This window comes from Lampris incognitus, chromosome 1 (assembly GCF_029633865.1).
Source record: "Lampris incognitus isolate fLamInc1 chromosome 1, fLamInc1.hap2, whole genome shotgun sequence".
NCBI lineage: Eukaryota > Metazoa > Chordata > Actinopteri > Lampriformes > Lampridae > Lampris > Lampris incognitus.
The window spans coordinates 145357578-145427712 of record NC_079211.1 but is presented as its reverse complement, the minus strand read 5'-3'; the positions used below and the strand labels follow the sequence as shown (position 1 = coordinate 145427712).

Sequence of the window (70135 nt, the reverse complement as noted above, 5' to 3'; positions counted from 1 at the left end):
TTTAACTCTTGCTGGTACCCTTCTGTCACACATCACTCCTGACACTCTTCTCCACCCACTCCACCCTGCCTGCACTCTCTTCTTCACCTCTCTCCTGCACTCCCCGTTACTTTGAACAGCTGACCCCAAGTATTTAAACTCATATGCCTTCATCACCTCCACTCCTTGCATCCTGACCATTCCACTGTCCTCCCTCTCATTCACGCATATGTATTCTGTCTTGCTCCTACTGACTCTCATTCCTCTTCTCTCCAGTGCATACCTCCACCTCTCCTGGCTCTCCTCCACCTGCACCCTACTCTCACTACAGATCACAGTGTCATCCGCGAACATCACCGTCCACGGAGACTCCTGCCTGATCTCATCCATCAACCTGTCCATCACCACTGCGAACAAGAAAGGGCTCAGAGCCGATCCTTGATGTAATCCCACCTCCACCTTGAACCCATCTGTCATTCCAACCGCACACCTCACCACTGTCACACTTCCCTCATACATATCCTGCACCACTCCTACATACTAATCTGCCACTCCTGACTTCCTCATACAATACCACTTAAAACACTTGCCACTGGCTACTACACGCCTGGAGGATGTCCAGAAAGATTTCCAAATGCCCAGCAAACCTTCTGCACCAAGACGTGGCGACGAGGTGGAACAGCGAGTTTCATATGGTGGAGTCGAGAGTGTACTGGAGCAGAAGCGATCCGCCTCATCATGTGGAGCTGACCGCAACCTGCCAGCCAACCAGCGGGCTTCGCTGGAGGAAACCACCGCGGTTCTGGCACCGTCTGAAGACCTGACCAGACAGATTAGCTCCTCCACCTCCTCTGCAGCTGAAGTTATCCTCTGGGGTATATGAAAACTACCCTTCCAGAGGCTGCCAAGACAAGACTCCGAGCCACCGAGGATGAGCCGCCATCGTACGCAGTGGCCTCCGGCCTCTTGGACCCGCGTTTCAAACACAGGTATGTCTGTTTCGTTTTTAAGTCGACGCACTACTGTTGACCGTTACTGCTCCATTTAAAATGTTTGGGAAAAGTTGCATTTTACTAAATTGTGGCGCACTTTAAGAGTTTTAAAAAAGAAGGAATTGTTATTTATTGCTACATTTCTTTGTGCTCTTTTTCAGTTATGACTGCCAAACTAGATAAGAAAAGCAGATTCTATGGCGTCCATTCTCTGCATGTGTGTATTTGCTCATGTTTTACAACGGGTTGAACCTGAGCCACAGTCATACAGGGTTAGTAGTACTCGGTATCGGATCGGTACTCGGTATCGGATCGGTACTCGGTATCGGATCGGTACTCGGTATCGGTACTCGGTATCGGCAGATACGCAAGTTCCGGCATCGGGACGGAAAAAAAATGGTATCGGATCATCTCTAGAAAGGCGGGAATACACATCAGGTAACCAAAAGTTTTTGCATACAAATGTGTGTATGTGTGTGTGTGTGTGTGTTTTGGTCTGTTTAACAAGTGTGTTATGTATGTCTGTATGTCTGTGTTCACATGTGTGTAGATATATGTGTGTTTACATGTGTGTGTGTGTGTGTGTGTGCAGAGCCGGCCCAAGGCTTTATGGGGCCCTAAGTAGAATTTAATTTGCCCCCCCCCCCACGCTAAACCGACCCCCCACCACCGACAATATAACGTCCATGCTTGATCGTTACCATACCACTGTCATAACTTACTACTGTGCTGGAAAGTTTGTAAATAAACCAGCAGACATTGCATTTACTGAACAAGTTATAGTAAGTATAGTAAGTTAAAATATATATATTATATATATAAAATATATCAACATGTCGTGTTTGACATTTCAAGCGCTCTTGGGGGCCCCCTGCTGGCCCAAGGCATAAGCGACCACTTAGTTCGCTTATGCCTTGGGCCAGCTGCGTGTGTGTGTGTGTGTGTGTGTGTGTGTGTGTGTGTGTAGTCCTGACGGGTGTGTGAACTGACCAGAGCGGTGGTGGGAAACCCAGCGGTCCCACAGCCTCCTGTTTATTTGGCCACAGGAGGAGTAGATGAGTGGAGGAGCGGATGTGGATGAGCTGTGCGCCTCACAGAAACCAGCAGCACTGTTCCTGTAGAGCACCGACATGCTGCCGTTTTATTCCACAGGTGGGATCGATAATTAATAAATGATCATCTTACTAAGCACACATGAAAATAGATTTCTATACACCAAAACGCAGTATTTCACCAAAAACAAAAAAAATGCACATGATAAATGAATTTATATTTATATTATATATACATATGGTGGCACGGCGGCGCAGTGCTGTCGCCTCACAGCAAGAAGGTCCTGGGTTCAAACCCCGGGGTAGTCCAACCTTGGGGGGTCGTCCCGGGTCGTCCTCTGTGTGGAGTTTGCACGTTCTCCCCGTGTCTGCGGTGGGTTTCCTCCGGGTGCTCCGGTTTCCTCCCACCATCAAAAAGACATGCATGTTAGGGTTACTACTTCTGTCTGTGCCCATGAGCAAGGCAATGGAAAGAAGAGCTGGAGTTGGTCTCCGGGGGCTGCACGGCAGCCTAGCTACACAGCTAGGATGGGTTAAATGCAGTGAAGAATTCCCCTCTTATTCTAGATAAGCTTAAGCTCCAATTATCGGGGCATCACATTTCTCAGCCTCCCTGGGAAAGTCAGCTCTAGGGTGCTGGAAAGGAGGCTCCCAGCAATTGTCAAACCTCGGATCCAGGAGGAACAATACGGATTCTGTCCTGGCCGTGGAACAACGGACCAACTCTTTACCCTTGGGGAGGTGCCGAGGGAGGCCTGGGAGTTTGACCAGCCAGTCTACATGTGTTTTGTGGACTTGGAGAAGGCTTACAACTGTGTACCCTGTGGGGGCTTCTGTGGGAGTATGGGGTACCGGGGCAGTTGCTACAAGCCATCCGGTCCTTGTATAACCAAAGTGGTCCTTGTCCTGTGTCCGCATTCTCGGCACAAAGACAAACACATTTTCAGTGGGTGTCGGACTCCACCAAGGTTGTCCCTTGTCTCCAATTCTGTTTGAGATATTCATGGACAGGATCTCGAGGCACAGCCAAGGTGAGGAGTGTGTCCGTTTTGGGAACCACAGAATTGGATCTCTGCTCTCCGCAGATGATGTGGTTTTGTTGGCTTCATCAGAACGCGACCTCCAGCGCACACTGGGGTTTACAGCTGAGTGTGTAATGGCCGGGATGAGAGTCAGCACCTCCAAGTCTGAGGCCGTGGTTCTCTACTGGAAAATGGTGGATTACTCCCTCCTGGTAGGGGATGAGTTGCTGCCTCAAGTGAAGGAGTTCAAGTATCTCGGGGTCTTGTTCACGAGTGAGGGTGATGGAGCGGGAGATTGACAGGTGGATTGGTGCAGCATCAGCAGTAATGCGGACGTTATACCAGACCGTTGTGGTGAAGAGGGAGCTGAGCCGGAAGGCAAAGCTCTCAGTTTACCAGTCAGTCTTCGTTCCAACCCTCACCTATGGTCATGAGCTTTGGGTAGTGACCAAAAGGGTGAGATCGCGGATACAAGCGGCTGAAATGAGTTTCCTCCGTAGGGTGTCTGGGCTCAGCCTTAGAGATAGGGTGAGGAGCTCGGACATCCGGAGGGAGCTCGGAGTAGAGCTGCCGCTCCTTCACGTCGAAAGGAGCCAGTTGAGGTGGTTCGGGCATCTGATTAGGATACCTTCCTTTGGAGGTTTTCTGGACACATCCAACTGGGAGGAGACCCCGGGGTAGACCCAGAACTTGCTGGAGGGACTACATGTCCAATCTGGCCTGGGAACGCCTTGGGATCCCCCAGGAGGAGCTGGAGGGCGTTGCTGGGGAGAGGGACATCTGGAGTGCCCTACTTAGCTTGCTGTGACCCGACCCGACCCCGGAGAAGCGGCTGATGATGAGATGAGATGAGATCTTAAAACCATTCAAGAACTGGTTTTACTTGCTGGGACTTGAGCTTTAGTTCATGTCTGCACGTTATAGTGGGACTGTGTTGTTAATAAACTGTGTTCAGTCTGGCAGCAGAGACCAGCTCCACACTGCTGCACTGCATCAGCCCACACATGTAACACACATGTAACTCGTGTAGTGCAGCACACCCGTGTTACGCTGTGTGTGTGTGTGTGTGTGTGTGTGTGTGTGTGTGTGTGTGTGTGTGTGTGTGTGTGTCATCTGGGCCCTTGGTGCTGATGGTGTGCAGATGCTTCCCATTCATCCATCTTAAGGAGAACAGACTAGAGAGCACGGCCAGTACATTTACACAGCACATTTCACCATTACACCAAGACAACTCAAAGTGCCTCACAGAAAGACACGAGGACACGTTAGACACCAGACACGGATGAAGACAAAAGAAATTAAAACAGAAAATAAGGGAGGAGGATACGAGGAGGGCAATAGTGAATAGGCCCGCAGGACAGACAGAATGGAGCGCTCCACAACCTTCCCCTTCTCGCTTATCAGCTGGATGGTGTGCGTGTGTGTGTGTGTGTGTGTGTGGTTTGTGTGTTATCTGGAATTCTAGCTTGTAAAACCTCTTTTGACTGATAACTGACTAAATCTTACACAGCACGGACTGCTCAGTACTCTCCACACACAGACACACCCACACTAGTGGACGGGTGGGTCATCAGTCATGGCCTGCATAGCTGATAGACACACAAACACACACACACACACACACACACACACACTCCTATCAGTTGTGGTTATCCGGAGTGTGTCGGACTGGTTCAGACACAGTGAATTCTTCAGCCTGGACATGTCCCCCCCCCCCCCCCTCCTCCTCCTCAATCATCCCCAAATTCACAAATCACACTTCCATCGGACCGCTGAGCGCCGCCTCCTGCTTCCCGCCGGGAGGAATCCGTGAATGTCTTCCGTCACAGCGTTCACACAGAAAAGATATCTGGACGACCACCTCCCAGCTCGGACACCGGGTGGAACACACTCACAAGCAACCCGACAGAGAAATGAAGGAGCGAACCGACGTTAGGAACACCACCCTCAAGTAGTCTGGGGCGGAAGAAAACCCTGCAGACTTTAGCCGGATGTGATAAATGGTACACGGACTGCACTTACAGGGCGCTTTTCTAGTCTACCAGCCCAACGTGCCTCACAAGTGGATGCCTCACATCCACCCATTCACACACACATTCACCACCATCACATTCCCTACCACCATATGTGTGGGAATATCATTAATACCACCGTATTCCTGCACCGGAAGCAGTGTGGGAATATGGTGGTATTAATGATATTCCCACACCGGAAGCGGTGTGGGAATATCATTAATACCACCATATTCCTGCACCGGAAGCAGTGTGGGAATATGGTGGTATTAATGATATTCCCACACCGGAAGCGGTGTGGGAACGTCGTGTATCTTCATGTATAACCTTTTTTAACCATGTCATGCGACATGCTACGTCAGTACACTTTAACAACAGATATTACTGGACCACTACCAGAAGAACATTTAATATCCTGGAATTCTCGTTACAGACACTACCACTGACCACCCCTCTGACAAACAGGCCACAGTTTCCATGCACGCTCCACACATGGACCGGGTTTGACCTGGTCTGGTGTGGTCTGGCTTGTGCGTTTGCTGACTCTCGTTCACTCTGAATGGAGCTCAGACGCTCACCTTACCCACAGCTCCACAGGAGACACACCGCGGGCCAGTAAAAGCAGGCGGTTCAGGACTGTAGCTTTAATACAGCCTACCTGTGAAGGGATTCAGTTCAGTCTTATGAGACACTTTTTAACGGTGTTTGAAAACCCGCAGTACAGATAAAGCTCCATAGTTAATTTGTACAATGTGAAACGGACTAAACGGTTCTAAATGATCCTTTCAGCGAGAGGTGGAATTAGGACACGCGGCTGCAACGAGCAGCTGCCGCCCGGTGGGATTCCGCTTTACATCTGAAATCAATCCAGAACATTCCTCCGACTCTTTATCTGAGCCCATCTGATGTTTTCTGATGAATGAGCGATTACAGGGTTCGGGAACCAGGGTCAAAGTTGAAACTCCGTGTTGATCGGAGTCCGGATATTACATTTACTCATTTAACGGACACGGTTATCCAGAGAGGCGACGTTAACAGAGGAATTCACATCTTACCAACTGGCATCATGGAGCACTACATACCATAACCACGCCTTAGTAGTACTGTATGAAGTAACAGTAGTAGTACATGTACTACACAGTAATCCCACTACAGTCACAAGTACATGTCATGTTGCGCACATCCAGTGGGAGTGTGTGTTGGGTGGTGTGTTGGATGGTGTGTTGGGTGGTGCGTTAGGTGGTATGTTGGGTGGTGTGTTGGGTGGTATGTTGGGTGGTGTGTTGGGCAGTGTGTTGGGCGGTGTGTTGGGCAGTGGCGCTCCCAGAAATTTTTCATAGGGGGGGCCAAATGGGGCCACTGAAAGTCTTGGGGTGGCACACCAAAACCAAAAGCCATGACTGAATTTCGGGAATTGTATGATGCTCTTGTAGTATACTGTATAGCCTAGTGGAAAACTGTCAATATGAGAGTTAAGACAAATATACATTATTGATTTAAATGAACAGCACCTAATGTAAGATATCAGATAGAGGCATATTCTGCATAATCAGAAGCATATCCTGCATATGGGACTCGTGGCTGGGGGGGCCAGCGGGGGAGCCAGGGATAGTATCACAGTGGCCGTGGCCACCCCTGGCCACCCCTTTGGGGCGCCACTGGTGTTGGGTGGTTGGGTTGGGCGTTATGTTGGGTGTGTGTTAGGTGTGTTGGTGGTATGTTGGATGGTGTGTTGGGTGGTATGTTGGGCGGTGTGTTGGGTGGTATGTTGGGCGGTGTGTTGGGTGGTGTGTTGGGCGGTGTGTTGGGTGGTGTGTTGGGTGGTATGTTGGGCGGTGTGTTGGGTGGTGTGTTGGGTGGTATGTTGGGCGGTGTGTTGGATGGTGTGTGTTGGGTGGTATGTTGAGCGGTGTGTTGGATGGTGTGTTGGATGGTGTGTGTTGGGTGGTGTGTTGGGCGGTGTGTTGGGTCCTCTACAGGAAGTGAATGGCAGCATCACAGCACAGATGACACACTGACAGCCGTCGGCATCACGCATGGCGTTGGCGTGAGGTTCATCATGTTAGTGCAGCTTGTGACTTGAGGTTCAACACATCTAATATTTAACTATCAGCTTTATTTCTACTCTGAATGAAACTAGAGAATCAAAAGTCCTCTGCTGACATAATGACCTGAGAAAGGACTGGAAAGTCCATGAGCGACAGAATAAAGAAAATCAAAAGAACAAAAAGAAAAAGAAAAAAAAGGAACAAAAAAGAAATCCAAAATTTTAATTCCTTTTTCTTTAATTTCTTTAATTCAAAATAGTCAATTAGAGAACGAACAAAAGAACAAAAGGGTGAAAAAAGAAAACAAACCTGTATGAGAGCTCCTAAGACTCGCCAGCAAACCCAGCAGCCGCCTGTCCTGGAAGATTCCACCATCTTGACTCCTTTACCTTCCTGGACGGCATCACAACCGAAATGAGGTGGCGCTGAGGAAGACGAAGGTAAGAACACGAGAAAGGTCAAGCGGCCTTCGTCTCCGAGGAACACACGGTGCTCCACAAACTTCAGCATTTGGTAAAAAAGAAAGCCACGTTATTTTGTCATTGTACAGGTATCGTAGAGGAGCAGTGGGCAGCTGCAGCGCCCGGGGACCAACTCCAGTTCTTCTGTCCAAACGTTAGACCGGTTCTACTCTGCAGCTCTGACACACGGAGGACAACGAGGGCGGTGGTAAAATAAACCCACACATCCATCCGGAAGCCTCTGTGAGGAATCCTCAACATTCGCTGGACTGATGGTGGTCGCTGACGCTGGCCTCTGGGAGTGCCAATAAACACCACCCCGAACATCACGGAACAAGGGGTGACCTTTGACCCTCCAGGGAAAAGGAAGACTCACCTGGTGATGGAGAGGAGCAGATAGACGAAGAAGAAGAGCAGGCTGGACTAAGCGGGAAAAGCACAGCCAGAACAATACGACAGGCAGGGATGATGGCAGCCTTCACTTCACGGTGAGCGACGTGATGAGAAAAGATGTGAGGGACCAGTGACGCGCTACACACACCAGAGGATGAAGGACAGATCACATGATGAGAGAAGATGTGAGGGACCAGTACACACACCAGAGGATGAAGGACAGATCACATGATGAGAGAAGATGTGAGGGACCAGTGATGTGCTACACACACCAGAGGATGATGGACAGATCACATGATGAGAGAAGATGTGAGGGACCAGTACACACACCAGAGGATGAAGGACAGATCACATGATGAGAGAAGATATGAGGGACCAGTGACGCGCTACACACACCAGAGGATGATGGACAGATCACATGATGAGAGAAGATGTGAGGGACCAATGACGTGCTACACACACCAGAGGATGAAGGACAGATCACATGATGAGAGAAGATGTGAGGGACCAGTACACACACCAGAGGATGAAGGACAGATCACATGATGAGAGAAGATGTGAGGGACCAGTAACGTGCTACACACACCAGAGGATGATGGACAGATCACATGATGAGAGAAGATGTGAGGGACCAGTGACGTGCTACACACACCAGAGGATGAAGGACAGATCACATGATGAGAGAAGATGTGAGGGACCAGTGACGTGCTACACACACCAGAGGATGAAGGACAGATCACATGATGAGAGAAGATGTGAGGGACCAGTGACGTGCTACACACACCAGAGGATGATGGACAGATCACATGATGAGAGAAGATGTGAGGGACCAGTACACACACCAGAGGATGAAGGACAGATCACATGATGAGAGAAGATGTGAGGGACCAGTGATGTGCTACACACACCAGAGGATGAAGGACAGATCACATGATGAGAGAAGATATGAGGGACCAGTAACGCGCTACACACACCAGAGGATGAAGGACAGATCACATGATGAGAGAAGATGTGAGGGACCAGTGATGTGCTACACACACCAGAGGATGATGGACAGATCACATGATGAGAGAAGATGTGAGGGACCAGTGACGCGCTACACACACCAGAGGATGAAGGACAGATCACATGATGAGAGAAGATGTGAGGGACCAGTGACGCGCTACACACACACCAGAGGATGAAGGACAGATCACATGATGAGAGAAGATGTGAGGGACCAGTAACGCGCTACAAACACCAGAGGATGATGGACAGATCACATCTTCTCCACCAAGTTCAACACCAAGTCACCCGTCACTTTGTCTCTCCCCTTAGTAACGTCCAACAGTCTCGACAATTCATAAAATGTTTCCAAAAAAAAAAGAAAAAATTCAATAAACAAACCGACTACATGTTGCATTGAACAAACTTCATAATACAGAATACCTCAAAATAATTTCCAAAATAATTTATTCAATACAAACCAAAATCCCTCCACCCTCCTTTAACAACCAAACATCTGAAGGCTAAAAACAATAAATACAAGACAAGCGGTGAGGAGGCGAGCTGAATCTATTTCCTGATGCTACGGCGCCACCTCCTGTCGGAACAAGTCCTCCAACCACTTCACAGTTCATCAGCTCAAAACGGTGCGCGCTGAAACAGGAACCCACATGCGGTCTCACACAGGCGGCACTAGGAAGTGAAATAACACGCCGGTGTCCTGAGTTGTGCTTCTATTTAGAAAATAACGGACGTGTCTTTCTTCCACGCCGTTGCTTCAGGAATGTGCAGGAGACGAAGAAAAGATGAGAATACATGAATGCCCCCTTTCCAGTACATGGTACCGGCTCAACTCGACTTTTTCATTTTCCATTACTGGAAAGTTCCGGCATTTTGGTAACGGTCACCACTTTTCTGGTACCACCTTAGTCGAGGTTCCGAAAAAACTGGAGCGGGTACCAACATCCGTGCAGACCAGCTACACTGAGGGGTACTGCTATGGTGATGGAATTCGACACTGCGAGTCCAGTCGGGTCGAGCCGGTACCATGTAGTAGAAAAGGGGCAAAAAACTAGGAAAAACACACAAAGAAACACACAGTAATGCTGCCCCCTCCCCCCGCCACACACAGTTAGTGGTAACGTTGTGCCACAGACACACACAGCCGCAGGACCACAGACTCATTACGACAGACTCGTATCTGCCGGTAACGCTGAAACGACTGGCTGCTGCTGTACATGTCTGGTATGTACGGCGGAAACGGAGGGAGATAAATAAAAGTCCACCAGCCAACAAAACCCGACCGGCTCGGAAAATCACAACACACAAAGTGGCGGCAAGACTGCCGGCTGGTCAGTGATGTCCTGTACCAGCCGTCAGTTTCAAGTCCAGCTCCTCTCACCAAATCTAGTTTGTCCAGGAAAAAAAAAAAAAAATCCCAAAATTCCCTTGCCACTATGATCCATGTACGAAGTATTCAGTTTCCTGATTTTCCTTCTGACTCACTGAACTGACAGCTTCATTCAAACAACATTCAGGAGCTGCTGCTGGTTGTGGCTTCCTTGTGTCTCAACGCACTCAGTACTGGTTTTAATGTTCCGTCCACGTTATGAGGTGCCCTGAAGACGAGTCACGAGGTAATGTGAGTTTTAAGCCACGTTTGGCAAATTTCTGCATCTTCTCACCGTCCCTGCCGCCAAACGCCACACAAACGAGATCCATCGGACCTCCGTGAAATGGCGCTTTACGTCCCCGTGTGTGTTCCTCTACCCGCCATGGCCTGCTGGATCTGCCTGTTGAGCTCAGCGATGATGCGGTCCTCGTGTGTGTAAACTCCCGTCCTCAGTAACGTGTCCCTCTCCTCCAACAGACGACTCAGGTGCTCGTCAGCGCTCTCGTTTAGAGAAGAGGTGGGGCCAAGGGCGGGGGCGGGGGCGGGTCCTAGTAGACCTTCCTGCTGTTTCAACCTGCAGACAAAGCAACATTTAAAAACTTGAAGAAAACACAGTCAAAGTAAATGGACTCCCAGGTTTAAGACACCAGAGATTGTGAGAGGTACAGATAGACGAGAAGAAGTGACAGAAAGACAAACAGAACAAAAGATGGATGGATGGGCGTCCGGGTAGCATAGTGGTTTAATCCGTTGCCTGCCAACACGGGGATCGCCGGATTGAGTCCCCGTGTTACCTCCGGCTTGGTCGGGTGTCTCTACAGACGAAATTGGCCGTGTCTGCAGGTGGGAAGCCGGATGTGGGTACGTGTCCTGGTCGCTGCAGTAGCGCCTCCTCTGGTCAATCGGGGCACCTGTTCGGGGGGGAGGGGGAACAGCGTGATCCTCCCACGCGCTATGTCCCCGTGGTGAAACTCCTCACTGTCAGGTGAAAAGAAGCGGCTGGCGACTCCACATGTATGGGAGGAGGAATGTGGTAGTCTGCAGCCCTCACCGGGACAGGTTGGAAGAGTATGGGAATTGGCCAAGTACAATTGGGGAGAAAAAAAGGGGGGGAAATCCCCCCCCAAAAAAGAAAAAGAAGATGGCTGGATGGATGTAAGAGACAACACAATAGTCAAGACCACATAGCAGAGCGTCGAGTAGCTTCATCATCACCTGTTGAGCTCATTTTTGATGCTGTCCAGTTCCTGTCTATCTGTTCGGACCGCCTCCTTCTCCTCAGTTGCTAGGTAACGCAGCCTCATGGCCTCAAGCTCCGCCTGCTGCTTCTTCAGACGAGTCATCGCGTTCTCCTGCTCCCTCTACACACACACACACACACACACACACGCGCATGCGCACAAAGAGGTGCTATAGGTTAAGCAGTAAATAGTGAGTCCATCTTTTGATGTCAGGGTTCAAAAATGCTTCACAATGACAAAACTAAACACAACTAAAACAAGAACACATGGGCCAAATGATATACTGAACCAAATAAGTAAATACGAATAAGAAGTGAAGGAAAACAGATTTGACTGTACGTGTGAGTGTGTATTAACTGACTAATTATGTGTTGTGTTGTGTTGTGTTGTGTTGTGTGTTTGTCAGTCTGTCTGGCTGTGTTTTGACAAGATAATTTTTGGTAAATGTAACCTTATTGCCAGTTCATTATGCATTACTAGTTACTATGAAATGTAATGAAATTACAGCGAGCTGTCCCCTGCAGGCCTAGGCTCAGAGGACCTGGGCTCAGAGGACCTGGGCTCAGAGGACCTGGGCTCACAGGTCAGTGGACCTGGCTCGGGTTCTGTGTGGATTTTCTAGATACAGAGCAGAACCTGTGTGGTTTGATTTTAAACAAGAAAGAGTCATTTTCACACGACTCCTTTAAACGCCTCTCCCTCCCTCCTCCTCTCTCCATATGTAGTATCTCTTTCTCCTTATGTAGTATCTCCCTCTCCTTATGTAGTATCTGTCTCCTTATGTATTATGTAGTATCTCCCTGTCCTTATGTAGTATCTCTCTCATCCTCTGTCCTTATGTAACATCTCTCTGCTTATGTAATATCGCTCTCTCTCCTTACGTAGTATCTCTTCCTCTCCTTATGTAGTATCTCTCTTCTTATGTAGTATCTCTCTCTCTCCTTATGTAGTATCTCTCTTGTCCTCTCTCTTTATGTAGTATCTCTCCCTCTTTATGTAGTATCTCTCTCCTTATGTAGTATCGCTCCCTCTTTATGTAGTATCTCTCTCCTTATGTAGTATCTCTCTCTCGTCCTCTCTCCTTATGTAGTATCTCTCTCTCCTTATATAGTATCTCTCCCTCTTTATGTAGTATCTCTCCCTCCTGAAATAGTATCTCTCTCCTTATGTAGCATCTCTCCCTCCTTATGTAGTATCTCTCCCTCTTTATGTATCTCTCCCTCCTGAAGTAGTATCTCTCTCCTTATGTAGCATCTCTCTCTCCGTATGTAGTATCTCTCCCTCTTTATGTAGTATCTCTCTCCTTATGTAGTCTCTCTCTCCTTATGTAGTATCTCTCTCCTTATGTAGTATCTCTCGCCTTATGTAGTATATCTCTCTTTATGTAGTATCTCTGTCTTTATGTAGGATTTCTCTCCCTCTTGCTCACAAATACACAAACCTACACACGGAAAGCTTACATTTTCCCAAATCTGCTCACCTCATCTCACCTCACACGCAAACACACATGTGGGAACATGCGCGCGCGCACGCACGCACACACACACACACACACACACACACACACACACACACACACACACACACACACACACACAAACACACAGACCCTGTGTTGACTCAGGCTCAGCTCCTGGCAGACCATTAGCATTTTGGATTACAGACTACTTGGAGGATAATTACTAGAAAAACAAACATATTAAACATTCTCTCTGCTGGCAAGCACTATTGAGAGAGACACAGAGACTTGGAGAGAGACAGACACACAGAGACACAGAGAGAGACAGAGACACAGAGACAGAGAGACACACGGACAGAGACAGACAGAGACACAGAAACTGAGAGACACAGAGACAGACACAGAGACAGAGAGAGACACACAGAGACAGAGCGACACAGAAACAGAGACCCAGTGACAGAGAGAGACAAACAGAAACAGAGAGACACAGAAACAGAGACCCAGTGACAGAGAGAGACAGAGACAGACACACAGAGACAGAGAGACAGAAACAGGGATACACAGAGACAGAGAGACACACAGAGACAGAGAGACACAGAGACAGAGACCCAGTGACAGAGAGAGACACACAGAAACAGAGAGACACAGAAACAGAGACCCAGTGACAGAGAGAGACAGAGACAGAGAGAGACACACAGAGACAGAGAGACAGAAACAGGGATACACAGAGACAGAGGGACACAGAGACAGAGAGAGACACAGAGACAGAGAGACACACAGAGACAGAGGGACATAAATCCGCCACAATGCAGCAGATTTATCCAATCTGAAAAAGTTTCAGCATCTCAGATCAAAACACTCAGCCAGTGAAAAGTGGTGTGAGAAAGACTGCAGTCATCTGAGAAGAACAATCAGAAGTTTATCACATCACAAACACAGACAATCTGACAACCCCGAGATCCGCCACCAGTACTGGGAAACACTGAAATGATACAGAAGAACACTCAGAACTAAAAGGGAACTGCATGCACAGCACCAACTTAACGCAACTTGAAGAGTCCATTCACTCAAATAATTTCTTGAAAAAATGGCACTCTTTCAGCAATCCACACAAGGAAGAACTGGCTATTCAAAATGGTGAAATATGGAAAATACACTTTGAAAACCTGTATAGTACCATTACACTGAATTCAGCCCAAAATGATCTCCTCAACAAGCTGCAAATCTTAGAATCAACCAATCAGAACCCTTTAGACTACCAAATTACCGAAGAAGAGCTACTGGCTAAGATCCTGGCCCTACCACCAAGGAAGGCCAGTGGTCTTGATGGTATTTCAAATGAAATGCTGAAATTTAGTAACTATAAGTTCAACATTGCCATATTAAAGTTATCTAACCTCGTTCTGAGCACTGGAGATTTCCCTGACATCTGGAGCAAGGGAATTGTCCCACCAATCTTTAAAAATGGAAATAAATTTGATCCAAGCAATTACCGAGGCATATGTGTCAGTAGCAACCTGGGGAAGTTATTCTGCAGCATCCTAAACAGCCGACTGCAAGACTTCCTCAGTGAACATAATGTCCTGAGCAAAAGTCAAATTGGTTTTACATCACAACATCGAACTACAGACCATATCTATACCCTCCACACCCTCATTAATAAATATTTCCACCAAAACAAGAACAAAATTTTCTCTTGCTTTGTAGATTTCAAAAAAGCATTTGACTCAATTTGGCACAACGGTCTGTTCCTGAAATTAATTGAAAAAGGTGTAGGGAGAAAATATATGATATAATTAAAACAATGCATACAAATAATAAATGTGCTGGGAAAATTGCCAATATGGAAACAGATTTTTTTTTCCTCCAAAGTAGAGGTGTAAAACAGGGCTGTAGTCTCAGCCCCACCCTGTTTACATTTATATTGATGAATTGGCAAAATCTCTAGAACAATCAGATATCCCTGGTCTCACCCTCTCTGACACAGAAATTAAATGCCTACTTTTTGCAGATGATCTAATATTATCATCTCCATCTAAGGAGGCATTACAACAACAATTGGATCATCTGCAAAACTTCTGTCAGACCTGGGCTCTGACAGTTAATCTGAAAAGGACTAGAATTGCGGTCTTCCAGAAACGACCCAGGTGGCAGGGAAACCCACATAGGTTCGTACTGGGCTCCACTGACATAGAACACACACACAGCTACACGGACTAATAATTACCTCTACAGGACATTTCAATCTCACTATTAATGATCTCAGAGATAAGGGAAGAAGGGCTTTCTACACTATAAAGAAGTCTTCAAACATAGACATACCTGTTAGAACACGGCTCAAAATATTCAAATCTACAATTGAACCAAGTTTACTATATGGTAGTGAAGTGTGGGGTCCTCTTGTAAATCACGACTTTGAAAAATGGGACAAACACCCAGTCGAAACCCTGCACACGGAGATTTACAAGAGCATTCTCAGAGTACACAGGAACACGCCCTTCAATGGATGCCGAACAGAACTAGGCCAATTTCCCCTGTTAATTATGATGCAAAAAAAAGAACAATCAAATTCTACCAAGCACCTAAAAGCAACTCCTACCATCACAAAGCTCTCCTTCACCAAGAGGAGAACAAAAAGAGGAGTCCCCTCAGCCAGCTCAGCCAACAGCACAAGTCATCAGGACAGCCCTCACACAATCTGGCCCAACCAAATTATAACTAAAGAAAACGAAAATTACATTAACCATTGGCCATCTATCACAAAAACTCAAAGCAAACTTCAGTGTTATTTGGCTCTAAACAGACAGTACACGATGGCAGACTATCTGACCACCGTGACCGATCAGAAACTGAGAAAGTCATTGACTATGTACAGACTCAGTGATCACAGCTTGGCCATAGAGACTGGCCGACACAGGCAAACCTGCTGCCTAGACAAGACAGGCTGTGTCAGCTCTGTCCAGACAGACAGGTGGAGACACAGCAACACTTCCTGCTACAATGTAGCACATATGAAGACTTAAGAACTAAGTTCTTTACAACAATTAAATGCAAATTCCAAGACTTGGATAGATTCTCTGACCAGACCAAAATGCAACATGTACTTGGGGAAAGTAGTGTCAGCACATAGATGCAGCAAGATATGTCAGGTCATGTGCCAGTCTAAGAGACAAGCAGCACAACACATGACAGCTGTAGTCTCCTCACAACCCACTCTCCATCTTCTGATCTACTTTTGTTTCTTTATTGTTATTGTTTTATTGTTTCTTTATTGATCAGTATAATGTTGTGTTGATGTTCATAATTAGTATTATTGCGTACCGTCCAAACTGTATTTTGATGCTTTTGCAACATTGTTTTAAAACTTTCATGCCAATAAAGCTCTTTGAATTGAATTGAATTGACAGACACAGAGAGACACAGATAGAGACACAGAGACAAGAGAGAGGCACAGAGATGGAGAGACACAGAGACAGAGAGTGACACAAAGAGAGAGATAGAGACAGTTTCAGAAAGACCATAGCTGATTTTCAAGTACTCTTCATCATGCATGTGCCAGAAGTCAAGGTGGATGATGGAAATTATTCTGGCATTTTTATGACAAAACAAAACATTACTTCTGCAAATAAAGCCATCTTTTATTTTTCCTCCTGGTTCGTATTGTATGAAGGTGAATTCTGATTTGGTAGAACCTGAGTTGTACTTATTGATGTAGTACTATCTGTTGGTAGAACCTGGTTGTACTTATTGATGCAGTACTATGTGTTGGTAGAACCTGAGTTGTACTTTTGATGCGGTACTATGTGCTGGTAAAGGTCTTCTGCCAGCTTGTTCTGTCATATCTGCTGGTTAGACACGGAGAGAGAGAGGGCGGCCTGACAGGACGTGTAATCAGGGCAGGCTAGGCTAACTGCTAGCTCATGCAGACCGGCGGTTCCGACAGTCATGCTGGCTGGCGTTTGTTCCCTTGGACAGTGATTTTTTGTTGTTGTTTGGTCTGGATATATGTGCCAGTTTGAATATGTGTGTTCTTGTAGTTCTTGGGTGTGTTGTTGTCTGTATGTTGCCCTGCTGTGGGCTGGGGAAACTGCATTTCGTTTCACTTCATGTGCGCAAGTACATGAGGTGAAATGAGTATAAATAAAGTGTTCCTGATCCCTGAACAGCACAAGAAAACACTGAAGCAGATTGGATTCTACTGCCCCCTGGCTGTGAATTAGCGGTTAAGACAGTGAGACAACAAAAGCAGATAAAAAACACAAAAGAAGAAGAAGAAAAAAAAGAAAAACTTCAGCCCACCATCCCAACAACTCCCATTGGACTGGATATTACAGTTTCACTCAGCTTACCGGTCATGCACATCGCCCGGGTCAAGAAGAACATAATTCCCCCAGAAGGAATTTTTATGATCCAGCATGATCTAAACAGCCCGCCATGCCAGGCGCGCAGAGGAGAGAACAGATGGGCAGAGCGAGGCCCAGAAAACCAAACAATGGCCGGCCGAGGCTGCCGTGCAAGACGGCCACTGGTGTAAACATAGGCCTGATATTTCAGAAAAACAGCGGCTGTGACATGTGAACGGTCGGAGAGCCGGCCGGCTTATTTCTCAACATGATCCCACGGATGATTAATAGGCAGGAGGGACGACAGTCAGCGCTCAGCCCCTCAGAGAACCATAAATCACACACTGTTTTCTTTACCGCCACCCGGCACTTAGAGAGAGAGAGACGGGGGGGGGGGGGGCGGAGAGAGAGAGCGAGAGAGAGAGAGAGAGAGAAAGAGAGAGAGAGAGAGAGGGAGAACACAGACCATGTCTCCATGTCTCCAGCTGGACAGTGTCTATAACAGTTATTAGCTAGCAGGATAAGGTCTTTTGTGTGCAGTGTTTATATTAGTCTTAGACTCACTAAAGGCCCCACTTACACTAGCCTTTGTGTTTGTTTAGAGGGAACGGGTGTGTGTGTGTGTGTGTACCTGTTACTGTGTGTGTGTTGGGTTCTGCTGATGCCACTGCTGTTGTTCCACAGCTCAGTGTCACCTTAGTTAAATATTTAGCTACGGTACTCACTCACTCACACACACACACACACACACACACACACACACACACACACACACACACACACACACACACACACACACACACACACACACACACACACAGATGGGCAGAGTGAGGTCAGATGAGGCGTGGAAGTGATAACAGAGCTGAAAGTGAAGGCTTAGTAAAGTTTCCTCTCTGGCTAAACGTCCCGTCGCTCCCACATGGACTGAATCAGCATCCGCCCATGCTCACTCACACCCATGCTCACTCACACCCGTGCTCGCTCACACCCGTGCTCGCTCACACCCGTGCTCGCTCACACCCATGCTCACTCACACCCGTGCTCGCTCACACCCGTGCTCGCTCACACCCATGCTCACTCACACCCGTGCTCGCTCACACCCGTGCTATCTGCTCCCCACTCATTTTACAGGAAAAACTACAAGTACTGCAAGTGAAGTGTTCCTGCTGTTGCTGAAAACACCTCTACAGCACTGCTTTCAAGTTGGAGGGAAAGTCTGACCTGATCCTGATGCCAAATAATAATGATAATAATAACAATAATAATGATGATGATAATAATAATAATAACAATAATGATAATAAGTCTTTCTATAACTAAATATAGCTAACATAGTAAACAAAACCACATCATCTGCGAAGAGCATGATAATAATAATAACAATAATAATTATGATGTTACTTAGTGACATGAATACTTATGAGCCCCTGAAACGAGATCCGGGCAGTGGTTACAAGAAAAAGGTGATAGATTGTCTGAAGCTGTTAGAACAGGACAATGCTATTGACAGAATTTTGCACCAGAGCTTATACCCAGGGAGAAGCTACACCTAGTCTGTATGGTTTACCTAAGATACATAAACAGGATGTGATTATGTATCATCATGGCCTACAGTGTGATTAACTCAGTGACCTATAACATCAGTAAGTTTCTGACATCGATTCTTAACCTGTTGGTAGGTAGTACTAAACATCGCATCCAGAACACCACTTCAGTTTTCAGTTGATGCCTTCTCTGTAGTTTCATGGCTGGAACACGTCACTGCGGCAACTTCCCTTTGGCTTTTCCACACAGCAGGTCAGAGACTGATGGTCTGGGCTCATGCTGTACTGCGACTAGTGAACTGATTGGCTGCTGACTTCTGTTGACAGTCAATGTGCGCATATCCACAGCATCGATGTTCGCACTCTATTGTCTTTCAATGGAAGTTGCTTTGAGTAGGCAGGCTCTCGACACCCCCCAACCCCTCAATTATTTCTCAGCAGCTCTGCATGAATCACGTACGTGACCTATTTTGGCTTCAAACGGTGAACTTTCCCGAAAGTTGACAAGTTTGCATGCTTGATAAGATGGCTCCACCCTTAGCAATAGGACCACCCTTAACATTGACCAAGTGTGTCTGCTCCTGAAGCTGTGTCTTCAGTTCATGTACTTCACATACAGGGGGCAGTACTATAGGCAGAGGCATGGGTGTGCTATGGGTTGCCCAGTCTCACCTGTAGTGGCCAACTTGTATATGGAGGAAGTGGAAAAAGATGGCTCTGATGTCCTACCCAGGGACACAACCTTGCCATTGGTCCAGATTTGTGGGCAACACCTGGGTTAAAAATAAATCTCAGGACGTACCACACTTCACCAACCACATTAAATCTGTGGACAATCACATAAAGTTCACCAGGGAGGATGTGAAAAATGACAGGTTAGCCTTCTTAGACTAAAATTGCAATTGGTGATGGGGGAACATTTGATTGTCGATCTCATCATCTCATCTCATCATCAGCCGTTTCTCCTGGGTCAGGTCGTGGTGGCAGCAAGCTAGGCCATTACAGACGTCCCTCTCCCCAGCAATGCCCTCCAGCTCCTCCTGGGGGATCCCAAGGCGTCATTTCAGCCGCTTGTATCCGTGATCTCATCCTTTAGGTCACTACCCAAAGCTCATGACCATAGGTGAGGGTTGGAACGAAGATTGACTGGTAAATTGAGAGCTTTGCTTTCCGGCTCAGCTTTCACCACAACGGTCCGGTACAATGTCCGCATTACTGCTGATGCTGCACCAATCCGCCTGTCAATCTCCCGCTCCATCCTACCCTCACTCATGAACAAGACCCCAAGATACTTGAACTCCTTCACTCGAGGCAACAACTCATCCCCAACCCGGAGGGAGCAATCTACTGTTTTCCGGTAGAGAACCATGGCCTTAGACTTAAAGGTGCTGACTCTCATCCCGGCCATTTCACACTCAGCTGCAAACCGCCCCAGTGTGCGCTGGAGGTTGCGTTCTGATGAAGCAAACAAAACCACATCATCTGCGAAGAGCAGAGATGCAATTCTGAGGTTCTCAAAACAGACACTCCTCACCTTGGCTGTGCCTTGAGATCCTGTCCATGAATATCACAAACAGAATTGGAGACAAGGGACAACCTTGGCGGAGTCCGACACCCACCGAAAACGTGTTTGACTTTGTGCCAAGAATGCGGATACAGCTCTCACTTTAGTTATACAATGACTGATTGTTGATTGATTGTTGATGTTTAACGTAAACCAAGACATATTGATCAGTACTTAAGGTTTGACTCATCATCCACTGGAGCACAAATTAGGAGTCATCAGCACGCTGTACCACCGAGCTGACAACATCCCCATCGACACAGCGGATGGGGAAGGAGAGCTAACAGGAGAGCTAACGCATCAGACCAGGACTCCACAGTCTACACCATCTACAGGCCAGTGGCCACTCTTTCAAGGATGAGGATGTGCACATCCTTGATAAGGAGGAACGCTGGTTTGAATGGGGAGTCAAAGAGGTCATCTATGTGAAGAGGGAATGACTATCCCTGAACCCAAGGGGAGGGCTAAGAGTACATCTTTTAGCATCTTTACACTGGCTTCCTGTAGCATTCAGGATTGATTTTAAAATTCTTTTACTTGTGTTTAAAGCTCTACATGGTTTAGCACCCTCATACCTATCTGACTGCTTATCTGATGATGTTCCGAGCCGCTCTCTTAGATCCTCTGGTGCTGGCCTACTCAATGTCCCTAGAATGAAATACAAAAAGTATGGCGAAGCAGCATTTTGTTTTTATTCACCGATGGCTTGGAATAGACTCCTCCAACAAATAAGAGAAGCAATGTCCATAGATAGTTTTAAGAATCAGCTCAAGACCCATTTTTATGCTCTTGCTTTTAATTAATTCCACATTGTATTTCTTTTACTCTTATTTTTTTATCTTGTACTATGGTTTTATTTCTTGCCTTGTTTCATGTTTTTTTTCCTAGGTCTGTGTTTTATTACTTTTAACTTATTTTATCTGTATTGTTGTTGAGTTTTATTGATTCCCTTGTTTTTAATGTAAAGCACTTTGAGCTGCATTTTATGTATGAAAGGTGCTATACAAATAAAGTTTTATTATTATTATTATCCGTCACCATCTTACAATGCCATTATTACAACTATTTCCCAATCCTCTGTGAATAGTACACAAAGCCATTGAAACGCTAGTTAATGGTCACGGCAATTTGTATATGAAACGTGTTAAATCGCCGGTTTCGGTCGTTATGCAACTGTGCTGTTACTAAGGTTAGGGATACCTGCAGTCAGCTGAGAACGGAAGAAGCTGTCAGATGAGAGATGAACCATTTCTCCCTCTAAACTTAGTGTCCAGGTGGTCGAATTCAACTTTTCTGGGAATAGTACTAATAAAATAAAATTCTATATTTTTTTAGATTAGTTCTGATACGTGCCAAGTATCATAGGTTTATTTAGTTTCCATCTTTACTTATTCCAGCCGTGTGGGGAATACCAACCACCTCCACGTCTGGCTCAAAGACACTTCAGCATGACATACAGTTGACACACAGTACCTGTTTGAACCTGGCCAGCTCCTTTAAGGCACGTCCCCATTGCTGTTTGTAGTGCAGCTTAGACTTGGTGGTGGACTCCAGCTTCCTCTCCAACTCCACCTTAAAACAACCACACAGTCACGCCAGCCGTCTGACACCACCTCCCATCATATCACTGTTCCAATGATGCAGTGAAGTCCTTTTTTGTGATAACAAACGAGACTGGTTAGTTATTATTACCTTCTCCAGACTGAGAAGGTTAATCTCGGACTGTAATCTGATCTCAGGTCTGACGTTCTGCTGTTCCCTGTAGAGCGAAAACTCTTTCTCCAGCTGTTTATACCGGGACTCACCATCCGCAATCTACAGAACAGAACAGAGTAGAAATAAACAGAGAAAAAAAAACCCATAAGAGAACAGAGCCGATAGACTAGAACCAATAAATGAAATAAAATAGAAGAGAACAGGATAATAGAAAAATGAAAAAACAGTAAATCAGAAAATATTTGTAGAAAAAAAATGTTAGCACAAAAGTCAGACACACACACGAACATGCACACAGTGTGCACCTGCTGCAGTAATCTTGCTCTCTCCTCCTCCATCAGACGGACTTTGTCTCTCTCCAGCGCCACCCGGTGGTCACAGTCCTGCTGCAGTCTGCGGATACTCTCTTTCAGTTCTCTCTGGCTGAGCTCGTGTTCTGCTCTCAATTCCCTCTGCAGCTTCTGAGTCTGTGGGACAAACACACACACACAATAGATTTAAACTTTAAACACCACAAAAGTGAACAGGAACACAACACATACATCCACACAGCATTTACATAAGCAACAGCAGTGGAGGGTATATGGTCCATCCATCCATCCATTATCCGAACCGCTTATCCTGTTCTCAGGGTCACGAGGATGCTGGAGCCTATCCCAGCAGTCATTGTGCGGCAGGCGGGGAGACACCCTGGACAGACCACCAGGCCATCACACAGGGCCGACATACACACACACACATACATACCTAGGGACAATTTAGTACGGCTGATTCATCTAACCTACATGTCTTTGGACTGTGGGAGGAAACCGGAGCCCCCAGAGGAAACCCAGGCAGACATGGGGAGAACATGCAAACTCCACACAGAGAACAACCCGGGACGACCCCCAAGGTTGGACTACCCCGGGGCTTGAACCGGGGTAGTCCAACTTGCTGTGAGGTGACCGCGCTAACCACTGCGCCACTGTGCCGCGGTATATATGGTCAATGGACATAAAGACATGGAGAGTAACAGGACACAGTGGACTAACAGGGAGGGGCAATAGGTTCATGAATTTACAATTTGGATTTTAGCCTAGTCTGGGTTACCAATATCATCCCACGAGAAATCTCAGTCTGTCTGAACCACATCATTAGAAGCCTCGCAACAAAATTTTACATGCACCACCTCTACAATCCCGTCTTCTCCACTCCACCCTGTTTCAGCATGGCCCACAGAGAGCCATATTCATGCAGCTTTTCATTCCAGACCAACACTACGGCAGAGGTCTGCAAGGGACTATTTTTTTCAATCCCGACACTGATCTCTCCCGCCCGTATCGAGGTTCTCTTTTAAAATTGTGTCTGCTCCCATTATGACAAAAAAAGTCTTACACTGCAAGATGCAGCAATTATGGATTTTTTTTAATCTAGGGAAATGCAAATACAGTCATTTAACTGTTCAAAAAGTCACCCGTAGAAGACATGAAAGGAAAGCAAGCCTTCTTACATGTGTACTTGGTTTACAACATAGTTAGCGGTCAGAAAGAAAATGAACCAGTGTGTTGTTCAGATATGGATGCACTGGATTTACTCGAGGAAAGTACATTTAAATGTATTGTTAAGCCCAATAATAATAACAATACCTCATTTTTGTAACAAACATTTTGGGTTTTTCCCTTTGCTTTAGTGTGTCACAGAGCTGGGAGATGCATGTCAAACCTCTGCAGTTACAAAGGCCAAAGTCCACGCCAAAGAGTTGTTCTCTCCAGCAGAAAACATGGCCTGAAAAGCCTCGTTTGTAGTTCAGAGTTTTCTTCTGTTACTAATCTACGTCACTATGTAACATATTTTCATAATGCCCACGTAACGGCTTGTTTGGCCCGTCCTCAAACAAAGTTCGGTAGAGCGGACGGGTCACAGATTTTGGTGCAACATCGGGAAGAGTTTGGTTAGCACACATTGCAATGTTGAGAAGACGCCATTTTCTTCGGGTTGGAAGGCAAATTGCCTTTGCATGGACTTCCAAAGGAAGATGAAATGAAGAACCAGTGCTTAAAATTCCTTTTGACCACTATTCCTCAGCAGTACAACCCAACCTTTTATGTCCCCTTCATTTTACTGAGGACTGCTACCGGAACCAGGCAGTTCAACGCTGGATTTTCGATTTGTTCGTCTTTCCTAAAGAAGAACACACCACTCAACACTGGATACAGTTTCTTTTTCCAGGCCAACAAAAGCCATATGCCAACGTGTTAGTTTGTCCAGCTAGGATTTTCAGCTAGGCTACTGCTAAAACACAGGGCTGTTTCATCTGTAAAGGGCCGCGTTTAGGAGTCAGGAGTGCAAGCTTTAAGTCATCATCATCGGCGATCACTCGGGATCGAGGAGTATGACCGTCCTCCCTCTGGGTCCTCAGGTGGGTGTAGAGGCTGATCCTGGAGCCGCATAATGGGAGGACGCCTGCACAAGACAGCTTTTTAACGTGGAGAGGCTGATGGGCCTACAGCCCCCACACGGTCCTTGGCAGGGGGTGGCCAGAGTTCAATGGCATGGTGAACCAAGGCGATGGGGACCACCCTGTTGCAGCCTTCATCCGCCTTCACCATCGTTGTGACCTGGCAACATCTTCCACCAGTTCCACCGTTGAGGCCTTTGTTGGCTTGTGCTTCACCTGGAACCTCCCCCTTGGGTGACCCTACCAGGAGCCAAGCTCCGGATAGCATAGCTCTTGGGATCGATCATTGGTACACGCAAGCCTCTCCACCACGACAAAGTAGCGATCCAGGGAAAGGCAAGCTACAAGTAACATTATATCACTGAAATGTTTGTCTTGTATTGAGAACCTGAGCAAATGGCGGCATCGTGGCAAAAAGCGATCATCCACTAAAAACTGACCGCCCTCCGCAAGCTGTATTGGTTTATATATTTCAAGTTATTTTGAGGCAGAAGCAACCTTTCAGTCACAAGGTAGGAGCTGCAATCACTTTTTGGCAGATGGAAACCGTGGACAGCAATCAATTTGATCACTTTTTGGCGTGGCGAAAATTAGCATGTCTATCACTGCCGATCGGAATTGGAGCCAATAAATACCCATGTGACTACTGCAGAATCATTTGTCCTCGGACTGAATTCCAATTTTAACCTTTCCCACTAAAGACAAAGTCCCATTTTAACAGGTGTTAGTGGGGGTTTTTTGTCCAGTGGCAAAGAGGCATAAGTGTCACATGACTGAATACCGCTGCTGTACTCTAACCTGCCCATCAGACAGCTAAACCAAACTAAACTAACTTTACCATCAATGTACAACTATCGATGACAGCTGAGACAGTATAAGAAAAATCAGAAGAGAAATGTTGAATTCACTTATCAACCTGTAGAGGGGGATTTCAGGAGCCCAGGGGCCTTATTCATCAATCGTTCGTACATACACATTTATTCTTACACACCCACGGAATTTTTTAGCCTTCAAGACAGTCTGACAGGTAGCTGCAAAGCCTGATGGTTATCTGTAATTCCTTCCCCCTAACATCAATTGTCTACGTCTTGCAACGAGCAATCACTTGGGCTTGCAAAGACATCAGTCATAGCCAACTGGTGTCTAAATTCAGGGGTTAGCCAGGTTCTACACTGGTCTGTCAGACAAACCTCAGCACTAAAAAATCCATGGATGTGTAAGAGCAAATTTGTACATACGAACGACTGATGAATGAGGCCCCTGGTCATGTGCGCTGAACACCCAGTCAGTAAACATACTGACACACTGGGCGGTCTCAACACAAAGATTGATCCATGGCAAAAAAAAATTAAAACGAAATGTTGGGCGTCCCTACAGACACAATTGGCCGTGTCTGCGGGAGGGAAGCTGGATGTGGGTATGTGTCCTGGTCGCTGCAGTAGCGCCTCCTCTGGTTGGTCGGGGCGCCTGTTCAGGGGGAGGGGGAAATAGGGGGAATAGCATGATCCTCCCACGTGCTACGTCCCCCTGGTGAAACTCCTCACTGTCAGGTGAAAAGAAGCGGCTGGTGACTCCACATGTATTGGAGGAGGCATGTGGTCGTCTGCAGCCCTCCCCGGATTGGCAGAGGGGGTGGAGCAGAGACCGAGACGGCTCGGAAAAGTGGGGTAATTGGCCGGATACATTTGGGGAGTGAAAGGGGAAAAAAAAAAGTCTGTGAAGTTCATCCATCCATCCATTTTCCGAACCGTTTAGCCTGCTCTCAGGGTCGTGGGGATGCTGGAGCCTATTCCAGCAGTCACTGGACAGCAGGTGGGGAGACACCCTGGACAGGCCACCAGGCCATCACACAGGGCCGACATACACACACACACATACCTACCTAGGGACAATTTAGTACGGCTGATTCATCTAACCTACATGTCTTTGGACTGTGGGAGGAAACCGGAGCTCCCGGAGGAAACCCACGCAGACACGAGGAGAACATGCAAACTCCACACAGAGGACAACCCGGGATGACCCCCAAGGTTGGACTACCCCGGGGCTCGAACCCAGGACCTTCTTGCTGTGAGGCAACCACGCTAACCACTGTGCCGCTAGTTTGTGAAGTCGCACATAAAAAAAAAAAGGCACAGTGGGGACATTTCACAGTAATCGCACACACACCCGGTCTCACCTCTATCTCAGCCTGGGCAAGCTGTCTCTCTCTCTTTTCCAGGTCAGACAGGGTCTTCTGGAGCTGTTCCTCTAATAGATTATACTCTACCTCCTATATACACACATACACACGAGAGAGAGAGAAAATAAAGATAATAGATATAATAGATGTAGTAGATAAAATAGAGTTAACACTACAGAGAATTGATGAGAGGTATTACCAACACAGCTCTACCATCACGTTTTAAAGCTGTACTTGAGATTTATGTGTGACTGGGAATGTTTTACCTTCTTCTTTACCAACGCTTCTCTCTCTCTGTCTCTCTTCTTCCACTCCTCTGCCAGGGCCTGCATGTGGCTCTGCTCCTTTCTTCTCAGCTAAAACACACACACACACACACACACACACACACACACACACACACACACACACACACACACACACACACACACACACAAACACTGTTTCATGTAAAGCACTTTGTGTCCTCAGAGTATTAAAGCGCTACAGAAATGCAGTTATTTCGTTTCACTTCATCGGGCGGAGGACACAGGTGTATTTATAATTATATTTCTAGTCACTCAGGAGAGCCTCCTCTACTCACTCCGTCTTCACTTTTGGCTTCTGGAGTTGCCAATCAGCTGTAAATAAAACAGAATCTAACCAAGCACTTGCTAATCTGTCAGACATTCAGGTAGTAGCCCTGACCGAAACCTGGATACGTCCAGAAAACACCGCCACACCGGCCGCACGCTGTGTTGACTCTGCTTTCTCACACACAACCGGTGATTCCCGTGTTGGTAGGCAAGGGAATAGACCTCTACACCACCCGGACGCCCCTCCTTCCCATTTCTGACTGTGACCTCTGACCCCTGACCACCTACCTGGTCATCAAACAGGTCTTCCTGCTCCTCCTTCCATAGCTCCAGCTCCAAGGCCATGCGGTACTCCAGGGTGTCTCTGGCTGGGGGCAGGTTAGGCACGGGGGGTCCGGGGGGTCCGGGGGCAGGGGGGCGCGAGGCTTTCTGCTGAGGAACTGGATGACTGCTCTGTTGTGGTGTGAGAATCAAATCAGGTAATGATGACTCACATAAAACCTGTCCCCCTGACTTCTGTCCCTGTGTCAGTATGGGTTATAAGATCTTTAAGTGGGTGTTCATGGACTATGAAAAGTATGCGAAACTTTTTAAAAATGTGTCACGAGACATTATTAGTAGTGTCTTCCAGTAAGTTTTCATCTCATAAATTATTCAGTTCTGACATCTCAGCTTAACTGACAAAGAAAATTAAATTTGTCTCAAATTTGCAGCTATAATCATGGTCAATTATTACTCTTTGTATTGTATATTTTTAAGCCATGGGGTTTTCATCATTTTAAAATATTTCCAAGGCCAAGAAAAAGCCCAGAAAAATCTTTTTTTTCCTGCATGACGGCACGGCTGTGTACGAGCTGTTCTCATAGCCTAGAGGCATGATGGGAGTCACACTACTGCGCATATTCAGTGGGCCCCATGTACTCGGAAGTAACCCGGTAGCCAGAAACTTTTTCGCCGTATGCGCCAGGCGAGCAATTCTCACAGGAATGAACAGATGCCATTTTTAGATCCGGTATCCAGTTCTACTATAATACATGCATGGGGTGCCCCCAAATACAAACACACACGTCTCACCTGTGAAGAGTCGGAGACAATGACCTCTTTGGTTTTAACCAATCCCAGGTCCTCTAAGGTTGTGACGTAACACAACTCTGCTACCTTCTCACCGGAACTGGATAGACACACACAAACACACACACACACACACACACACACTTTTTAAGGTGTAGAGTATGGAGGAGGAGATTGTTGTGTGTGTTGTGTTGAATTAAAACTGGGTTTCGAAAGCAGAAAGATGACTTTCAGACTTTCACCTGTTGTGTCAGGTGTTCCAGCCATCTAATCATAACAGGTTACTGTAATGAACTACCTGGCAGAATAAAAAACAGTTGTACTGCTGGTACCCGAGGACCTGATTGAGTACCACTGAACTAGACGATCTTTATGTTCAAGTATAATTCATTCATTGCTCCCTCCAGGTTGGGGATGAGTTGTTGCCTCAAATGGAGGAGTTCCAAGTATCTCGGGGTCTTGTTCACAAGTGAGGGTAGGATGGAGCGGGAGATTGACAGGTGGATTGGTGCAGCATCAGCAGTAATGCGGACGTTGTACCAGACTGTTGTGGTGAAGAAGGAACTGAGCCGGAAGGCAAAACTCTCAATTTACCAGTCAGTCTTCGTTCCAATCCTCACCTATGGTCATGAGCTTTGGGTAGTGACCGAAAGGGTGAGATCGTGGATACAAGCGGCTGAAATGAGTTTCCTCCGTAGGGTGTCAGGGCTCAGCCTTAGAGATAGGGTGAGGAGCTCGGACATTCGGAGGGAGCTCGGAGTAGAGCCGTTGCTCCTTCCCGTCGAAAGGAGCCAGTTGAGGTGGTTCGGGCATCTGATTAGGATGCCTCCTGGGCGCCTTCCTTTGGAGGTTTACCGGGCACAGCCAACTAGGGGGAGACCCTAGGGTAGACCCAGAACTTGCTGGAGGGACTACATGTCCAATCTGGCCTGGGAACATCTTGGGATCCCCGAAGAGGAGCTGGAGGGTGTTGCTGGGGAGAGGGACGTCTGGAGTGCCCTACTCTTTTAAGTTTGTAAGTGTTTCATATTTGGGTAAAAATAATACCCAATAAAATAATTGGAGCACATTATAGGGGCATCACGTTACTCAGCCTCCCTGGGAAAGTCTACTCTAGGGTGCTGGAAAGGAGGCTCCGACCGATTGTCGAACACGGCTCCAGGAGGATCAATGCGGATTCCATCCTGGCTGTGGAACAACGGACCAACTCTTTAGCCTTGCGGAAGTGCTGAGGGGGACATGGGAGTTTGACCAGCCAGTCCTACATGTGTTTTGTGGACTTGGAGAAGGCTTATGACCATGTACCCCTCGGCACTCTGTGGGGGGTACTGCGGGAGTATGGGGTACCGGGGCAGTTGCTATAAGCCATCCATCCGGTCCTTGTATAACCAAAGTGAGAGCTGTGTCCACATTCTCGGCACAAAGTGAAACACGTTTTCGGTGGGTGTCAGACTTCGCCAAGGTTGCCCCTTGCCTCCAATTGTTTGTGATATTCATGGACAGGATAATAATAATAATAATAATAATAATACTACATTTTATTTGTGGGCGCGTTTCAGAGCACTCAAGGAGACCTTACAGAACACAGTTAAAAAACAAGCAGTACTGTAATCTGTAATGGGTAATCTGTTTATCAATTTCTTTACATGCTTTCTCATCCAAAAAGAACCCCAGTGCATTTTCACGCAAACCTTTGACTAAATCAAAGGTTTGCGTTAAAACGCACGTGTTCCAAAATCACAGACGATATGAGGTGCAGGATCTCAAACGGATCTGTCAGTATCTTTACCTATTATCACCATGCCTTAGTTGAGCCTGGTATGACTGTTCCAGGTTGAGATAGGGTAAGTGGATTATTCTCTCTCTCCATCCCTGCTCTCCGTTTTCAACCAGGTCACAAGGTAAACAGTACAAGTTGTAATCTAAGGCTAACTTGTATCTGCAAGCCATTCATTTATGGCTCCAGAACAGACCACTGGTTTTTCCACCAGCCCTGTACTGGTGTCCTGTAGCTGTAACGTCATCCTTTACTACAGCAGGTATTACTGCTTTATTATCACAGTAAGAATTTATTTTATTTGCAAAGTGAGCTTTTACATTACAAGGAATCTGTGCTCACTGTGATACGAACACAAACCTACAAAAAGTTTAATGTTCTGTTTCATTTATCAACATTATAGATTAATTCATTTAGATTCTGGTGTTTTCATTTCTCTTTGCGTTGACAAAGCAGATCTAGCTTTCATTTCCTCTCTGGTCCTGCCCCTGCTTCATCCTTACTGGTTGGTGGAACAGGAAGTGAAAATGATGAGCTGTGTACTTCAGTTAAAGTTGAAACTGTCTCATCTTTGGGATGAGGAGGAACAATCATGGTGCTATAAGCTCTAAAAAGAGGCCAGGTCCCTGTATTGGGTTGAGAGCGCTCAAAGAGTCACATTTCCATAGAAAACAAGAGAAATCCATACCTGTGTGGTTTGATGACAGGTATGGTCTCCTGGTAAGTCTGTCTCCAGCTCTGGTCCCCTGAAGCAGACAGGAACCTGGTCTTTTCAGCAGAAAGGAGGTGAGACAGCTGGACGGAGGCTGTTCCTATCAGCTGGTCTTTGCTGTTAGTGTCTCTATGCCACACCTCCACCACCAGAGGTACTCTAGAGCAAAGAAACAGAGGGTGAGTGTGAGAGAGAGAGAGAGAGAGAGAGAGAGAGAGAGAGAGAGAGAGAGAGAGAGAGATTTAATTTTCAACAGCTGATATTCAAACTTATTCGTCTTATTGTAATCCAGGTCATAAAATGAAAAACAGTTTAGAAAATGTCTCATTGAGAAGTTCAAACAACGTATTTATAACAACAAACAGGTTTTCAAATGGTCCACACTGTAAAACGATGAAAATTTGTTTCTATTGCCCCGCAGAAAGGACAAACATTGGGGAGGGAGAGAGAGGGAGAGGGAGACAGAGAGAGAGAGAGACAGCGAGAGAGAGAGAAGGGAGAGAGAGAGTGAGAGAGATAAGGAGAGAGAGAGAGAGAGAGAGAGAGAGAGAAAGAGAAAGAGAAAGAGAGAGAGAGGGGGGGGGGGGAGAGAGTAAACCAACCTCAGGAATGTGTCCTGTAGTTGTTGTGGCAGGGCAGCGAAGTCGAAGGCGCAGTAGGACTGTGGCATGAACACTTCCATGTTCCTCTGGAGCTCCACTGGAGGATTGGTCATGATGGGAGCGGCACTGCCAAAGAACTGATACGAGTACCTGAAACCCAGTAAGTACTGTTAACTGATGGTCTTTTTACAGTTTATTTACTGTCAGCAGACTGTTTCAGTCTTTGTATTGTCGGACTGTAGCAGTGGTTCTCAGCTCTGTCTGCAGCTTTTCTATTTTTGCCGGTAGTTCATGACCTTCAACAAAACGGCAGTAATGGAGACCTTAGACTGGATCTGAGAAAGCACTAACTAAAATTATACTGCATTGGTCATCAGGAGAGGAGGACGAGGAAAAGGAGGAGAGACCCTTTGTGATCTTCTACCTGAGTGTAACAGCTACAAGGTGGCTCAATGTGAGGCCGCCCAGGCTGCGGAGGTCCATGGAGAAGCAGAAGTGATGGGCCGAGGAGGGGATGACCACTTTAGGAGCAGACACGCTGACAGACGACAGACATCCCTCTGCCCCCGCATCCCCCTGAACCAAGCTCTCCACTGGAACATCCACCTCCGGACCTGAGGACAAAGAGAGGACACAGTCTAGTCAAACCGACAAGCCCAGTCCATTAGAAGATAAAGAGAAAAATGGAATCATAAATTGTGTTCACTCTTGGCAGGTTGAGAGGTTTCATGGTGTGTGTGTGATTGGTTACTTTCAAGGCCAGCCTGGTCTGGTCCGTGGTACTGCTCCTCATGAAGGCTCTCTGCCTTGCTCTCTGTAGAAGAGGCAGGACGGTGAAGAGGCACAAGAGGAGGCGGAGGAGGAGAGGAGGCAAGGGTCCGGGCGGGGGGCTGTATGACTGCAGAAGAGGTGTGGGGTCTCTCCTCTGCAGGGGGAGCGCAGGGAGACTGGGATGATGTCAGAGGACCATCTCCTCCTTCTGGCTTCCCTACCAACTAGAGAGAGATAGCGATGGAGAGAAAGAGACGATTTGAATTTTAAAATAAGTCTTTAACAAGAAACACACTCTAACATGACATCTTTTTAACAATATGAACAATGTCGCGCCTTCACATTAACCTGTCCAACTTCACTTTCCATCACAGAACTGATTCACATATCAACTGAGAGAGAGAGAGAGAGAGAGAGAGAGAGAGAGAGAGAGAGAGAGAGAGAGAGAGAGAGAGAGAGAGAGAGAGAGTGTTAAAAAACTATTTGAATGAATGATTTATTTCGAACATGTAAACAGGCAGGATATAACAAACAGATGAGCCACTGCCAGTAATCTGAAGTGACCAATAAATCCACACATCAAACTCAGCAAACAAATCTCCATATACATCAGATTATGTGTTACATGTTGGAAAAGGCGTAGGAGGAAATACACACTTATTTTTTCCTACCCCTTCTCACCTATTCTGAAGTTAATTCTGCTACTATACATTACAAAGTCTATTTAAATCAAACTGCCCACTTACAAACAAGTACTTTACATCTCTAACATACCCAAACATAATCACTCAACAACAGCTCAAAACGCAAAACAATAAACGGGAAACACATGAGACCCCTTTTGTCTGAACTCTGCAGCAAAAACCAGCTCAACCTCTAGATGAGTGATGAAACGTTTCTCCCAGTACACCCTGTGCCCAGATGAACTGATTCAACTTCTGTGATCCCCAACATTTAGTTCAAATGTCTGACAGAAATACAATTTTCCAGTCAACAGACTCCGTTCCATAGTTTTCGGTGCTCATGGAGCACCACGTATGCTGTTAGTCAACAGTCTGCAAGATTGAATTGCAGAGAGAATAAAGCACAACAGAAAATCCTGCAGACGATTCATCGACCGACACTTGATTTTAAGACACAGATCGCAGATTTTCTTCCTTTCACACAGGGCCGGATCATGACGTTAATGGGCCCTAGGCCTCGCCTCCGTTTTGTCCCCCCCCCCCACGCACACACACCCTACCAACATAAAAAGCAAATGCAATATAACAGACAGCTGGCGAATATGGATGGAGCACGCACAGAGTGCAATAACATAGGCTAGTTAAATAAGTATCATTCATTATAATTAAATAAGTAATAAATAACAAGCCACTCTCTAGCTAGCAGCTCACCATTTTGTGTCCTTCTGAAAAAGTGTTCATTTTTCAGTTGCCTTGTCACCATAAATACGCTCTGATGTGCTAAAATGTTCTCCAATGTTCTGCTCCGGCTTTTTCCGGCTGAAATATTCTTTTATTTCTTCGTTAATGTCTGTGCATTGAGCAGGGTCACTGCCGTAGCCCTTCAACTGCAAAGTCACATCTTTTTGGTCGCAGGCGATACAGTTTTCCTCATCCAGGGTAAGGGTTGACTCCGGCACTGTTATTGCTACCAGGGGCGGTCTTCTGTGGCGCTTGAGCCGGGCAACGGTGGAGGTGGACAGGCTTGCGTTGAGGCGGGAGCACTTTCGGGCCTTGGAGGTGTTGAGACCGGTGCTGGAGTCAAATATTTTTCAAATGCCCCTCTTTGGCGTTCAGTCTCTGCTTCTTCTTGTTCTCTTTTTTATACTTTGCTGCGCCTGACTGCATTCTGTAGCTCTTTTCCAAAATTAAGTGCAGATCTGCGTGGATGCTGTTTCTCTGCTGTAACTTCCATTAACAGTTCAAGTTAAATGCAAATCCAGTATGGCATTCTAGGAGATGGAGTTCTTAAGAGTTAGATTGAACAATACCATGGTTTCATTTGCGTTATTTCTTTTTATGGCATAATAATTACTCCTGATTGATAGACATATGTTTATTTGGCGTGTAAGTGTCATAGGAATTGTTTATATGTTAAAAAATGCTACTAATAAAATAATAATTTTATAATATATTTCCCCCTTTCCCCCACAATTTTGGGTCCCCTCAGAAATTTGGGCCCTAGGCCTGGGCCTTGCAGGCCTATGCGGAGATCCAGCCCTGCTTTCACATACAAACCGACTTGTCTCAACAACTGCGGGCTGTGACAGGTGCTCACCATCTGAACGTGATGCCATATTAAAGCTGCTGGATGGGTGTTGATGGACCGAAAAACCTGAACGAGTTACTTGTTGCCATGGTGATTTGTTGCGTTTGTGTGACTCTAGTTAAGTCAGAGTTGTCAAGTATGTTTATGTGTACATTACAGTTTGTGGAGGGCCGGGCATAAATGCATGCTCACCTCCTCCTTTCTCAGGGTAACAGCAACTCCCACGGTGGGCTGCAGCTCTCTGGGCAGGGCTGAGACGTTCTGCTGGTCTTCTTTAGGAGGTTTGAGAGCAAACACTCCTTCGACTGTGGCTGCATGCTTCTCCAGATCCACTGAACTCACAGACAGAGGAGAGAGAGGAACCTCAGCACCACCTAGAGAACGGTTCCCGCAACACAGGTGGACCTGACGAAGAGACAGACAGACATTAGACAGGTGGAACCTTCATACAGTACAGGACAAAGAACCCACAGCACTGAGTGGATCTGAATGACAAGTAGGTTGTTAGACAGACAGTAAGACAGACAGACAGATCACAGGCAGTCAAAAAGACAGAGGTGAGAAGAAGTTCTGTCCAGAAATGGTTCGCATACTTGAGAGACAGGTAGACGTGAGACAGTTTTGGACAGTGAAGGTAGACAGACCTTAGATAAAAGAAGACGAAAGCCACTTTATTTTGTCACTGTAGGTTACAATGAGGGTGGCACGGTGGCGCAGTGGTTAGCATGGTCGCCTCACAGCAAGAAGGTCCTGGGTTCGAGCCCTGCGGTAGTCCAACCTTGGGGGGTCATTCCGGGTCGTCTTCTGTGTGGAGTTTGCATGTTCTCCCCGTGTCTGCGTGGGTTTCCTTCAGGTGCTCCGGTTTCCTCCCACAGTCCAAAGCATGTAGGTCAGGTGAATCGGCCATACTAAATTGTCCCTAGGTATGAATGTGTGTGTGTGTGTGTGTGTTGTGTATGTCGGCTGTGTGTGATGGCCTAGCGGCTTATCCAGGGTGTCTCCCCACCTGCTGCCCAATGACTGCTGGGATAGGCTCCAGCATCCCCGCGACCCTGAGAGCAGGATAAGAGGTTCGGATAATGGATGGATGGATGGAAGTTACAATGTAATTTGTTCTCTGCATTCAACCCATCCTATTGTATAGGAGCAGTGGGCAGCTGCAGTGCCCGGGGACCAACTCAAGCTCTTCTTTCCATTGTCTTGCTCAGGGGCACAGACGGGAGTATTAACCCTAACAAGCATATCGTTTTGATGAAAAGACTGAGTGTGTGTTCTAGAAGTAATAATAGAGGAATAGACAGAAAGTGCCATCAGTTCATCTGGACACAACGTTTATTGGGAGAAACGTTTCATCACTCATCTAAGTGACCTCTTCAATCTGAACTGACTGCTGGTATCCCCACCCTTATAAACAACACAGTGGTGTAACCAGGGCTCGAAATTAACTTTTTTCCTCAGTGTCCCACAACTGTCCCGAATTTTACTTTGTATTGTCCCGGATATAACCAACAGTGTCCCAAATTTTAATTCTTGTCATTGCCCCCCATTATGCTGAATACATATAATTTGATCCTTTTTTCTTCACTTAATCATCACACCATGGACTCTGGTCCACCATATAAGTTTAAAATACTTATTCTTTTATTAAACATATGAATATTAGTTTCGGGAGTCGGCAGTATTGGGGCTTGTATCAGGGGGCTGTTTATTCAACCACCTCAGCATTTCTTTCTTCTTCTTCTTTTCTAAATTTATTTCTGATTTTTCCCTTTTTCTCCCAATTTAGTGGCCAATCGATCCCTATTTTAGTTCAAACACCCACCCTTGTACTGCATGCGTTCGCCAACTGCATCTCTCCGGCCGGCAGTCTCGAAGGAGTCGAGTCGCCACCTTCGTGATGAGGCGACTCCAGCCCGAACCACTGCTTTTTCTGACACACAGAGACGCAGTCATGTGGCGAACACAAGCCGACTCCGCCTCCCTCCCGAAGACAGCGCTGCAAATTATTGCTGCTTCATCAAGTCCGGCCATAGTCGGATCTGACGAGACCGAGGCGCGAACCCCGGTCCCCAGTGGGCAACTGCATCGACACAAAGCCGATGCTTAGACCGCTACACCACTGCGGACCCCTCTTCTTCTTCTTTTAACTGTCGTTGATGATGGTCTATCGCTCTGGCTCTATGAATGTTGCACTGGCGCGAGTCAAGCAGCAGCCACTGGCAGAGTGGATGACGTAGAATGCATTCTATGATTTGCACAAACAGGCGATTGACTGCCCTATCGTGAGGTGCCGCAAGAACGTAAGCCTTCTGTAGTTTCCCCGTTCACACGTTTTTATTAAATTATTCAAACGACAAAGTAACGTCTAGATACTCATAATTAATGACTTTGCAAATAACACCTATTTCGAAGTTTACTTTGACATTTTTTTCACTGTCCCGGAATTGTCACAGACAACATATATTTGTGTCCCAGCAGGATTTTTTATGGTCCCCGGGACATCGTTAATTTCGAGCCCTGGGTGTAACGACCGAACCAACAATCGGTTTCATATGCAAATTAGTATGACCATTCACTAGAGTTACAATGGCCATGTGTACTATTCACAAAGGATTGGGGAATAGTTGCAATCACAGCATTGGAAGATGGTGACAGATGTACTCTTAGCCCCCCCCCCCCCCGGTTCAGGGATGGTCGTTCCCTCTTCACACAGATGGCCTCTTTGACTCCCTGTTCAAACCAGCGTTGCTCCCTATCAAGGATGTGCACATCGGCAGCACGATGGCGCAGTGGTTAGTGCGGTCGCCTCACAGCAAGAAGGTCCTGGATTCGAATCCGGGGGTTGTCCAACCTTGGGGGTCATCTCAAGTTTGTGTGGAGTTTGCATGTTCTCCCCGTGTCTGCAGTGGGTTTTGTCCGGGTGCTCCGGTTTCCCCCAACATCAAGAAAAAGCCATGCATGTTAGGGTTAATACTCCTGTCTGTGCCCTTGACTGAGGCATGGCAAGACAAACTGGAGTCGGTCCCTGGATGCTGTGTGGCGGCTGCCCACTGCTCCTAGCCACACAGCTGGGTTAAATGCAGAGCATAATTTCCCCATAGGGATCAATAAATTATCTCTCTGTCTCTCATCCTTGAAAGAGTGGCCACGGGCCTGTAGATGGGTGTGGACTGTGGAGTCCTGGCCTGACATGTTAGCTCTCCTGTGCTGTGTCATCCTCTTGGCCAGCGTCTGTTTAGTTTCCCTGATGTACAAGTCTTGGGCATGCATCAAGACGAACAGAGGAATAGAAACAACAGAGTTTACAGAGATAAAGACAGAGATAGCTGACAACAAGGAAGTCAAAGACACAGACAGACAGATAGTTGACAGACAGATAGTCAGATACATAAATAGAAGACGGACAGAGAGACCCCTCCCCTCACTTGTAAGCTGGGCTGCTGGGCCAGGAAGGTGCAGAGGACCTGCTTGCTGCTGCGGATGCGTACAGAGGCGCGCTCCGGCTCAAAGGAGGGGCTCAGCAGGCTGTGGAAGGGCTCACTGGTGATGTCATTCCCCAGCAGGGAGTAGTAGAAGAAGAACTCTGACCCCTCTGCAGACAGCTTTATAGTGCTGGGGATGAGCTGAGGTTCAAAACAAACACACCATTAACAGCAAACGTACGGCATACTTACACACACACACACACACACACACTTGCACGCACGCACACACACACACATGCACGTAAGCACACTAACCAGCTTCCTGAAGAAAATATGGATTTTGACATGGAGGCATTTTCCCGGAGGGCAACAGCAGCAGTGGTGGTGTATTTTAGACCAACAGTTTTCTCTGTAGATGTGTCCCTTTGTATGAACCAGCTGTGTTTCATTACTTCCATTACACTGCCAGCATTAGTCTGCTCTAGTCTGTCAGGATAGAAAGTATTCAGACCAGTGGCGGCTGGCCAGTACAGGGTGCCGTGGCACCGCCCTCTTTAAATATTAAGAGATGAAAATCTACTTAAACATGTTAAATATAATTTAGTTGTATAATATACATTGTATAATGTGATTGGACAATTCTCGTGGCCGTTAATCATGTTCACACCCACCATGACGCCTCGTCTCGGCTGTCAATCATCCACCGTCTACGAACCCTGATAAAATCTATAGGCTACACTGTCCTTCTTGATAACTCTGTGACTGTGTGGACATTAAAGCAGCTGTCAGGTGTGCTGCGCCAAGGTAAATTGCACGTGCCCCCCCTCAATTTTTTTTAGCACCAGCCGCCACTGATTCAGACAGCTTGCGTCTCTTTTCTGTCGTCCACAGCAGTCAGACTGGTGAAACCCTGAAAGTGGTTTTGGTGGGGTTGGGGTTGAGGATTAGAGGTTTAAGATGGTTCCTTACCTGCTCCAGTTTGGTGGCGAAGGCCACAGTAACAGACAGGACAAACATCTGGGTACAGTGGTCTGGAGGTCCTATCTGATGGTAACCTTGATTCTGGATCAGCACAGCCTCCAGCTTCTCCGGGAGCAGATCCGTCAGTGCCGGGGAACCTGGGAAAGAGGGAAACAGAAGCAGAAAAGAAGAGGAGAGTGGAAAGGAGGAGAGGGGGGAAAAAGAGGTCAATCAATCAAGTTGCATTTTATATAGCGCTTTTCTAGCTGCAACAGTCACTCAAAGCGCTTTACAATTAATTAATTTACACATCATACACAGATGGCGTGTCAACTACGCAAGGTAACGACTGCTCAAGTATTAAAGGTACAATTCAGTTTTTTCTCTCTATTTAAGTCAGTCCCCTAGTTCAGCTACTATCAGCCCATTTTTTCTGATCCTCATGATGTCATCACACACTCATTTACATACAGCCAATCAGATCAAATTCTCAAACTATGAAACCCTGCCCACCCTTGCTTATACTTGTCAGTCAAAGTTCAGCTCCTGAATATTAATGAGGACCAGACTACTCCCTCATAGTTATAGATAAAGGTATAAATAATATATCAGTCATTTACAAATAAAACATTGTCCCTAAATGTTTTATTACACCATGTTCAAGGTTATTACACACGAAGAGTTAAATCAGTCTATTGATTTATGTCCGACTTGAAAAACCAACAACACAACACAACACATGTCATCCTAACAACACAATCCACAGAGACTGTGTGGAAATGAAAGGGGAACATGATGTGTTCAAACACAGAATAAAACACAAATCTAACCTTAGATCACATATGAGGATGGGTCACAGCACTCACAATACACACTGTCTCAGACATGACAGCACTCACAATACACACTGCATCAGACATGACAGCACTCACAATACACACTGCATCAGACATGACAGCACTCACAACACACACTGCATCAGATATGACAGCACTCACAATACACACTGCATCAGACATGACAGCACACACACAATACACACTGCATCAGACATGAAGGGCCCCCACAATACACACTGCATCAGACATGACAGCACTCACAATACACACTGCATCAGACATGACAGCACTCACAATACACACTGTATCAGACATGACAGCACTCACAATACACACTGTATCAGACATGACAGCACTCACAATACACACTGCATCAGACATGACAGCACTCACAATACACACTGCATCAGACATGACAGCACTCATAATACACACTGCATCAGACATGACAGCACACACAATACACACTGCATCAGACATGCCAGCACTCACAATACACACTGCATCAGACATGACAGCACTCACAACACACACTGCATCAGACATGCCAGCACACACAATACACACTGCATCAGACATGCCAGCACTCACAATACACACCGCATCAGACATGACAGCACTCACAATACACACTGCATCAGACATGACAGCACTCACAATACACACTGCATCAGACATGACAGCACTCACAATACACACCGCATCAGACATGACAGCACTCACAATACACACTGCATCAGACATGACAGCACTCACAATACACACTGTATCAGACATGACAGCACTCACAATACACACTGCATCAGACATGACAGCACACACAGTACACACTGCATCAGACATGACAGCACTCACAATACACACTGCATCAGACATGACAGCACACACAATACACACTGCATCAGACATGACAGCACTCACAATACACACTGCATCAGACATGACAGCACTCACAACACACACTGCATCAGACATGACAGCACACACAATACACACTGCATCAGACATGACAGCACTCACAATACACACTGCATCAGACATGACAGCACTCACAATACACACTGCATCAGACATGACAGCACTCACAATACACACTGCATCAGACATGACAGCACTCACAATACACACTGCATCAGACATGACAGCACTCACAATACACACTGCATCAGACATGACAGCACTCACAATACACACTGCATCAGACATGACAGCACTCACAATACACACTGTATCAGACATGACAGCACTCACAACACACACTGCATCAGACATGACAGCACTCACAATACACACTGCATCAGACATGACAGCACTCACAATACACACTGCATCAGACATGACAGCACTCACAATACACACTGCATCAGACATGACAGCACTCACAATACACACTGCATCAGACATGACAGCACTCACAATACACACTGCATCAGACATGACAGCACTCACAATACACACTGCATCAGACATGACAGCACTCACAATACACACTGTATCAGACATGACAGCACTCACAACACACACTGCATCAGACATGACAGCACTCACAATACACACTGCATCAGACATGACAGCACTCACAATACACACTGCATCAGACATGACAGCACACACAATACACACCGCATCAGACATGACAGCACTCACAATACACACTGCATCAGACATGACAGCACTCACAATACACACTGCATCAGACATGACAGCACTCACAATACACACTGCATCAGACATGACAGCACTCACAATACACACTGCATCAGACATGACAGCACACACAACACACACTGCATCAGACATGACAGCACTCACAATACACACTGCATCAGACATGCCAGCACTCACAATACACACTGCATCAGACATGACAGCACTCACAATACACACTGCATCAGACATGACAGCACACACAATACACACTGCATCAGACATGACAGCACTCACAATACACACTGCATCAGACATGACAGCACTCACAATACACACTGCATCAGACATGACAGCACTCACAATACACACTGCATCAGACATGACAGCACTCACAATACACACTGTATCAGACATGACAGCACTCACAATACACACTGCATCAGACATGACAGCACTCACAATACACACTGCATCAGACATGACAGCACTCACAATACACACTGCATCAGACATGACAGCACTCACAATACACACTGCATCAGACATGACAGCACTCACAATATACACTGCATCAGACATGAAAGCACACACAATACACACTGCATCAGACATGACAGCACTCACAATACACAATGCATCAGACATGACAGCACTCACAACACACACTGCATCAGACATGACAGCACTCACAACACACACCGCATCAGACATGAAGGGCCCTCACAATACACACTGCATCAGACATGACAGCACTCACAACACACACTGCATCAGACATGACAGCACTCACAACACACACCGCATCAGACATGACAGCACTCACAATACACACTGCATCAGACATGACAGCACTCACAACACACACTGCATCAGACATGACAGCACACACAATACACACTGCATCAGACATGACAGCACTCACAATACACACTGCATCAGACATGCCAGCACTCACAACACACACCGCATCAGACATGACAGCACTCACAATACACACTGCATCAGACATGCCAGCACTCACAATACACACTGCATCAGACATGACAGCACTCACAATACACACTGCATCAGACATGACAGCACACACAATACACACTGCATCAGACATGACAGCACTCACAATACACACTGCATCAGACATGACAGCACTCACAATACACACTGCATCAGACATGACAGCACTCACAATACACACTGCATCAGACATGACAGCACTCACAATACACACTGTATCAGACATGACAGCACTCACAATACACACTGCATCAGACATGACAGCACTCACAATACACACTGCATCAGACATGACAGCACTCACAATACACACTGCATCAGACATGACAGCACTCACAATACACACTGCATCAGACATGACAGCACTCACAATATACACTGCATCAGACATGAAAGCACACACAATACACACTGCATCAGACATGACAGCACTCACAATACACAATGCATCAGACATGACAGCACTCACAACACACACTGCATCAGACATGACAGCACTCACAACACACACCGCATCAGACATGAAGGGCCCTCACAATACACACTGCATCAGACATGACAGCACTCACAACACACACTGCATCAGACATGACAGCACTCACAACACACACCGCATCAGACATGACAGCACTCACAATACACACTGCATCAGACATGACAGCACTCACAATACACACTGCATCAGACATGACAGCACTCACAACACACACTGCATCAGACATGACAGCACACACAATACACACTGCATCAGACATGACAGCACACACAATACACACTGTATCAGACATGACAGCACTCACAATACACACTGTATCAGACATGACAGCACTCACAATACACACTGCATCAGACATGACAGCACTCACAATACACACTGTATCAGACATGACAGCACTCACAATACACACTGCATCAGACATGACAGCACTCACAATACACACTGTATCAGACATGACAGCACATGTAGGACGATGGAAGCTGCCAGCATGGTCTTATTAGTGGGCAGGGGTGGTGAGGTGCAGGTATATTGTCAACCAGGGAGGAATTTTGGCCCTTCTCACGTTCTCTGCTTAAATTCGTTTTCCATAGGGGCGTCCGGGTAGCGTAGCGGTCTATTCCGTTGCCTACCGACACGGGGATCGCCGGTTCGAATCCCCGTGTTACCTCCGGCTTGGTCGGGTGTCCCTACAAACACAATTGGTCGTGTCTGCGGGAGGGAAGCCGGATGTGGGTGTGTGTCCTGGTCGCTGCACTAGCGCCTCCTCTGGTCAGTCGGGGCGCCTGTGCAGGGCGATGGGGAACTGGGGGGAATAGCGTGATCCTCCCACGCACTACGTTCCCTTGGTGAAACTTTTCACTGTCAGGTGAAAAGAAGCGACTGGTGACTCCACATGTATCAGAGGAGGCATGTGGTAGTCTGCAGCCCTCCCCGGCTCGGCAGAGGGGGTGGAGCAGCGACCGGGTCAGCTCGGAAGAGTGGGGTAATTGGCCAAATATAATTGGGGAGAAAAGGAGGGGGGGGGGGTCTTCCATTTAACTTTCCCAAGCCTTGTGTTAAACTTGCGAGCAGTCGGTTTCACTGCGGTAATAAAGTTCTTTAAAAAAGCACCGCGGTGTGAAAATACGAACAGCCTCGTCTCGACATGAGTCAACATCCATCCTTCATCCGTGTTGAACGTAAAACAATCGTTAGGGGAAATGAACGGTGAATTTGAAACGTGACATGTTGTAGTTGCTGTATTTTAAGACTTTCACCGCGGTCCGTTCAACACCGAAACACCAGACAGCGACATGTGAACCAACGCCGGTGCTTTCACTCTCCTGCATGGATTATTATTATTGCCATTTCACAGAAACACTGCTAGAGGGCGACAGTTGTTCTTTTGAAAACCTGCATTTCTATTGTGTGATAAAATCAATGTTTTCCTTTCCACTGAAAATGAAAACACTGATTTTCACATTTGGCTGTCAGGGGATCGGTGTGCTGTGGTGCTGCTGTAGCTCACACGTGTCTGCTGCTAAGCTGCTTCATCCTACTGGTCAGGTCGACAACAGGTCAGCAGCCACACCGTGCTTCTCTCCATTACAGAGGCCACACTGAGCTGCAAACAGCTGCAGGGGAATTTAGGATTCAATCTGCCGGTATAACAGCTGAACGTTTTCATTTCCCTGTCAAGACATTATAGTTATGAAAGATTCTCTTTTCCCCCCTTTTTTCCCCCCAATTGTACTTGGCCAGCTGATCCAGGGAGGGCTGCAGACTACCACATGCCTCCTCCCATACATGTGGAGTCACCAACTGCTTCTTTTCAGCTGACAGTGAGGAGTTTCACCAGGGGGACGTAGCGCGTGGGAGGATCACGCTATTCGCCCCAGTTCCCCCTCCCCCCCCAAAAAGGTGCCCTGACCAACCAGAGGAGGCACTAGTGCAGCGACCAGGACACATACCCACATCCGGCTTCCCACCCGCAGAGATGGCCAACTGTGTCTGTAGGGACGCCCGACCAAGCCGGAGGCAACACAGGGATTCGAACCAGCGATACCCGTGTTGGTAGGGAACAGAACAGACCACTAGGCTACCCTGACACCCCGGTTATGAAAGATACGTTGATCCATCCATCCATCCATTATCCAAACCGCTTATCCTGCTCTCAGGGTCGCGGGGATGCTGGAGCCTATCCCAGCAGTCATTGGGCAGCAGGCGGGGAGACACACTGGACAGGCCACCAGGGCCATCACAGGGCTGACACACCCTCCTCCTCCAGGTGCTCCGGTTTCCTCCCACAGTCCAAAGACATGTAGGTCAGGTGAATCGGCCGTACTAAATTGTCCCTAGGTGTGAATGTGTGTGTATATATATCTCTATGATGGCTTGGCGGCCTGTCCAGGGTGTCTCCCTGCCTACTGCCAAATGACTGCTGGGATGGGCTCCAGCATCCCTGCGACCCTGTGAGCAGGATAAGCGGTTCGGATAATGGATGGATGGATATAGTATATATATATATATATATATATATATATATATATATAAATGTTGGTATCTTATCTGTGACATCTACAGCTATGACCGGAGCATTTCAATGCTTACCAGAGCAGAATGGACAGACTGCTAGTCAGAAAAATAAAAAACGAAACTGTTAGTTTCACTCATTCGTAGAATAATTCTGACACTTTATTTGGGGAAGGGTTAAACAGAGCACCACCACATCATTTACAGTCTCACATTCACACCTGTGAGCTTTTACCAGTCTTTTACTGGCGACGACTGGTAAAAAATATTTTATAACAACAACATAAATAAAGACAAAAAGGGAAAATAAAGACAAGCACACCAAACCAAAGCCCATTCAAAGTAAATAACCAATGAAACTTGTAGTTGTATAGCAGCTGACCTTGACGGGGTGGGGCCTTCTTGGCTTTGAACCTATCAGGAGAGGGCACCGAGGACTTGCTGTCGTTCTCCAGGGCCACGGCGAGGAGGATGGCGGGCCGCTGTTTGGTGTACTTGCTGCTCAGTAGGGGATACCACTTCGGTTCCTGACAGACACATTTAACACATCACTGTCCATTCAACCTCACACACCGACACCTCACACACAGAAGCTTCAGAAGTTAGGCTACTGTTCAACAATATAAAGCTACAAAATAGCTATAAAATTCAATATATTGTGATATATCGCGATACTTTAAGAAAGGCGATATATTGCAGTTTCATAGGCCTGTGTTCTTTGTACTTGTGCTACTTCCTGTCTCAGTTTACGTTTACAACACTTATCTAGCAGTTGTGGGGTTACACACAACACAAAATGTTTGTCACGAACCTTTACATGTAAATAATTAAAAATTGGTATAGTGGTCTTGAGAATGGATACAGTATCACACAAGATGATATTGCAATACTCACGTGTATCGATATTTTCTTGCACCCCTAATTCAAACTCATGTTAAACAGTAGTTGGTATACACCTGCTATCAATTAAAGTGACTGTGATTAACTCCAAATAAAGTTCAGCAGTTCCTGCAGGATCTTCCTGACATCTTCTTGGTTGCATCCAACTGCAAAAGCCTTGGTCCACAGAGAGCTTACAAAGCATGAATGGGAGGGATCTCATTATTGAAAGGTATGGATCAGGGGAGGGGTACAAAATAATTTTCAAGGCATCAGATATACCATGGAACACAATGAAGACAATCACCACCAAGTGGAGAAAATATGGCACATCAGTGATATTGCCAAGAACAGGACGTCCCTGCAAAATCGATGAAGACATGGAGAAGACTGGTCAGGGAGGCTGCCAAGAGGCCTACGGCAACATTAAAAGAGCTGCAGGAATTTCTGCCATGTTCTGGCTGATCCCTACCTATGATAATCTCCTGTGTTCTTCATATGTCTGGGCTATGGGGTAGGGTGGCAAGATGGAAGCATTTTCACTGAAAAAAAAAAAATCTATTCAAGCCCGGCTAAATTTTACAAAGACACATCCAGTCTCCCAAAACCATGTGGAAAAATGTCTTGTGGTATGATGATATAAAGGTTGAACTTTATATCACCATTGAGCCATAATTCCAAAGGGTATGTTTGGGGCAAAAACAACACAGCACATCACTAAACCAACACCATACCCACGGTGAAGCATGGGGGTTGCAGCGTCATGCTTTGCTTTTCTTCAGTCGGAGCTGAGGCTTTAGTTAAGGTGGAGGGAATCATGAGTAGCTCCAAATATCAGTCAAAAGCTGAAGCTGAAGAGGAATTTCACCTTTCAGCATGATAACCCAAAGCATAAATCCAAAACAACGAAGGAATGGCTTCACCAAAAGAAGATCAATGTTTTGGAATGGCCCAGCCAGAGCCCAGACCTGAATCCAAAAGAAAATCTGTGGAGTGACCTGAAGAGGCCTTTGCATGGGAGATGCCCTCCCAATTTGACTGATCTAGAAAGTTTTTGCAAGGAAGAGTGGGAAAATAATGCCAAGTACAGATGTACCAATCTGTTGGCGACAGGCATGGGCGCAAGTCCATGAATACTGGGATGGCATCCAGCGCTTTACTTGTGCCCCGTCCATGGGGTTAGTGATTGTGTCAGGAAGGGCATCCCACGTAACATTATGACAAATCATTTTGCGGCTTGACAAGACCATAATGGATCGGTCAAGGCCCGGGTTAACAACGACCACCATTAGTGCTGTGCCCTCACAGGGTACTGATGGAAACTATAAAAGCCGCTGTGGTGACCCCTGAGAAACCAAGAACAAGCCTAAAGAAGAAGACAGATGTACCAAGCTGATAAACTGCTACTACTACTTTCAGCTGCTCCCGTTAGAGCAGCTGAAAGTAGTAGTAGAGTCCATGTGACAAAATCGGCAGTATGACCTCCGAAAACTGCTGTCCATTGATGGTCTCCAGCTAACTGAGCAGAGCTGGGGCACGTTTTCACGAAGGAACATCAAATCAGTGCAAAGCTCATCCAGACAGAAGACCCACAGCTCTGACTGCTGAGGCATTTACACCAAGTCCCGACTGGGAGGGTGAATACTTTCAAACAAAAGAGATGTGCCATGAAAGTCTTTCATTTTTTCAAAAACAAATGTGCATAAATGAACAAAATAAGGGCCGTCCGGGTAGCGTAGTGGTCTAATGCCAAGTACAGATGGCAACAGGCATGGGCGCAAGTCCATGAATACTGGGATGGCATCCAGCGCTTTACTTGTGCCCCGTCCATGGGGTTAGTGATTGTGTCAAGAAGGGCATCCCACGTAACATTTTGCCAAATCATTTTGCGGCTTGACAAGACCATAACGGATCGGTCAAGGCCCGGGTTAACAACGACCACCATTAGTACTGTGCCCTCACAGGGTACTGATGGAAACTATAAAAGCCGCTGTGGTGACCCCTGAGAAACCGGGAACAAGCCGAAAGAAGAAGACAGATGTACCAAGCTGATAAACTGCTACTACTACTTTCAGCTGCTCCTGTTAGGGGTCACCACAGCGGCTCATCATGCCAGCCACCTGCACGTCCTCCTTCACCACATCCATAAACCTCCTCTTTGGCCTTCCTCTTTTCCTCTTGCCTGGCAGCTTCATATTCAGCATCCTTCTCCCAATACGTGCCAAGCTGGTAGACGCTTACCTAAAAAGACTGAGTACTGCAATAAAATCAAAAGGTGCTTCAACAAATATTAGTTTAGGGGTGTGCACACCTATGCAACCAGGTTATTCTAAGTTTTGTATTTCTAATTATTTTTCCCTAAAAGTTTTCAGTTTGATTTTCACTTAAATTTTACAGGTTGCAATTTTACATTAAAAGGTGGAAAAAAGTTCTGATCTTGGTTTCATTTTTTTTTTACATCACAAAAACCTGCCATTTTAACAGGGGTGTGTAGACTTTTTATATCCACTGTTATTAATCAACCAGCCAAAAAGGGCAGTTATAAGAAGAAGAGTGACCAAGAGACTGACTACAAAATTCAGTCTGAAATGAGACCGTCTGAAACTTCCCCATTATTCGTGGGGAAATTTAAGTCCCACTTGGAGTTAGCAAGAGTCCATGTGACAAAATCGGCAGTATGACCTACGAAAACTGCTGTCCATTGATGGTCTCCAGCTAACTGAGCAGAACTGGGGCACGTTTTCACGACGGAACATCAAATCAGTGCAAAGCTCATCCAGACAGAAGACCCACAGCTCTGACTGCTGAGGCATTTACACCAAGTCCCAATACTTTCAAACAAAAGAGATGTGCCATGAAAGTCTTTCATTTTTTCAAAAACAAATGTGCATAAATGAACAAAATAAGGGCCGTCCGGGAAGCGCAGTGGTCTATTACATTGCCTGCCAACATGGGGATCGGCGGATCGAATACCCTTGTTACCGCCGGCTTGGTCGGGCGTCCCTACAGACACAATTGGCTGCGTCTGTGGGTGGGAGGCCGGATGTGGGTATGTGTCCAGGTCACGGCACTAGTGCCTCCTCTGGTCGGTCGGGGTGCCTGTTCAGGTGGGAGGGGGTACTGGGGTGAATAGCGTGATCCTCCCACGCGCTACGTCCCACTGGTGAAACTCCTCACTGTCAGGTGAAAAGAAGCGGCTGGTGACTCCACATGTAACGGAGGAAGCATGTGGTAGTCTGGAGCCTTCCCCGGCTCAGCAGAGGGGGTGGAGCAGCGACTGGGACGGCTCGGAAGAGTGGGGTAATTGGCCGGGTGCAATTGGGGAGAAAAAAAAAAGAAAAGGGGGGGCGGCTTGTTAATTAATTAATAAAAAAATAGTTTGCTTTATAATTGTGTTTAATGTGTAGTGTAATGGAAGGGAGGTAAAACATTTCAAAGCACTACAATTTAAAGGAGAAACCATCTCAAAAATTCGGGGATGGGGTAAATCCTTGGGATGGTACTGGGGTCAGAGGTCACAGAATTTATTCTTGTCAGCGTGTCTATCAGGAATTTCTGCGACTGTTCTTGAGCATGACACCCGAGCCCCTATTTCCGCCAGCAGGCACTGCTCCTGGCTAACCTCCTCTCTCTCTCGAGGTGAAACGTGTATGAAGACATACATCTTAAGATCTTAAGTGCAGTTACGGTCAAACAAAACGTTTTACCTGCCTCTTTGAATCAAATGTCAGTGTGGTCTGAGAGAACGAACCTGTTTGACCTCTTGTGCCAACCGGAGGTCCAGGATGATGTAGCCAACGCACTCTTTAGCGCGGTTGGTGGAGTCGATTGCAAAACACTGCAGCTTGATGGGAGTCCTCTGCAATCTGCAGAGACAAGATGGACAACATGGAGGGGACATAACACCAGCCAACAGAGACTACGGGATTCAAACTAATGGAACCTAATACCTACTGACACCTTCAACCTTTTCAAGACAAACTCAAAACATTGGTTTAAGAATCACAAAACCATGCACTTAATAACTGCTTTTTCCGTGACAACTTGTCTCCTGTTTTATTGTTTTTAAATACCGGAGTAAGGGTCTGTTGTGTTGAACTGTTCATGTTTTTGAGTTGTGTCTTACGACTGTACCCCCTGCTCAGACCGATCCATCGACAGGTTAACCTGATAGATCGGCCTAGACAATACTTATAGCAACTTTGAAATGTAACTATAAAATATTCCTATTTCAATATCATGTGTTATGTTTAATAGTCCCAGTGAGCATTTGCTTTTTTTTTTATTACAAATACTGACAACCCTGACAATATAACAATCTCTTAAAATAAAATCTTAAAATTAATATAAATTGTTATTTTAAATTTGGTGACTCAAAAATTACTCAGTTAAAATTTCTGATCCCATGACATCAAAAAAATAAATAAAACATCAATAGTCAACAAGTGAACAGGGAGGTTAAGCTGTAGGTATTAGAGAAGAGGAGCTGGGTGTTAACCTGTGTTGGTGCAGAGTCCTGCGGTCCAGCTCCCAGGCCAGCTCAGTGCTGAACTGAGGCTGGTCGCTGTGCTCCACGGGGTCCGTAGCGAGCTGCTCCCCATCAAACTTGGCCTGCACCACCAGGCTGAGGCGCTGGCTCTTTGGGAAATGCCGACCTGGTGAGAAAAATCTCATTTTAAGCTGAGACTCTTGAGGGCAAAAGGAAAACGAATTCTTAGATTGTGAACAACAGCCAAAAACTACAGACAAATAAAACATTCCTCAGACCTTTAAATACTTTATGTACAACAGAAAGGTGACAGTGACAATAAAGTGATTCATTTGATTAGCATGAGTCGAGTTTCCATGATAAAACACTGTAATGTTGAGAAAACAGCACACACAGTGGATATAAAAAGTTACACACCCCTGTTAAAAAGGCGGGTTTTGTGATGTAAAAGATGAAACCAAGATAAATCATGTCAGAACTTTTTTCCACCTTTAATATGAAATTGCAACCTAAAAAATGGAAAATGATGGATTGCTCCCTCCAGGTTGGGGATAAGTTGCTGCCTCAAGTGAAGAAGTTCAAGTATCTTGGGGTCTTGCTCACGAGTGAGGGTAGGATGGAGCAGGAGGTTGACAGGCGGATTAGTGCAGCATCAGCAGTAATGGGGACGTTATACCGGACCTTTGTGGTGAAGAGGGAGCTGAGCCGGAAGGCAAAGCTCTCACTTTACCAGTCAGTCTTCCTTCCAACCCTCACGTATGGTCATGAGCTTTGGGTAGTGACCAAAAGTGTGACATCGTGGATACAAGCGGCTGAAACTAGTTTCCTCCGTAGGGTGTCTGGGCTCAGCCTTAGAGATAGGGTGAGGAGCTCGGACATCCGGAGGGAGCTCGGAGTAGAGCCGCTGCTCCTTCGCGTCAAAAGGAGCCAGTTGAGATGGTTTGGGCATCTGATCAGGATGCCTCCTGAGCGCCTTCCTTTGGAGGTTTACCGGGCACAGCCAACTGGGAGGAGACCCCGGGGTAGACCCAGAACTCATTGGAGGGACTACATGTCCAATCTGGCCTGGGAACGCCTTGGGATCCCCCAGGAGGAGCTCGAGGGCGTTGCTGGGGAGAGGGACATCTGGAGTGCCCTACTTAGCTTGCTGCCACTGCAACCCGACCCCGGAGAAGCGGCTGAAGATGAATGAATGAATGAATGAACCTAAAAAATTCAAGTGAAAAACAACTGAAACCTTTAAGGGAAAAAATAAGTATAAATAAGTATAAATAACTTACAATAACCTGGTTAAATAAGCATGAACACCCTTAAACTAATGCTTTGTTGAAGCACCTTTTGATTTATTGCAGCACTCACTCTTTTTGGGTAAGACTCTATCCACTTGGCACATCTTGACTTAGCAATATTCCCACTCTTTCTTGCAAAAACTTTCTGGAGCCGTCAAATTGCCAGGGCATTTTCTGTGCACAGCCCTCTTCAGGTCACCCCAGATTTTCTACTGGATTCAGGTCTGGGGCCATTCCAAAACCTTGATCTTCTTTTGGTGAAGCCATAACTTTGTTGATTTGGATTCATGCTCGAGTCATTGTCCTGTAAGGTGAAATTCATCTTCAGCCTTCTAGCAGACGCCTGAAGGTTTTGCACCAAAATCGACTGGTATTTGGAGCCATTCATTATTCCCTCCATCTTAACTAAAACCCCTGGTGGAAACCCACGCAGACATGGGGAGAACATGCAAACTCCACACAGAGGAAGACCTGGGACAACCCCCAAGGTTGGACTACCCCGGGGCTCAAACCCAGGATCTTCTTGCTGTGAGGTGACTGCGCTAACCACTGCGCCACCGTGCCACCATGGTATATCTAATGCCTTGGAAATGATTTTGTACCCCTCTCCTGATCGATAACTTTCAACAGTGAGATCCCGTTCATGCTTTGTAAGCTTTTTGTGGACCAAGGTTTTTGCAGTTGGATGCAACCAAGAAGACGTCGGGAAAAATCCTGTAGGAACTGCTGAACTTTATTTGGGGTTAATCACAGTCACTTTAATTGATGGCAGGTGTATACCAACTACTATCTAACATGAGTTTGAATGTGATTGGTTAATTCAGAACACAGCCACATCCCCAATTATAAAAGGTTGTGCATACTTACACAACCAGGCTATTGCATGTTTTGAATTTTTATTTTTTTCCCTTCTAAAATGATTCTGATTGTTTTTCAGTCTATTTTTATTGGTTGCAATTTCACACTAACAGTGGGAAAAGTTCTGAAATTATTTATCTTGGTTTCATGTTTTTTACATCACAAAACCTGCCATTTTAACAGGGGTGTGTAGACTTTTTATATCCACTGTAGACAAGAATGTTCGCTGAGAGTTTAGGAGCATTTCATTCAAATCTGATTGAAGAGAGACACTATGTTCAGACAGGACCGATGGCTCCAGAGAAAGCCTTTGTTTTCATTTCTGCACTTTTACCAGCAGCTATGGTCACAAAGATAACTATGGATTTACCATCCATCCATCCATTATCCAAACCGCTCATCCTGCTCTCAGGGTCGCGGGGACACTGGAGCCTAACCCAGCAGTCATTGGGCGGCGGGGGGAGCGACACTCTGGACAGGCCGCCAGGCCATCACAGGGCCCACACACACACACACACACACACACACACACACACACACACACACACACACACACACACACACACACACACACACACACACACCTAGGGACAATTTAGTATGGCCAATTCACCTGACCTGCATGTCTATGGACTGTGGCAGGAAACCGGAGCACCCGGAGGAAACCCACACAGACATGGGGAGAACATGCAAACTCCACACAAAGGACGACCCCCAATGTTGGACTACCCCGGGGCTCGAACCCAGGACCTTCTTGCTGTGAGGTGACCGCACTGACCACTGCACCCCACGTGCCGCCACTGGATTTACCAGTTAGATACAAAATTATTTGACCATACAAAGACAATGGAGAAGTTTGTAAAGTGGAAATATTGCCTTTAGTGGTTAAAAGGTGGGAACTTACACTATTTAAATGGCTACAAATCACTTGTGACAATAAACATGTCACCTCTGCCGTGGACATGCTGTAGTCTCAACATCCAGCAGGCTAGTGAAATAATGAAACTGTCCATCTCGTGGTGTGTCAGCCTTGGTGGACGTGGAGGAATACAAAGTTAATTTTGTTCTGCTTTGCTGGGGCGGCACGGTGGTGCACTGGTTAGCGCGGTCGCCCCACAGCGAGAAGGTCCTGGGTTCGAGCCCCGGGGTAGTCCAACCTTGGGGGGGTCGTCCTCTGGGTGGAGTTTGCATGTTCTCCCTGTGTCTGCCGGGGTTTCCTCCCACAGTCCAAAGACATGTATAGGTCAGGTGAGTCGGCCACACTAAATTGCGCCTAGGTATGAATGTGTGTGTGTGTGTGTGTGTGTGTGTGTGTGTGTGTGTGTGTGTGTGTGTGTGTGTGTGTGTGTGTGTGTCTCGACCCTGTGTGATGGCCTGTCCAGGGTTGTCTCCCCGCCTGCCGCCCAATGACTGCTGGGATAGGCTCCAGCATAGAGCAGGATAAGCGGTCCGGATAATGGATGGATGACTGTTTCAAACAAGCACAACAATAAACAAAGCACAAACAATAAACGGAATAGGAAACAGGAAATAGAAAGCAAACTGAACACAAGCAATGGCGAACAAGAAGAAACGTTACAATATGTAACAGCAGAACAATAACAAGAGAACGAACACAACAATGCACCACGTTCTGGAAGCCACCTAGCTAGCGTCAGCTGGGGGTCCTCGGTCACGGTTAAATCACGCCGCCATGGGAACCAGCAGCTAGCTAAAACACTTAGAGCACACTGGCGTGTTTTGGATTTTAATTCAACTTCTAAGCACCGACGTGTGTTTACTGGAGAACAATCAACCCAGCAGCGACAGACGGTCAACTGGTTTCCACGGCAACCCGGCTACCGTCCGCTGGGACGGGGGGTCTCCGATAACTTGTAGTACACTCACATGGACAACGTGGACGCGGCGTCTGATGAAATACGCGAGCTCCGTAATTTCAGTGTTACGATTAGAAAGCTTGACTGATTATAATTTTTAAACCTCTCACCCTGAAGGACAGACACGACGACGAGGAGCTGGTCCGTCTGCGGAGCCATCGGGGACCGCCGAGCACGGGTCGGAAACTTCTGCGGAAGTTCGTGCCGTCCGATTTAAATAATGAACTGAAACAACAAAAGCAAAACAAAACCCCAACTTCTGGACGGAGACCGGCGAGTTTTAACTCCCGAGACGGGCTGTCCGTTGAACACACCCGCCCTGTCCTGGCGCTCCGCCGCCTCCCACTCTGAGTTCGAATTGGAGACGTCGATAAGGACGCAGGGGGATTGATCGCCCTCTGCCGGCGGGGAGTGGTACAGCGGGACAACGCCGACACCGGCTTTATTGACAATTCGTAAAACAAATCCCAGAAAACCGAACCAGCTCACCTGGACTCAACGTTTGTTGAGAGAAAGTGTCATCGCTCATCTGAGTGGCACCCTTATAAACAATAGATCGGCATAATGACCTCACTTAGATGAGTTGTGTCCAGATGAACTGATTCAACTGTCTGGGATTTCCCCCACCTGGATTACTGAGCATGCGTTAAGACTTTATAAAACCAATAAACATGTTATGTAACGTGCATGGATAAGAAGACACGCTGGCCGCTGGCTGGCGAATCAAACTCCTTAGTCGAGCGGTTAGCGATGCCTCCTGCGGTGCGGGCGATACGGGTTCGCCTCCCGGCCGCGGCAGTTCCTGTGGATGCGTCGTCCCCCAAATTCGCTACAGTATCTTCTTTGATCTGCACTTAAATGATACATGCAAGATACAAAACTATTGAAACTGGTTTTATTTGCTGATAACACGAACATATTTTGTTCTGGTGAGAATTTACAGCACCTTTTGGAGGTGACCACAATAGAAGTGGAAAAATTAAAACAAATTCTTTAAATCTGGACAAAACAAAATTAATGTTGTTCGGGAATTATGAAATAAACACCGAAGTAAAATTCGTGATAGACCATGTCCGACTAGAAGGATTATATTGTAACGTGCATGGATAAGTAGACACGTTGGTCCTTGACTAACGATTCTGACCCTTTAGTCGACTGGTTAACGTTGTCGCTTGCGGTGCAGGAGATACGGGTTCGCGTCCCGGCTGTGGCGACGGTATCTCGGACTGCCCCCCCCGAATTCGCTGCAATATGAAAATAAATTCCTAGGTGTGATACTTAGACCACAAAATCTGCTGGAAACTTGTGTGAGCAAAGTTGGCGAGGAGCATTGCAGTCAGTCATGAGGAAAGCCAGTCACGTTCTGCATCATAGATCACTGCACACTCTGTATTGTTCATTTATTTGAGCTACTCTGTGGAGGTATGGGGTAACACCTACAAAACCAACCTACAACCATTATGCATACTACAAAAAAGAGCTGCAAGGATAGCTGACAATGTAGGATAACGTGAGCACACCAGCCTGCAAGTTCAGGGATTTAGTAGAATTTAACACAACACAAGTAATGTTAAAAACAAGAAACAATCTCCTACCGAGTAATATACAACAAATGTCCTCAGGTAGAGAAGGGGAATATAATTTGAGAGGGAAATTACACTTCAAGAAATGATGTGTTGGTTCAGCTTTGAAGAGCATGGGGCATTTCAGTCCGTGGGGTAAAATTGTGGACCAGTCTGAGGTGGAACTCAAACAAAGTACAAAGATTACACAGTTCAAGAAGAAGCACAGAGGTCTGATTATCAAGCGATACGGGGATGATGAGGAGTTGTGTTAACTAAGTTTTATTTATCACTGAACATTTCTTACTACATTTTTCATTCTTCTTTCTGTGACACCGAGTGGATATTTGGGGTGTACGTAGCACCGAGATCTGTTTATTCTTGGTACATGACATTAGGATGTGTTTTTCTTTTCTTCTTTGCTTTCTGTCATGTTTTTGATGTGGTTTTTTTTTCTTTTTCTGTTACTGTCCACAGTAGTTGAGTTTGTATTGTGCAGCACAACTTGCAGGGAATGTGAACTATACAGTACAGAGGGAATTGAGTTTGAAATGTATAGTAGCTGGATTCACTTAAGAGTAGGTGGGAAGGGGTAGAAAAAATAAGTGTCTACTTCCTCCTACCCCCTTTTCAACATGTGATACAAAATCTGATGCATATGGAGATTTGTTCACTGAGTTGGATGTGTGGACTTGTTGATCACTTCAGGTTATTGGCAATGGCTTATCTGCATGTTGTATCCTGCTTATTTACATGTTCAGACTAAATCATCATTCATTCATTCAATTCTGGTATCCTCTTTCAGAGTTGTGTTCTGTAAACTGTGTAAACACAACATCCACTGCATGTTGTCCGTCTCGGGAGAGAGATCCCCCCTCTGTTGCGCTCCCTGAGGTTTCTTCCTGTTTTTTTCTCCCTGTTAAAGGGTTTTTAGGCCCTTGTTCCCTATCCGACGCGAGGGTCTAAGCACAGGATGTTGTGTAAACATCCTGTCCAGGGTGTTATACAAAGCCCACAAATGTGTAGTTTGTGATAATGGGCTATACAAATAAAATTGACTTGACTTGATTTTGAACTGCTGGCTGTTAAGCTCTATGGACCTACACCCACCATTGTTGCTGCTCTGTACAGACCACCTAAGGCATCGAATATTTTCATCATTTAACTCTCAACAGTTTTAACCACCCTTGGTGCAATGTCTCCGAATATAATCCTAATGGGGGGGTTTAAATGTTCATTTTGATAACTGACAATATGTTCACCAAAGATTTTAAAGCGATGTTGGATTGCTTTGACCTAACACAATATGTCAACTTTACAACCCCCACCAAGGGGCATATCCCTGACTTAGTTTGCTGTTCCAGCATTGCACCATATAAGATCCCCTCTGCTGAACTACCCACCTCTGACCATAAAGCTGTGTTATTCAGCACCAACCTACTGCTCAGTAAATCAAGGGTGCTTTGTACCATGTCATACCGCAACATCAGATATGTTAATCCAGATGATCTCTCAGCAGTTTAATTACCTAGAACCCCATTCCTGCTCTCACCTCCTCACTCCCTGATCTTATGGACTACTACAATAATATTTTATCTTCTGCACTTGACACTTTAGCCCCCCTGAGAACACAGGTTGTCTCATTTGCCCATACAGCTCCCTGCTACACACCTGAACTACATCAGCTCAAGGCTATAGGTCAATGCCTCAAGAGGCTTTGCACCAAGATTGGACTTGTTGTTCACAAACAAATGTATTCAGATCACATCCTCCATTACAAAAATGCTCTTTCAACAACTAAAACATCATATTATGCAAATATCATCAGTACAGTTGAAGGGAATACCGGAACTCCTTTCTCCACAATTCAAAGGTAACTAAATCCACCTGAAACCAATATGAACAGTAACCTTTCTAATGAACAATGCTCTGCTTTTTTTTGTTTAAGTTTTTCAACTCCAAAATTAGTACCATTCATGAGCAGCTAGCCTCTGCTAACATCATGCAGACTGATTTACCATCAGCAAGCACCATGAAACTGTCCCCACCCACTGTCCTATGTGACTTCAGTCTTCCGACTGAAAATCATATTTTGGAACTTATTACAAAGTCTAGCACCTCCACATGTCACCTGGATCAAATTCTCATAAGCTAAAACATGCCTGAACATTTTTAATTTAGATTCTGCTGACCAAAACAACTACCAGCCTATTTCCAATTTACCATTCATCTCCAAATTCCTTGAGAGGGTAGTTGTATCTCAACTCCAGATCTGCCTTGATAACAATAATCTCTTTGAACAATTCCAATCTGGCTTTTGCCCCAAACATAGAACGAAAACAGCCCTGGTTAAGATCACCAACGACCACCTTTGAGCAGCTGACTACAGATTTCTCTCTATCTTCATCCTCCTTGACCTCACCGCAGCCTTGGATACTATATCCCATCAGCTCCTCGTGGATCGTCTGGCTAGCATTGGAGTTGGGGGCACTGTGTATCAGTGGTTCGCTTCCTACCTTACATACAGGACACATTTTGTAAAAATTCAGAAATCCTCGTGGAGTTCCATAGGGTTCTATGTTGGGGCCACTCCTGTTTATTATTTACCTCCTCCCTCTTGACAACATCTTCCGGCACTATGGTATCCATTTCCACTGTTATGCTGATGATACACAGCTTTATGTGTGCACTAAGCTCACTTCCACTCTCCCCTCCAGTAACCTCACTGCTTGTCTCCATGATATACAGATATGGATGACTAACAATTATCTGAAAATTAGTAGTACATTGGCACTAAATCTACACTCTCAAAAACTAATATTTCCTCACTCCCCATTGCTGGAGCCACCATACCTTTCTCCGCTCAGGCTAAAAGCCTTGGTGTTATCCTAGATAGTACCCTTTCCTTTTCCAGTCATAAAAACAGTCTCCTGGACTGCCTTTTGCCATCAGTGAAACATCTTCAGACCACGCCCTGCTTTAACACAACACTCCACAGAAGTCTTAGTCAATGCTTTGGTCACATCACACATTGCAATCCTAGCAGGCATCCCCAACAAACTTATTTACTGACTTCAACTCATCCAGAATTCTGCAGCATGGATTATTACGCATTCGAAGCCCACTGACCATGTCTCTCCCCTGCTGATTCAATTACACTGACTTCCTTTGTCACAGCGGATTAATTTTAGAATTTTTTTTTTATTAACATTCAAAGCTCTTCATAATCTATCCCCTGCTTATCTCACACACACCTCCTTCAGCCTTACACTCCATCTCGCTGCCTGCAGCACCAGCAGGTCTATTGGCATTACCAGCCATCAACCTCGGCACAATGGGTGCCAGGGATTTCTCCTATGTTGCATCCAACTCTGCAACTCCATCCCCCCCATCACATCCGCTTACTGGACTCCATTACAGTATTCAAAACTGCCCTTAAAACCTACCTTTTAAAACTAGCATACTCACTTTAACAGCATTAACCATCAAATTCATCTTTTTTTCTATGTTAATTCCTGCTTATATGTGCTCTATTGCTTATCATGTGTTTTATTGTTGATTGCACTGTTATTTAGTGCTTTGTTTTATTGTGTTTGATGTAAGGTGACCTCGAGTGTCATGAAAGGTGCCTTTAAAGAAAATTTTCATTATTATTATTTATGGAGCAGAAATCCAAGACGTGTGTTATTTCTTTCAGTCTGGCATCGGAAGAAACAGTCAACAGACAAAAAAAACTATATATAAACATCCTTTAATCATGATTGCCAAACATATGAATTAAGGCATATACAGTATAAAAAAGCAACAGCAGTTTTTATGTTTATACGATTTCAATGTTATTAAGTCGACACACCAGGCGGTGAACTGAACATACCAAGCAGCCTTATAAGACAACAACGTGTCTGAGAAAGATGAGTGTGTATTGTAAACAGGGTTCATAGCACTATATTCAAGTAATAGAACAACCACTTCTACTATGGCGGTAAGGTGTTGTGTGTGAGGCAGAGCGGCTGGGACGGAGGGCCGGAGTGACGCCGTTTTCACCGTCGGCCATATTGGCTCCATCGTCATGTAATCGGTGAGTTTCTATCAACTGGCTTTTGTCACCACAGCCGGTATTGTGAGGGGAGAGTGGCACCAATAACACAGTTTGGCCAAACTGTCCACCAGTGGGCCCAGAGAGAGCAGGATCTACGTGGGCATTAAGAAAGCTTGGGAGCGGGATGGGAAAGGATGACAGGAATTAGATGGCGCTTGCGATTCCGAATAAGAGGCCGCTTCCATTCGGACAGTTTGGTGTCCTCATTTAGAATAAAGGTCAATAACACAGTCAAGGTCAGAGTTTCTATCCTAGTGGGAGCACCGTTACGAAAACCATACTGAATTAAAGGACAGGTTCACTTTTCTTTTTTTTAACCCGGCTCCATTAAAACGTTTTCGGACATCATTTGCATTGACAAAAACTTCACTGATCAGTTCAATAGTGAGCGAGTTAACATTTTGCTGACTCTTCTCCGTGGACTTCATCACAGTTCAGCGATTAAATCCTTATAGGCTTCACAAACCATAACTGCCTCCTGCCACGACAATTGTTGTACATGTACCAGAGTTTCTCTTTGGTGGAGATGAAGAAAAAACAGCCAATCAACCTTGTAGCTCTTCTGTCATCCACTAACGTCAACGGGTGAAAGAAATAAGCCAGTCTGCTACAGCGGGCTACAGCAGTACAGACAACGTTGACAAGTATTCTGTGATGGAGAGATGCCACAGCTATAACTGATACACGGAAATAAGAATGAAAATCAGCAAAATGTCCCTTTGAAATTACTTTATTTTGCAGTTCCAAAACTGTTTCCCTTGCTGCGTGTGCGCCGTTTACCTTGCGTTGCTGCACCGAACACTACGGGACTCTCTGCGTCTCACACATACAGGCGTTTACAGGCGGACGGGAGGAACTGGGTCATCTGCAGAAACGGGCTCTAAGTCAAAGCAGACTCAGCAGCTCCCACCCACAGCATATTCTGAATAGACATAAAATCAACGAGAATGTGTGACATTTTACTGTTGCGCTTCCTGTTTTGGAAAAGGAGCTATATTGTGTGTGTGTGTGTTTTTTTTAAGGTGATTGCCTCACTGGACTGTGTTGAAGTCCAGAGAGAAGATTCAGTAAAGTGTCAAGTTTCTCAACATTGCATCAGTCTTTGAAGTTTTTTGTCTGTATTGTTAAAAGTGATTGCCGGCCACATTTTGTCTGGGTTAAAGAAAACGCGAACCTGTCCGTCAAATGAAAAGTGCTTTAGATAACAGCGTCTATAAAATGGCATAAATAGCTTTAGCATTGCGTACATACCTAGTGGCCACCTTTCATAATGAACAAGCAGCGATACAGCGTTCTGTCATCTAGTGGCACACACAGGCGCGCACACACACACACACACACACACACACATTAGTATCATATCAATGACAATGCCATACATCCCAGATAAATTCTGATTTCTGAGGTGATTTTGACTGAAATTGTGATTCTGGCTCTCCGGCCTCCCTCTCTGCTCCCATGTGCCGCTGACAGAGATGAACAGAGTGAAGATGATGAGGAAGCATGTTAGTGCTCTGCCATATATATATATATATATATATATATATATATATATATACACACACAGCAGTGGGGCTCTTCATGGCACCAGGCAGTTTGACATGTGGGTTTACTCTCACAGAAAGACGATACAATCAACATGGTTACACTCAGGTAAAGATTAGTAATACAAATTTAGCTTCAGCACAATGGGGGAAGGGGCATCACTTCCGTCATCATTATCATAAGAATAGTCATCATAACAATAGACTTTCACTTCCTAATGCCTTTTCCCAATAGAGGATTTAAAAAAACAATCAACACTATTGGGATAATGTAAGCCATCATCAGTACATTCAATCATATGATATTACACAACAATAAATGTGCATGTTATAAAGTTGAACTGAGTGGCTGTCATAGGACTGACTCTGTGGCTTTGAGGGATGCTGTTGTTATTTTCTTTTTCTTTTTCAAGCCACTCTTCGAGTTTACAACCAAATTCTGCAAAAGTGAAATCTGCTAAAGTCCAGGATTGCAGGTTTGTACAGTTGGGTTGACCCCAAAACAGTCCAGGTTACATGGTCGATCTGTCTGTCTTTCTGTTGGTCTGTCTGTGGCTCAGTCTGTCTGTCGTCTCCTCAGGGATGTGATATAAAACAGTTGTCGTCAGTAAGAAATGAAGGAAGGTTTCATTCTTGTGTCTGTTCTCTGCCTCTCAGGGAGGCGAAGCTTATTCAACACCATGGATCGATGTCTGATAAATCTGCCATTCCTCATGTGAGACGTGGTCACATGATCCTACTTCTTCCCATCGCCCTCTGCAGAGACAAAAAAGACATAAAAACAGAATTTACACCTCGAGGTACACGGCACATTTGTCTCAGTGTCCACCTAAAATCAATTCAAATAGCGTGACACAATTTGATCCCAACAACCATAAAAACCTGGAGGACATCATACAACATCTAAAATCCTCCTCCTGTTGCCTTGATATACTGCCAACAGGGTTTTTCAAAAATGTTTCTAATTGCATGGCCTCATGATCTACAATTTGTCAACCCTTCTCTAAGGTCTCTTCCCACAGGCCCTGAAAACTGCAGTCATCAAGACACTCAATCTAGACACCTCACTAATGAGCAATTATAGGCCCATATCCAACCTCCCATTTCTAACCAAAATCCTTGAAAAAGCTGTTTTCCAGCAGCTCAACAACTTTTTGGCACTAACCAACAGTTTTGATTTCTTCCAGTCAGGATTTTGACCAGAGCACAGCACTGAGACTGCTCTTGTTAAGGTGTTTAATGACATCTGCTTAAATACAGACATTGGAAGAATCTCAGTCCTGGTATTATTGGATCTCAGTGCTGCATTTGACACAGCCAACTACAACATATAACAGCATATACAACATACAACATATAGAACATATAGAACATACAACAGACTGATTGGAAAACTGGGTGGGACATTGTGGCACAGCACTAAACTGGTCTGAATCCTACTTAAAGGACAGGGACTGCTATGCGCCTATATATAATTACAAATCTGACTGTACAAAAATGACCTGTGGAGTTCCCCAAGGCTCCATTCTGGGGCCGCATCTGTTTAACATCTAAACTCCCACCAGTCCAGATTATGGAAAACAACAAAACATGTTACCATAATTAAGAAGATGACAGGCAGATTTACATAACCATATCACCAGGGGACTATAATCCCATACAAGCTCTGAGTAAGTGCATTGAACAAATCAACAACTGATGTCTCAGAATTTTCTTCAATTAAACAAAGATAAAACTGAAGTAATTGTCTTTGGAGCCAAGGAAGATTGATTAAAAGTCAGTGCTCAGCAACAGTCGATAATGTTAAAAACCATGAACCAAGCCAGAAATCTTGGTTTAGTCATGGACTCAGACCTGAATTTAGATAGCCACATTAAGATAATTATAAAGTCAGCCTACTATCACCTGAAGAATATATCAAGAGTTGAAGGATTTATGTCTCAGCAGGATTTGGAAAAACTTGTCCATGCATTTATCTTCAGTCAACTCGACTATGTAACAGTGTCTTTACTGGTCTTTCTAAAAAATCGATCAAACAGCTGCAGCTGATTTAGAATGCTGCTGCTCAAGTCCTTACTAAGACCAAAAGAAAAAGAGTGGATCACATCACTCCAGTTCTGAGGTCGTTAAACTGGCTGTAATAATAATAAATCAATCTTATATAGTGCTTTTCTAACACTCACTTTCTAACACTTACTTTTCTAACACTCACTTTACAATAAACAGGGTGAAACAAGACAACAGATAAACATAGCACAAACATACAGGAGTGGATGGGAAGGGGGGCTACGAGAGGGAGAAGCGGCAGCTGTAAAAGAATTTATTTTAAAACCCTGCTCTTGGTTTATAAAGCACTTAATGATTTAGGACCAAAATACATTTCTGATCTTCTGCTACACTATGAACCATCCAGACCTCTCAGATCATCTGGGACAGGTCTGCTTTCTGTCCCCAGAGTCAAAACTAAAAATGGAGAGACAGCTTTCAGTTTTTATGCACCACAAATCTGGAACAAACTCCTGGAAAACTGCAGGTCTGCTGCAACTCTCAGTTCTTTTAAATCTAGGCTAAAGACTTTCCTGTTAGCCTTTGGCTTGTATTAAATAAAACTTGAAGCTTTTGGTCCTAAATCAAAAGTTACAATGCAGTCTTACACTGCACTGTAACTTTTACTCTTTTTATTTGTTTTTAAATGTCTTTTTATTGCCTTGTGTTTCTTTGCTTAATGCCTTTTATGTTTTATGTAAGACACTTTGAATTACCTTGATGCTGAAATGTGCTATACAAATAAATATGCCTTGCCTCAAACATTCAGTAAACGATCTACCAACTGTCCACAGGTAGCAGTCTTCAATATTTCATTTAAAGACATGTCAGTAGGATGTGGATGCTGTGGGAATCGCACAGGTGATAATCTCTGTCCAACCCATGGGAGTTACTACACATACCACCAGAGGGTGTTATTTACTGTGTTCAACACTCCTGATACAACAGGCACCAGAGCAAATAAGTACAAAGTGGCCATCCACACAGATGTTTCAGCTTTTACACACTGACTAATCCCATGAGCCGGGTGACATGTTTCCCTCAAAGTGCTGCAAATTAGAGTGAATAAACATTGTGTACTAACAGGGTGTTAAGGGACTTTATGTGTCAGTTATACAGTTAGCAATACAAAATACTCACTATGTTGGTAAACTGGCCCGGTACTGACTTTGCGACGTCAGCATGTTAAAGTTGCAATACTCAAGACTTACATATAATAAAAATGACCATTTTGATATTTTCTTTCGCTGGTGTATTACAGGTAATATCTGACCCAAAAATATCAAAATCATGAACAATTTTCTCAATTTGCTCATTTTAACAGTTACCATCAGGTAGTGACTAAACTGGATGAAAATTAGTCAGTTAAGTTTGGAATTTCTGCAAGGAATAAAAGACAGTAAGAGATGTTGCTTATGTTTACAACATACAGTATATTTCTGCAATGGAAAGGTATTTGTAATTTCCACTGTAAATCTTAAAAAAAATTCAGTTGTAATTTCATTCTAACAAGTAAAATAGAAAATACATTATAAATAGAATGATTAAATTCAAAATCAAAATTATATTTCGTCTGAGGATTCTGTAAAAAACAAATGGTATGAACTCAGAGACTGAAACTGTGCAATGTTTTGCATTCTGGGTAATGAAGTACTTTGGTCTGAAATTTAGAATGGACTCACTGAAATCCAAAGGAACTGAATCAAGTGCACCTGGACTTGGTATTTCCAGTTGCACTTGATTCAGTTCCTTTGGATAACCATGACCTGGATGAATGAGAACATTCACAGACACGACTCACTGAAATGAATCACACATACAAAAAAAAAAAAGAAGAAGAAGAAAGAAATGAGAAATGAATCACATCAGAACACCGAGATTTGAGTGAGTCAGTGAGAACTCTGTTTATGAGAAGTGGCGGTACGTGAAAAGAGAGTCCTACTTCTTTAAGAGTAAAACAGAGAAATGCTGGTATGGTGAACCAGTGAGCACCAGCCCACAATCTCCAAATCCTGCAGACTTTAGTGAGATGTGATGTGGATGGTTGGTGTCTGGTAGGCCTTTGCCAGGAAAAATAATCGGGTGCATAGTGTTTTCCATCTTCATCATAGCAGCCAAATGAGCAAGAAGAAGGCAGGTAGTGTTGGGTTTGAAGAAGAAGTGAAGTTGTTGTGTCTAACAGCAGATATGACAGAACAAGCTGGTAGAAGACCTTTACCAACACATAGTACTACATCAATAAGTAAAACACCGGTTCCACCAGGTTTTATGCTTGCTTATCACACAACAGCCCTGCTGACTGTCATTCATTTGGAATGAAGCTCAGACAACACTGCAGTTACTGTACCAGGATCAGTACCAGGAAGTTAAATCAAAATTATCTTGAGGGGTTTTAAAAGGTCCCATGAGATGGCATTTAGACAACCGCAAACTTCTGCAGTTTGACATTATATCTAAATTTATTAGAACGATTGGGTGGAATTTAGTGAGGAGAGGGTGACTGATTTGACTGACAGCCAATCGCGGGGGGGTATTCTTAGAAGCATGTGGCCATCAATATGCTATTGGCGAGTTTCAGTATGGTGGTAGAAGATCACTTGTCTTTCTCTCAGTCTCACTCCCATTCATTCCTCAGACATTTTTTATGAACACAGGCCGGCAAGTGAAGGACGGCATAGCTACATAAATGACTGTATTTGGTCGAAACAGAAAAACTTTATTATAAACACAAAAATAAAACAAAAATGCACATTTGTGAATTACCGCAACATTGTGTTAAATGGGTGTAAATGAAGTGCAGATAAAAGAGGAAACGAACATAAAAATCAATTTTTTACTTGATGGGATCTTTTAGAGAATATTGCCTGGTGCTAACCCTCCAGGGTCGGTATGTAAGGGGAATATAAAAAGATGATGTTAATGAATGAAAGACAGTTTACCTGCAGAGGGGTGTCCCGCTACCTGCTGACTGGAGACGAGCGACCTGGAGCCCAGACCTTAACATACAGAAGAAACACAACGGCAAATCATTCTGTAAGTAATCTGTTATTCAACTGTCAGCATTCACAGATGGTAGAATGTGGCCTGTAACAGACAGTAAAAAGCCTTAAAATCTAATTTCACTTTCAACAGGTCTACACAGACAAAGTGAGACGTGTTCCAGAACACAACCCTTCATTAAGAAGGGTGTTTACACACCAGCCATGTGGAGACCAGAATAACAACACACACAACAGCCTGCACGTTACTAAAGCTTAAAAGTACAACTCTTAAAATGTCAACCAAAGGGTCACCCCGCCACCAAACCACAAAGCACAGCACAGGAAGCTGCTGTCAGTCCCAGAGTGATTGACAGCTCTTTTAATACTAGGGCTGTGTATTGGCGAGAATCTGGCGATACGATACGAATCACGATACAGGGGTTACAATTCAATATATCGTGATCTATGAGGAGTGAGGAGTACACTTATATAGAGAGACGTCAATCGAGATATTGATGAAAGCCAGGTTAAAGTTGTGAACATATGAGCACATTACATCATCAAAATCTCTCCCTCTCTCTCTCTCTCTCTTGCGCTCTCTCTCTCTTACTGCAGTAGTGATCGATGTAGCAATCCCGAGCGATGGCAACATCAGGAAGAAAGAGCATGAGAAGCTAGAGAAATACCAAGGGCTGAGGGAAGAACTAGATCAAATGTGGAAGGTGAAATCCACAGTCGCCCCAGTGGTAATAGGAGCACTAGGGGCTGTGACCCCCAAACTGGGAGAGAGTGGCTCCAGCAGATTCCAGTAACATCTGAGGTCTCTGTCCAGAAGAGTGTGGTCCTAGGAACAGCTAAGATACTGCACAGAACCCTCAAACTCCCAGGTCCTCTAGTAGAGGACCTGAGCTTGAGGAAGACACACACAAGCAGTGCACAAAGGCAATGCATAGGGTGTATAGAAGGGAATTTTTGTATTTATTTTCTTTTAATATTAATACCATCAGGTGTGGAGGTGTTCGTGAACAAGCTGGGTCTTTAGATTCTTCTTAAAGATGGAGAGGGACTCAGCGGATCGAATGGAGTTTGGTCACTCGTTCCACCACCGGGGAACTACAGAAAAGAAGAGTCTGGCTAGTATCTTAGGGCCTCATTGTGGCGGAAGTGCCAGGCGCCTTTCATTGGCAGAGCATAGTGAGCGGGACTGAGTGTAGACCTGAATGAATGAGTGAAAATATAGGTATACTCCTCATTCGTAAATTATCCATAGAACAAAATGGGTGCAGTGTGCTGCCTCTACTTTTTTCTATGTGACGTTCCGTCTTGCCCTGAGCCTTTTTGTAGGTTTGCATGTGCATGCATTGCCATTGCATTACTGTTGTGGGTGTTCACCTTGGTAGATGTCGTACTGTCCTGACATGAGGTTGTAGCTCACTCCCAGGTGTGTGTGGTGATGTGTGTGCAGGTGTCGGGCGAATGCCACGTGGCTCCTTTCTCGCTCCGTCTCTCTCTCTCCCTCAGGGGAACCCTTCTCACCAGGCTGGAGAGAGAGAGAGAGGGGGAGGGAGAGAGAGAGAGAGAGAGAGAGAGAGAGAGAGAGAGAGAGAGAGAGAGAGAGAGGGAGGGAGAGGGAGAGGGAGAGAGAGAGAGACAGAGAGAGAGACATTCACCAAGCATGATGAAACTTATCAGCTGACATGACATGAAAACAGGATCTCTAACATAGTACACACTGATACACATGGTACACAGACAACAATACCTCTAACAGTACTATCACAGTACCACAGTAAACACTGATACATGTAGTGAATTCGGGGGGCAGCCCAGGAACCGCCACAGCCGGGTAGCGAAACCCGTGTCTCCCGCACCACGGGCGACTACGTTAACCAGTCAACTGAAGGGTTTGACCTGTTAGCCAAGTGGCTAGTGAGTCTATTTATCCAGACTAACAGTACCATAGTACATACTGGTATACATGGTACACAGACATTGTGTCATCATACATATTGAAGGAGACCTTCTGGTTTTCATCATAATGATGGATGATCAACAGGGCTAAGTAATGTCTTGGCTAACATGCATGCTAACATGCTAACATGCACCTTGTCATCTGCTGAGAAATCATTAAAATAAACATGTAAATCTACAGCTTGAATATAAAAAAAATAACCTATGACCATAAACTGTATATTTTATCCATTATGTACATATCTAATTTTCTGCAGATGCATTAAGTACATCTAACACTCGATTTACACAAAGGGTTCGTTAGAAACACGAGACGGGTGGTTTCTTCATGTAACATTCAACCTACTTAACGCCACGTGTATGTTTTATTCCTCTGTGAGCTGTTTTTGTTTCGTGTCTGACGCTTTTCCATCTTTTAGCTGAGCTGGCTTTCATTCTTCACTGTTTGTCTGGAAGACAGTTATTTTACCCTGGCGTCATCACAGTCACATCACATTCCCATCTATTTCTATCTGAAACCCTCAGAGACTGAAAAAGACAGCTTTTCGATCTCATCTGAACAACTACACATTTTTCATTTTCTCTGTTCGATCAACATATTTCATCACTTCTCCTCCGTGTTCTGTCACATAAATAAATTAACTGTGTTGAACTTCTCATTTCAGTCACTGAGCGTCGGTGTTTCACAGAGAAAAAGAAGTTCAGGAGGGAACTCCCTCACCAGATAAGATGAGTTAAGGTGTGACTACTGTGTTGTTGTTTTTGTGACTACTGTGTCTCAAGTAAGTCTGCATATCTGGGTGGGATTCTCAAAGTAAAGACACATGAACATGAAACCAGTTTTAATCATGAACACCTACTGACATTTACTACTCACATTAGGGTATTTACTAAACATGTTATGATATTTACTAGTTATTATCTTTTATCATCTCATCTCATCTCATCTTAACCTGCTTCTCCAGGGTCGGGTCATGATGGCAGCAGGCTAAGTAGGGCACTCCAGACGTCCCTCTCCCCAGCAACGCCCTCCAGCTCCTC

General features: G+C 45.5%; 2 protein-coding genes across 2 annotated transcripts in view; both read right to left on the bottom strand.

Moving 5' to 3' along the window:
- Window positions 1-9400: 9400 nt before the first annotated feature.
- On the bottom strand, window positions 9401-55189 carry cep120 (centrosomal protein 120). The gene is made up of 20 exons (XM_056280182.1): window positions 55002-55189; window positions 50877-51033; window positions 50130-50244; window positions 45882-46026; window positions 38996-39144; window positions 38027-38224; window positions 34794-35006; window positions 32311-32554; window positions 31984-32173; window positions 31560-31709; window positions 30934-31116; window positions 28472-28568; window positions 27686-27850; window positions 27089-27178; window positions 26820-26912; window positions 22512-22673; window positions 22183-22305; window positions 21964-22062; window positions 11552-11697; window positions 9401-10910 (listed from the first exon to the last, which is right to left on the bottom strand). The coding sequence occupies exons 1-20, from the start codon at window positions 55048-55050 to the stop codon at window positions 10688-10690; spliced, it is 2991 nt and encodes a 996-aa protein (XP_056136157.1). The 5' UTR covers window positions 55051-55189; the 3' UTR covers window positions 9401-10687.
- Window positions 55190-62832: 7643 nt separating this feature from the next.
- znf608 (zinc finger protein 608) overlaps window positions 62833-70135 on the bottom strand; it is a 78177-nt gene continuing 70874 nt past the window's right edge. The window contains exons 7-9 of the mRNA XM_056280169.1: window positions 68516-68663; window positions 67082-67138; window positions 62833-62852 (exon numbers count right to left, since the gene is read on the bottom strand). Of these exons, the coding sequence (XP_056136144.1) occupies window positions 62833-62852; window positions 67082-67138; window positions 68516-68663 (225 nt within the window). The remainder of the gene's footprint in view (window positions 62853-67081; window positions 67139-68515; window positions 68664-70135) is intronic.

What these genes read in the sequence shown, in the direction of transcription:
- cep120 (XM_056280182.1), bottom strand. Translation starts at nt 55,050, where the DNA reads ATGGCTCCGCAGACGGACCAGCTCCTCGTCGTCGTGTCTGTCCTTCAG. An exon ending in GAAGGCCCCACCCCGTCAAG is followed by an intron (nt 39,145 to 45,881) that starts GTCAGCTGCTAT and finishes CCTCTTTCCCAG; the next exon opens with GTTCCCCGGCACTGACGGAT. An exon ending in CTTGTAGCTGTTACACTCAG is followed by an intron (nt 31,710 to 31,983) that starts GTAGAAGATCAC and finishes ACTGGGTTTCAG; the next exon opens with GTACTCGTATCAGTTCTTTG.